Source organism: Schistocerca piceifrons, chromosome 8 (genome assembly GCF_021461385.2).
Source record: "Schistocerca piceifrons isolate TAMUIC-IGC-003096 chromosome 8, iqSchPice1.1, whole genome shotgun sequence".
Taxonomy (NCBI): Eukaryota; Metazoa; Arthropoda; class Insecta; order Orthoptera; family Acrididae; genus Schistocerca; species Schistocerca piceifrons.
Window position 1 is genome coordinate 432932634 of NC_060145.1, and position 72089 is coordinate 433004722.

The window sequence follows — 72089 nt, forward strand, 5'->3', positions numbered from 1 at the left end:
AGATCCGCTAAAGTTAGCCTTTTACATTGTTCCTAAGTGAATTTTAAGACCGTGACACGCCACGGGCAATTTGTATGGAAGTATCCACTCTCATTACATGTAAAACAGGTCCGTTCTTGTCCTGTGTAAATTATATGTACCCGGTATCTACAAACTTGCAAATGAGAAGGAATATTCCGTTCAACCACCATGTCCACGGATCGAACTCCGCTATAAACTTGTAAACGATGTTGAGCGGACCAGCGTTCCCGCCGTATACTGCGTATATCCCCGAACAGAAACAGGGAGGTCTTGAGGAAACTGTCAACTTCGGACGGAAGGTTAAACACCCTAACATTCATATATCCTGCCTGCGCGTTCGCCGGAGTACCTATGCTAGTAGAGCCATCGCGATGATTAAAAGGGACTTATTGTCCGTGCCGCAAAAGGAGCCTGTGAACCCGACGCGGGCTACGAACTTTACATACAACATATACGATGCGGAATCGAAGTAAGCCGAGTGAACCTGTTGTGAAGTGACCTTGATTGTATCTACAAGCCAATCACGAATTTGTAATGAACTCGGGTGCACATGACGAGTGGACTTTTCAAAACTAAAACTGACGTTACCTGTGCGTGGAATGTTCTTCGGAGCCGTGGACGACATCACGGCGCAAGACAACGCCGCGTCAAAATTGAATCACAAACACGAGACGCTTACGATTCACACGACACTGAGAACACACAAGGATGCTCTCGCAGCGGAATGGTAGAGGCGGGAACGGCCAGAACCTTCTCGCCCGGAGTGCGAAGCGGGAATGCCACTAGGCCACGAGCAGTTACAGTCTTGCTCCCTCTTGAGGAGAGGTCAACACTTGCTCTAGACACTTTCTAATTCTACACGGCTGCCAGACCGTGCCTATCGCCGGACATAGAATTCTGAGGAGCGATCGACTTAAAGTGAATGACTCGGACATAGCGTCTGCACCGGCCAGCCAGCTATCAATTTTTCTTGGCTAATACTGTACCTCTCCTGACCACCTGGCTAGCGCTTTTCTTGCGACGGCAGCTACTTTCCGAGAAACTCGATGTTGAAGTTTTATGGGCACCTCCCGCGCCCGTAACGTGAATCGCATTTCGGCCAAGTGAATGTAGCGCAGTGGCAGCCCTGCCTGGACACTCATGCTTTTCTCTTGTTTTCTTTCAATTCTGAGCTACAGAATATCATTAAGTTGTATACATCATACAAAATTATTCGAAATACATATTTTCGCATTAATAAATCAATCAAACTTTCTGCAGATGTGTAGTCTGTTTGTTGCAGCATAGATTACAGAATCGCCTTGCTATCGCTTGCATCGCTTGTTGCGCTACAACAGAGTTACGGCTGGCATTTGTTGCAGAAGCAATGGGGATATAAATCAGTAGAGTACCAAGCATATTTAATGAAAGCTACTGCCTTGGAGGCTCACGAATGTTTCATAAGCGATACCTGGAGAACACAGTTCGTTTAAATTCAAGAAAACTGTTCTTTCTTCTATCGACTTCGATGCGGACAACGTTGTGAAAGGAGGTGCACTAAATTAATGCCAAATTGAAGAACGTATTATTTATGGAATCTTCTCTCGAAGCTATATCTGCATTAGTGTTTAGCAAATCGGGATCATTTTCAATTTTTTTCATGAAAAATTTAAGCTGCCTTTAAAAATACAAATCACAGCAGTGGCAAAATAGAGCACATTGCGATTTTATAATTTATACAGTGCAGGTGCATGCTTTTGTTTCGTCTACAATGTAATTGCAAATTGTCTTATCGGTCTGCCCTACTCACGTATGTAAAAAGTAAAGAACTTTATCTTGCCCCATATACAGACGAATGACAAGTACAAAACAGTACTATCGGAAACTTCACTGATTTCGTGCAGTTCGCAATTACATTGTGTTGTGTACATAGTTCCGCATAGTCAGCGCGTATACAGCTTTCCCACTAAAGCGCGCTCCGCTAAGCACAACAGCGCAAGCGCAGCTCTTGTCCGTCTCCGCACTACGAGATGGCGCTGCCATAGAGATGGACCAAATTCCGCTTCCGCCGATCTGCGTATTAATATGTAACACAGCCAATGAGGTTGCTGCTAATGTAGAACCTTTTCTCCTCGCGGATCACACTCGCGCAGTGATACCTGAACGCGCGAGGTATTATAACGAGTGTACAGACCTCCGATTAGTCAGTCTGCATTTGTCTGCACCAGTCTGTACCAGTCTGCATTAGTCTGTACCAGTCTATAGTCAAGTTTCGGTCTGCACCTAAGAAGATTATCATATTCCTGTACATAGCCATGAAGATAAATGTATAGACACTTTGTCAAGTATCAGAGATATGAGAATAAGATTAACGTACCAAGACCAAAGGAACTTCGGATTGTCAATTGTAAATAGCATCCAGAATCAAGTTAAGTATTTTTATGCTTGTTAATATTTTAATAAATGTGTGTGAAAATTAATCAAGTTCTGTTTAAAGTTGGTCCCCGTCAATCTGCTACTCTAAGCGTGCAAGTGGCATTTCTATCGTCTGACCTAACGGCAGAAGATAAACACGCCACGATAAGACCACGAGACATATTGCTGACACTCGCCTACTTCGTCAGAGCGACAAGTCAAATAATCTGATGGTGCGTGTACCGAAGGTCTTACAGTACGCACACCACACATTTTTTAATTTGTGAGTCCAATCGTTAGCTCCTTTTTGAATAATCCGAACAAATTTCCCGAACGGTTCTTTCGTACTTAAGAAAACGTAAGGAAATACCTTTTCTTACGCAGTTACAGTATTCTGTTCTGTGAAGGAATAACTGATTTTGTTCAAGTCGTTTTTCTGCTCAGGGACGACTTTCGCTCCTTGTTCTGCATAGGATCGCCGGCCGTGATGGCCGAACGGTTCTAGGCGCTACAGTCTGGAAACGCGCGTCCGCTACGTTCGCAGGTTCGAATCCGGCCTCGGGCATGGATGTGTGTGATGTCCTTAGTTTAGTTAGGTTTAAGCAGTTCTAAGTTCTAGGGGACTGATGACCTCAGAAGTTAAGTCCCATAGTGCTCGGAGCCATTTGGACCATTTTTTTCAATTGTACGTCGATTGCCACTGGTTTGATAGGTCAAAATCAGTGATGCGTACTTTCGTCTGTATCCGGAATCCTTTCGTAACTGCATATAATATTTAAACATATTCTGTATCATGAAATTGAAAAAAAATACGCAGCCAGTATTCGCACCCATGCTGCTAGCGCGCTAACCGTGAACCTTAGACGCTGCGCTGCGCTCGCTTGCTCTAAAGACAACAAACGTTACAGGTATAGGAGGTACGCATAAAACTCTGACATCAATTTTCTCAGAATTTAGCGGCGGTTGCACCAAAAGCCACTTGCTACGTACTCACGATAGATCCCTGTACAATATACTCCCCAGAACCAATGATTAACAGGTCTGATGGTCCCTTTGTCAGACCACGTGTGACCGGCCGTCCGCATGGCTAATTCGGCAAGTATTGATCGCATGGTGAGGCGGGGACGAGTCACGTTGCCGCCGGCATTCTAGTGTACTGCAGCGGCAGGAGGTGTGGCTGAGTCCCCGTCAGCCACAGAGTAGGGCGGTGCTCTCACGCAGTAGCAAGACAAAGCTAGTGTCGTGCGCATCAGCCATCCTTCGAAGCAGTCAGTACTGGGGCGTGTCGTAAAACCGTAGCCGCTCAAATCTGCGCACTCAAAATGTCGAGGAAAGGTCCACTACTCCCCCGTCCAAATTCCGCAACTTGCTCGGCAAATCGAAGAGCCTAGTGCTCTTGCGTGGGATACTGAAACAAATGTCTGGAGATGCTCGAACAATGTTTACATTCGGAGCGATCATGATTTATTTCCTGTCCGACGCAGTCATAAGACTTCCGCTTCTGACCAGGTCTTCAGAAACACCATCGAAGAACATAAAATCCAAATTATAAACAAGTAATTTAAAAATCTTATCTCTTCTACTTGACAAAGCGTACTTTAAAATAAACATAAAATAAAAAATGGTCAACACTTTAGGACCAGCATATGCTACATGTACGAGGTGTGATAAAAAATGTCGTGCGTGAACTTTTTTTAGCAGCTACTGCTGACGCTACAGCCATTTGAAGTAATTTGTCCGATAGCCTTGTAAGTAGGCTGTTTATGTTTTCTTATTGGCAACGTTACGTAGCGCTCAATATGAAAATCACTGGCTGTGCTGTGTGCAGTCTGTGGCTGCTTTGCATTGTTGTAATACTCGCCATTGTAGTGTTAGGCAGCTGGCTGTGAACAGCGCGTAGCGTTGCGCAGTTGGAGGTGAGCCGCCAGCAGTGGTGGATGTGGGGAGAGAGATGGCGGAGGTTTGTAATTTGTCATGAACTGATATATATATTATGACTTGTGATGATATCAAGGTAAATACATTGTTCGTTCTCTATTAATATCTTTCATTTGCTAACTATCCCTATCAGTAGTTAGTGCCTTTAGTAGTTTGAATCTTTTATTTAGCTGGCAGTAGTGGCGCTCGCTGTATTGCAGTAGCTTGAGCAGCGAAGATTTTTGTGAGATAAGTGATTTGTGAAAGGTATAGTTTAATGTTAGTCAGGGCCATTCTTTTGTAGGGAATTTTGAAAGTCAGATTGCGTTGCGCTAAAAATATTGTATGTCAGGTTAAGCACAGTCATATGTAAGAATTGTTCAAAGGGGACGTGGAATTTTGAAAGTCAGATTGCGTTGCGCTAAAAATATTGTATGTCAGGTTAAGCACAGTCATATGTAAGAATTGTTCAAAGGGGACGTTTCAGCCTGGTCCGTTGGGACACTCAGCGTGAACATGGAACACGTTCTGACTTGTTAGTCTGCGTCAGGATATGCTAGACCGAGGTTGTGTTCACCGTGTCCGTCGCGCACGGTGGATTTCGAACAACGCGTGAACGTTATGTTCTGTCTGAACTTGCAAAACCTGCCAGGGAAACTTATACAATGTTGAAACTGGTGTAAGGCGATAACGCTGTAGCTCGGAAGATTGTTTAGAAATGTTATTCAAATGGTTCAAATGGCACTGAGCACTATGGGACTGATGTCATCAGTCCACTAGACTTAGAAACTACTTAAACCTAACTAACATAAGGACAGCACACACAACCATGCTCGAGGCAGGATTCGAACCTGCGATCGTAGCAGCAGTGCGGTTCCATACTGAAGCACCATAGAAATGGTTTGAGCGACGTAGAAGTGCAAATGAGTAGGTAGGAGACTAGCAACGTTCGTGACATCCATTAACCTCGAAAACAGAAGAAAATGTCCAAAAAGTGGCAAAAATTGTTCGTTCAAACAGGCGAATAACTATTCAAGAGCTTACCATAAGAACGCTGCATCTCATACGTGCCAGTGCAAAACATATTAATCGATCATTTGCAAATACAACAAGCGAGTGTAAAATTTATTCCCAGACTTTTGAATAATGAACAGAAGGAAAATGTTTGTCAGTTTGCACGGAGCTGAAGGGTCGTCAGCATTCCGATATGGACTTCATGTCCAAAACTGTAACTGGAGATGAAACTAGGATCTATAGATAATGAGCCTGAGACGAAAATTCAGAGTTCCCAATTGCAAACCAGTGAAGCTCCTCGCCCTAAAACGGCACGTCAGTCAGAATATCAAAGTCATGCTGGTTTCTTTTTTTCGATACTGACCAGTGTTCGTTCTAAGCAGAACTGCTGTAAGCGCCGAAATTTACAAGGCAGTACTGCAATATTTGCGAAACGATGTCACGAAGAGAAAGATCAGAAAAATTGGGCAATCATTTCCTTCGTGCGACAACGCGTCGTTCCACACCTCGCATTTGATTCCCGAGTTTTTGGCCGAGAGAGATGCTCCTGTCTGTCCATATCCACCTTGGTCACCACATTCAACACCGTGCTTAAACAAAAACGTTCTGACGCCATTCCTGATGCTGAGAGGGCTACGACAGAGCATCTGAAGAGAAACGCTTCCAGTCATGGAAGGAACGTTGGGACAAGTACATGCTGGGCAGGATTGTACTCTCAAGAATATTAAATGATATTCCATGTGAGTTTATTACCTCGTTTCTAGTAAAGTCATTCACGGAATCTTTTAATCATGCATCGTAATGTATGTTAAATGTCTAATGTGTCAGATGTGAAGGCCAGGATTATGCGCGTATCGGTGCCATAAGCTGTACATTGCTTCACTTCCCACTGTTAAAGCTACATGCGCGCGTCTCCTACATGTAACCTCAGAACATGAAAACAGTTTCCTTTACAATTATAGTCCCTCGCATCATTGTCATTATTCCAAAGTGGGAGATACACAGCCGTTATATAATTGTATATTAAGAAAGATACACTGAAGAGCCAAAGAAACCGGTAAACCTGCCTAATATCGTGTAGGGGCTTCGCGAGCACGCTGAAGTGCCGCAACACGACCTAGGAGGAGTAGTGCTGGAGGGAACTGACACCATGAATCCTGCAGGGCTGTCCAGGAGTACGAGGAGATGTAGATCTCTTCTGAATAGGACGTTGCAAGGCATCCCAGATATGCTCAGTAATGTTCATGTCTGGAGAGTTTGGTGGCCAGTGGAACTGTTTAAACACAGAAGAGTGTTCGTGGAGCCACTCTGTAGCGATTCTGAACGTGTGGGATGTCACATTGTCCTGCTGAAATTGCCAAAGTCCGTCGGAACGCACAATGGAAAGGAATGGGTGCAGGTGTTCAGACAGGACGCTTACGTACGTGTCACCTGTCAGAGTCGTATCTAGACGTATCAGGGGTCCGATATCACTCCAACTGCACACGTCCCACAGTATTACAGAGACTCCACCAGCTTAAACAGTGCTGACATGCAGGGTCCATGGATTCATGAGGTTGTCCCCATACCCGTAGACCTCCATCCACTCGATACGATTTGAAACAAGACGTCCGACCGGGGAACATGTTTCGAGTCATCAGCAGTCCAATGTCGGTGTTGACGGGCCCAGGCGAGGCGTAAAGCTTTGTGTAGTGGAGTCATCGAGGGTACACGAGTGGGTCTTCGGCTCCGAAAGACCATATCGATGACGTTTCGTTAAATGGTTCGCACGCTGACACTTGTTGATGGCCCAGCACTTAAATCTGCAGCAATTTGCGGAAGGATTGCACTTCTGTCACGTTGAACGATTCTCTTCAGTCGTAGTTGATCCTGTTCTTGCAGAAACTTTCTTCAGCCCAAGCGGTGTCGAAGATAAATTTTACCGGATTCCTGATATTCACGCTACAGTCGTGAAATAATCGTACGGTAAAGTCCCCATTTCATCGATACCGCGGAGATACTGTATCACATAGCTCGACTATAATACCGGGTTCGGACTCACTTAAATGTTGATAACCTGCCATTGTAGCAGCAGTCACCGATCTAATAACAGCGCCAGATACTGGTTGTCATATATGGGCATTGCCGACCGCAGCGCAGTGTTCTGCCTGTTTAAGTATCCCTTTACTTGAATACGCATGCCTATACCAGTTTCTTTGGTGCTTCTGTGTATGATTTGAGTGACGTGATGTGCATTAGAAACTAACAGAAGTAATAACAAAAAAAATTAAGGTGACAATGCATAATATGATTGATACGTGTTACAAACCGGACACAATAGGAAGGACCAGGCCCCTTTGTTTTTTTTTCTTTTATCACTCGTTTATTACATCAGAGAAATACACATTTTAAGACAAAATTTAACTACATGAAATAATGCTTCCAATAAATGTTAACATAAGAAGGGACAAAACTTAGTTCTCTTAAGGGTTTCTGCTCGCAACAAATGTTAAGGAGGCAATGTAAGGTTTATGTCAATTTAGCTCAAACATGTAGCTAGTGATTGAATCACGACACAGACACTTTAACAATTACGGCAACAAATAAATAGCGTGAATTTGTACTCACAGTAACCAACTAATCAACAGCCTTTCCATTGAATAAGTAGTAGGCCATTTCGAACGAATCAGCAACACCCAGCAACTAGGGGAGTTAATACCACCAGTCTTTAAATGTCTTGCTCCCCATTAAATAAACAAACTTACAGTAATTACATGAATAACAAATCAAACACGCTACGCTCCACTCAAACTCTTCAGTGGAAGCCAAGCCAAAACGAAGATTCCATTAACTGACTAGCACTGAAGTCACACTAAAGCTTATCTCTGTGTTCCCAGACACACACAGGGGGCCAACGCATACAAGACAAGATTTTGGAGGGAGCACATCAGTAAAACCGGTAGTGGAGCTAACTCGTGCCACTGAAAATTAAGGTACTAGGCCGGGGCACAAGGTTGTATACAATGAGGCCGCTTTAGTGCTATACTGCGCTCCAAAATATTAATTCAAATGTCCAATTCAAAATTAAGTACACATAAACCAGAATTAATTAACGAGGAGTGACAGCAGGTCGCTCGAAGGGATGACAACACTTAATTGAAATGACGAATGCCGGAGGGGTCAATAATATCAAACACCTTCTCCGAGTTTTAACCAGGAGTCACTTCCCGCTATACAAGTAAACATTTAACGAAGCACAAGGAATGAAACCCAAAGAGAGAATTCAAATAAAACCCGCAAAAGATTATAAAGTACAGGGAACCCCAACTATTTAAATTTAAAAGAATTAGCTCCCCCCAAAGGCAGTGTAAACGCTAAGGCCACACTTAAGAGGCCACCAAAATTGGTTACAAAAAGTCTTATACATTTGCTCCTTTTCTTTAAAAGAAACACAAGGCTGCTTAACTTCTGCTGGACGTCCGGTATGGCTCGTGTAGGATACACCAGGCAGCAACCCAAGCTAAGCGGTCGCAAAGCGCGGCGAGCAAAATCAGGAGAGCAGACAGGCAGGCAGCCAACACATATCCTCCACCCTGAACCGGCAGACCGCGTACAACCAACTCCACGTATACGTGGTTGCTTCCCACCTCGTACCTCGCAGCGTCTCAACAGGTAGCCCGAGTAAACGTCAACTGCCACTCGCCCCGCGAATGCGGAAAACAACAAGGCAAGCAAAGATAAGAAACATCGAAGGATCGATAGTGGATATCCAAGAGACTGGCGCGCCAAAACGAGAGCCACAGCTCAATGATTTATTTATTTTAGAACAGTGTACGAATTATAAGAGAAGGAGAAGCAGAATTTAAACATGTAAACAGCTGGAGCTGGTGTAATAGGCGTATGTAAGAGGGAGTGTCATAGCATGCCATGCTGAACACTGGTGGCGCTTTGTCCTGCAGAAGGGCGTCGGTGTTGCATGGCGGTTGCGACGCGGCTGGCACATGGCGGCCACCACCTCACTGCGTACGTACGGAGCATGTGCGGTGGACAGCGTACAGACCTGGTAACAATGATGGCTCCAGCGCTGCTGGGCATCGAGTCGAACTGATATGGATGACAAAACCACCGGACATCATACTACGGTGTTTCAACTCCGAGCCAGACTTCGTCAATCGTAACGGCTGGTGTGTCGTGGCGTGACATACTGTAGGCAACGCAGGACTGAATGTTTTCATTGGGCGAGTCATCTGTCGAACGTGCTGGCTAGGGAAATAGGTTATCACCATCTGTATTGATGTAGGTCAGTCTTGCGTTTTCTTCTTCAAAGATAACGTCACGGAGACCTCCAAGATAGGGCAGAGGCAACGGACTTAACATGTCATAAATGTAACGCTTGCTGTCCAAAACACCGGCTACGCGAACCAGAGATGGCATTTAGCACCCAGAGCGGTACCCTGTATCATCACCTCTGTCAACTTTCATAGTTGTTACCTTTGGTTACTAAGTTTCACTCCATTTTACCTGCGAGTAACAGGTGTTCGTTGTTTTATTGCCGGGCGCGCGTCTGAGTATCCGACTTTAATATCCACATGTATTCCTCTTTTTAATGTCAATATGAAATTTCAGTCAGACGAGTGCTAATATTCTCTTTATTTTGTCATTGTTCTTGTTGTTACTGATGCTGTTCTACTGTTCTTCAGTTCTAAGATTGGTTTGATGCAGCTTTCCACGCTAGTCTGTCCTTTCAAGTCTGCTTACCTCTGCATAACTACCGAAACCTACACCCGTTTATTATTATTATCCATCCACTTTTCCATTTTTAACAAAAGGGATCATTTTTGTAGGTCAAAACGTCTCCAGTCAACCAATCCCTCCTTTTAGCCAGGTTGTCGGACAAATTTCTTTTCTACTCAATTTCATTCAGCACTTTCTCATTAGTTAGCCGTCCTATCCATCTAGTCTTGAGCATTTTTCCGTAGCACCATTTCCTTATTCTCTGTACATATTACTTCCGAACAGTGTTACCCAACAAACAAATACTTTCAGAGAAGACTTGATAAAAGTTGAATTAATATTCCATATCACTATATTTTTTTCAGAAATGATTCTTTTGTTGTTACTAGTTTGCATTTTATGTCCTCTGTACTTCGCTCATCATTAGTTATTTTGTCACCCAGATAGCAGAACTCGTTTAGTATTTTCAGTGCCTCACTTTCCAAGCCAATTCCCTCAGCATTGCCTTATTTAAATGCACTTCGTTCCGTTACCGTTGTTCTATTTTTGTTGTTGTTCATCTCATAACCCCGTTTCAAGACTTATTCAGTCAGTTCAATTGCTCCTCCTAAGTGCTTTGCAGCCTCTGACAGAACTATAATATAATCAGCAAACCCACAAGTTTTATTTCTTCTAGCTGAATTTTAATTCTCTTTTACAATCCGTGTTTGCTTTCATTTGTTGCTTGTCTTCTGTACAAGAACTGGATAACCTAGCGCTCTCAGTAGCTTTTCCCCGCAACCTTCAGAATTTCAAAGAGTACCTGTATTTCCGAGTCAATACTGTCAAAAAAATTTCCTAAGCCTCCAAAAGCTATAAACACACTTTTCCTTCTTTCACTCTGTCTTCAAAGAAAGATCTTAGTGTGTGTATTACCTGAAGTGTTTCCACATTTCTCTAGAACTGAAAAGCGGCTCCGTCAAATTCGTTTCTTGCAGTCCTTTCACTCATTTGAAAATATTTCTCTTCAGTTCTTATGCAACGGTGACTGATTACTCTGATCGGTCATATTAACAACTCTGAGTACCTGCTGGATTTCTTAGTTTGGTGATACTGAACTATCAAGATCAGTATGTCTCCCGTAACTTCGTTTCAATTTCGATAACGGATAGATTTCAGAACGATTTCATAAATGCGGTTTATTATTTCATTTTGGATTTTCGGGCATATTATGCTATAACAAACGAACGTGACAGCTATTGCCTGGAATCCGTCGTGCAGACTAGAGAACGGCCAGCCCACTTCCTTGAGGTGCGTGCAGCGTGGCTCCCCTTCGCCGCCTGCTGTACCGCGCGACCAGGTGGGGGATTCCCCACCGCAGCGGGAGCCGCGCCGGCCAGTCTGTCGCGTGAATAAACCACCAGGTGGGGCGCGCGTCAGTCACGCGACACGACCCGTCTGACTCACACCGTCCGAGCCGCGAACGGGGGCCCCAGCTGTCCCCTATATGTTTGTAAGCGGCAGTAACGATTAGCCACCCACCACCACTCGTGTCTCAGTCACACTCAATAGTGCTATCACTCGGCAAAGAATACAGTGCCACAGTATACTACACGGCCCAGCCACAATAACCTGACCACCTGACAAAAGCCTGAATAAGCACCGAGGACCTTTGCGAGAAATGCAAGAACAGAGTCAATAAGGTTCTGTTGAGTCATGCCAACTCCAATGCATTGGCCAGCTGTGCTAAGTTTCTCAGCTGAGGATCCATAGAGTGAACACTGAGCTGGTCCACCAGATTCTCGATTGGTTTTACATCCAGGGAGTTTGGTGACCAGACGAGTAAAACACACTCATCCTGCTGCTCTTAAAAATCACGCACGTACACTGCGAGCTGTGCGATGCATTGCGTAGTCCTGCTTATAGATGGCACCACACTAAGGAAAAACAAACTGATATATAAGAAACTATCAGCCTCGATTGCGGTAGTAAAACCAACCACTACCTAGGTTTCAGCCCAAATAATTGAGCCTTCTTCAGAAGATATACCTGAACCTATAATTTGTCTAAGAGGGCACGGCCTAGAAATAAAACTAAAACAAACTGCATGTAGAGGTGGACATGGTCCTCGAGAATACATGCATACTAGAGTTGATCCACTGTCCCTTCCCCAATGGCGAGACTACACAGCGAATGCCACGACAATATTCTGCAGACCATAACGCTCCCTCTGCAGGCCACGGTTTTCTAAGTACCTCCGTAACACTCGGCATACCCTCTACTATTAGTGCTGCCGCTTTCAAATCGAAAATAGACGCTGATCACACTAATGTGCTCAAACCTTATACACTATGTGTCAAAAGTATCCGAAAACCTGGCTGAAAATTACAAGTTCGTGGCGGCCTCCAACGGTAATGCTGGAATTCATTCAATATGATGTTGGCCCACCCTTAGCGTTGATGACAGCTTCCACTCTCACAAGCATACGTTCAATCAGGTGCTGGAAGGTTTCTTGGGTAATGGCAGCCCATTCTTCACAGAGTACTGCACTGAGGAGAGGTATCGCTGTCGTTCGGTGAGGCCTGGCACGAAGTCGGCGTTCCAAAACGTCCCAAAGGTGTTCTATAGGATTCAGGTCACGACTCTGTACAGGGCAGTCAATTACAGGGAAGATATTGTCGTTTAACCACTCCGCCACAGGCCGTGCATTATGAACAGGTGCTCGATCGTGTTGAAAGATGCAATCGCCATCCCCGATTGCTCTACAACAGTGGGAAGCATGAAGGTGCTTAAAACATCAATGTAGACTTGTGCTATGATAGTGTCATCAAAACAATAAGTCCATAGTGCTCAGAGACAAAACAATAAGTGGTGGAAGCCCCCTCCATGAAAAACACGACCACACTACAACACCACCGCCTCCGAATTTTACTGTTGACGCAACACACGCTGGCAGATGACGTTCACTGGGAATTCACCATACCCACACCCTGTCATCGGATCGACGCATTGTGTACCGTGATTCGTGACTCAACGCAACGTTTTCCCACTGTTCAATCGTCCAATTATTAGGCTCCCTACACCAAGCGAGGCGTCGTTCGGAATTTACCGGCGTGATGTGTGGCTTATGAGCAGCAGTTTTCTCACCTCCCGCCTAACTGTCTTAGTATTTGCAGTGGATCTTGGAATTCCTATCACGCATTACGACCCTCTTCAACTGTCGGTGGTCTCTGTCAATCAATAGACGAGTTCACTATCACATCGGAAACAGTGTACCAAGGGATGTTTAGGAGTGTGGAAACCTCGCGTACAGTCACCTGACCACGTTCGAAGCCTGTGAGTTCCGCGGAGCGCCCCATCCTGCTCTTTCACAATGTCTAATCACTACTGACGTGGCAGTAGGCAGCACAAAGCACCTAGTATGAAAAATGTATGTTTTTTGGGGGTGTCCGGATGCTTTTGACCACATAGTGTATGTCCTGACGTAACTCTACCTGACGTAATTTCGTTTTTTATTATTTTTCTTTCACCCAGCGCACATACCTAATGAAATTTTACAGTGAGTGAGGCTATCGTTATCAAACGAAAATTATACCGGTTAGTAGGAGGAAAGTGTACAACGGACTCTTCTGCAGAAGAATCTATTCTCAACCCAATCTAAATATTGGTAATACTTTTGAAATGGGTGGAAATTAGTGCAATCGCTCACGAACCACATAGCGGGGAGAACGGCACCACGTATTATTTTTAATACAAAAAATACTGATTAGCTAAAGAACGGATAATTAAAGGGTAGCCAGACTACCAGGGCAACGAATATTCGAAGAATGGCGAAGAAAATTATGCAAATAATCACTGGAATGGAAACAGAAAATTTTAATGTGAGATATTAAATTTTGAAAGTAAAATTAAATGTAGTTGTTAATTAAATATATGACTGGCTGTAACTGAAACTTTGTTTCGTAAAGTCGGCATAACGTAATGAAAATTTGGAAAAAGGGCAAGCAATTTACTTTTAATTATTGAAAGATTGAGTCGAAATTACTTTTAACGGAAGAATAAGGTACGAACCAAGCCAGCAGAAGTGACTCACTATGTTAAGTACAGAACAAATGAAACTGCGCACTCTAATTTTTGTCATTAGCTTTTCCAGTGAAATTTTCCGTTACTTTAAGTGATTGAAGTTAACTCAAAAGTGCAAATTAGCTAAGCCTCTGTATTGGAATACAAGAATATACAGTTACTGAGACAGTAAAATTTAGAGTGAAACTGGTCATTAGCAAATGAACAAAGCTGGCAGTAAATAGTTAATCAGGTTTCATATTTTTACTACACATGGTGATTGCATGGAAAGGAAAGAGACCCTACTTCGTAATAATGTCTGAGGACAATGACAATACAGGTAGCCTACGAGTTTAGCCGGCCGAAGTGGCCGTGCGGTTAAAGGCGCTGCAGTCTGGAACCGCAAGACCGCTACGGTCGCAGGTTCGAATCCTGCCTCGGGCATGGATGTTTGTGATGTCCTTAGGTTAGTTAGGTTGAACTAGTTCTAAGTTCTAGGGGACTAATGACCTCAGCAGTTGAGTCCCATAGTGCTCAGGGCCATTTTTTGAACCTACGAGTTTAACTATTGCAGGTTATTACTGAAGAAAGTTAAAATTTGCGAAAGAAATGCCACTGACTGATGCCTATACGATATTAGTTAACAGTCCCACGAAGTTGTAGCAGTACAGACGACAACGAATGTAGGCGACGACAATGCTGGGCTGCCGCTGTTGCTGCTGCTGGTGGTTGAGAACCGCGAGTCCGAAGCCATGGATAATTATGGGACGGGCAGGAGCTAGAATTGCAAATTCCCGCGCCTATTCACTCCTAGCGTGCTCTCAATACCCGCGGGAAAATGAAGTATTTTGCGCCTACACTGGCGCGATAATAGCTGTCAGCACTCTTTCATGACTCGAGCTGCTCTGCTTTCTCTCTTTTCGCAGAGCGACACAGACTCTCCATACGCAAAGATATACAACGGAACAGCTACTGCCATTTCGTCGTTGCTATCGATACACTAAAATGAAGTTTCCTTAGCTAGTACCCAGCAATTTACAATGTGCACATTATAATTACAATCTATTATGTACAGTCACAAATAAATACACTATTACATCCAATTCATGTTCAATTTAGTTTCTGTAACAAAGCCTACAGTTTCAGAATTTGTTACAAGGTGCTGGTTTGTTCTCGAAAAAATGTGCAACGATTGTGGTTAGGTGTTCTTCCAGGTGGACTTAAGAAGAACCAAAAACATTGTTATTAAACAGAATGATAAACCGTTGGTACATAAAATGTAAAAATTGCATCCTTGGTTTATTTTATTTACTTTCATCTGAAAATTTTAAATTGCAAGTTTTAAATGTTATACCTTAATTAGAGTTCTGTATCTCAGTTAGTGAAAACGGATCTGCTATAGTAACACTTTGTTGTCCATCTGCTTGTCTGCCTGTCTGTCTATTCGACTGTTAAAAGCCCTTTTTCCTCAGGAACGGGTAGGCGTGTGAAGTCGAAATTTATGAATCATACTAACGTCTGCGGTTCCTCGACAGTGTGAAAAATTAGAGCTTGCAAGTCTATGTAGTCAAGAGATATAGCTATATATGCGACATATTATATAATAGCAAAGTCACTTATTAAGACATGTAAGGTTCCTGATTACATAAATTATGAAATTTGGCAAGAAGCACGGGTTTACAGTACAAGTAAAGGAAAAAGTCCGAGGCTTGGTAACTTGTAATAGCAGACGAAAACAAATTTTTTCCCCTTTGTTACCTGACTGTTTGTCTGTCTGTCCGTCTGTTAAGACTCCTTTTTCTCCGGGACGGGTTCACGTATCAAGTTGAAATTTAAGTCACTCACTAAAGACTATAGTGGCTTGGAAGTGGAAAGCACTAAGTTTGTAAGCCTATCCAGTTCATGTCGCATATTATCATATTCGCAAACTCACCCATCAAAACCTATAGGACACTCTCCGAATCATTAAATCAAGAAATTTGGCAAGAAGCAAGGTTTTACAATACAAATAAGAATAATAGATTTGCAAACTTGGTCAATTAAAACATTCTAAGCGACAAAAGTTTAAAGATAGAAAACAGTTTATCAGCAGTGTAAATATTTGTGTGTTACAGTATAAACGCAACTCTAGGTCGCAGGTAACTTCTGTTGTCTTACTGTATTATTGTTGTTGTGGTCTTCAGTCCTGAGACTGGTTTGATGCAGCTCTCCATGCTACTCTATCCTGTGCAAGCTTCTTCATCTCCCAGTACCTACTGCAACCTACATCCTTCTGAATCTGCTTAGGGTATTGATCTCTTGGTCTCCCTCTACGATTTTTACCCTCCACGCTGCCCTACAATGCTAAATTTGTGATCCCTTGATGCCTCAAAACATGTCCTACCAACCGATCCCTTCTTCTAGTCAAGTTGTGCCACAAACTTCTCTTCTCCCCAATACTATTCAATACCTCCTCATTAGTTACGTGATCTACCCACCTTGTCTTCAGCATTCTTCTGTAGCACCACATTTCGAAAGCTTCTATTCTCTTCTTGTCCAACCTGGTTATCGTCCATGTTTCACTTCCATACATGGCTACACTCCATACAAATACTTTCAGAAACGACTTCCTGACACTTAAATCTATACTCGATGTTAACAAATTTCTCTTCTTCAGAAACGATTTCCTTGCCATTGCCAGTCTACATTTTATATCCTCTCTACTTCGACCATCATCAGTTATTTTACTCCCTAAATAGCAAAACTCCTTTACTACTTTAAGTGTCTCATTTCCTAATCTAATCCCCTCAGCATCACCCGATTTAATTTGACTACATTCCATTATCCTCGTTTTGCTTTTGTTGATGTTCATCTTATATCCTCCTTTCAAGACACTGTCCATTCCGTTCAACTGCTCTTCCAAGTCCTTTGCTGTCTCTGACAGAATTACAATGTCATCGGCGAACCTCAAAGTTTTTACTTCTTCTCCATGAATTTTAATACCTACTCCGAATTTTTCTTTTGTTTCCTTTACTGCTTGCTCAATATACAGATTGAATAACATCGGGGAGAAGCTACAACCCTGTCTCACTCCTTTCCCAACCACTGCTTCCCTTTCATGCCCCTCGACTCTTATAACTGCCATCTGGTTTCTGTACAAATTATAAATAGCCTTTCGCTCCCTGTATTTTACCCCTGCCACCTTCAGAATTTGAAAGAGAGTATTCCTTTCTCTAAGTCTACAAATGCTAGAAACGTAGGTTTGCCTTTTCTTAATCTTTCTTCTAAGATAAGTCGTAAGGTTAGTATTGCCTCACGTGTTCCAACATTTCTACGGAATCCAAACTGATCTTCCCCGAGGTCCGCTTCTACCAGTTTTTCCATTCGTCTGTAAAGAATTCGCGTTAGTACTTTGCAGCTGTGACTTATTAAACTGATAGTTCGGTAATTTTCACATCTGTCAACACCTGCTTTCTTTGGGATTGGAATTATTATATTCTTCTTGAAGTCTGTGGGTATTTCGCCTGTCTCATACATCTTGCTCACCAGATGGTAGAGTTTTGTCATGACTGGCTCTCCCAAGGCCATCAGTAGTTCTAATGGAATGTTGTCTACTCCCGGGGCCTTGTTTCGACTCAGGTCTTTCAGCGCTCTGTCAAACTCTTCACGCAGTATGTTATCTCCCATTTCTTCTTCATCTACATCCTCTTCCATTTCCATAATTTTGTCCTCAAGTACATCGCCCTTGTATAAACCCTCTATATACTCCTTCCACCTTTCTGCCTTCCCTTCTTTGCTTAGAACTGGTTTGCCATCTGAGCTCTTGATATTCATACAAGTGGTTCTCTTCTCTCCAAAGGTCTCTTTAATTTTCCTGTAGGCAGTATCTATCTTACCCCTAGTGAGATAAGCCTCTACATCCTTACATTTGTCCTCTAGCCATCCCTGCTTAGCCATTTTGCACTTCCTGTCGATCTAATTTTTGAGACGTTTGTATTCCTTTTTGCCCGCTTCATTTACTGCATTTTTATATTTTCTCCTTTCGTCAATTAAATCCAATATTTCTTCTGTTACCCAAGGATTTCTACTAGCCCTCGTCATTTTACCTATTTGATCCTCTGCTGCCTTCACTACCTCATCCCTCAAAGCTACCCATTCTTCTTCTACTGTATTTCTTTCCCCCATTCCTGTCAATTGTTCCCTTATGCTCTCCCTGAAACTCTCTACAACCTCTGGTTTAGTCAGTTTATCCAGGTCCCATCTCCTTAAATTCCCGCCTTTTTGCAGTTTCTTCAGTTTCAATCTGCAGTTCATAACCAATAGTTTGTGGTCAGAATCCACATCTGCCCCTGAAAATGTCTTACAATTTAAAACCTGGTTCCTAAATCTCTGTCTTACCATTATGTAATCTATCTGATACCTTTTAGTATCTCCAGGATTCTTCCAGGTATACAACCTTCTTTCATGATTCTTGAATCAAGTGTTAGCTATGATCAAGTTATGCTCTGTGCAAAATTCTACAAGGCGGCTTCCTCTTTCATTTCTGCCCCCCAATCCATATTCACCTACTATGTTTCCTTCTCTCCCTTTTCCTACTGACGAATTCCAGTCACCCATGACTATTAAATTTTCGTCTCCCTTCACTACCTGAATAATTTCTTTTATCTCGTCATACATTTCATCAATTTCTTCATCATCTGCATAGCTAGTTGGCATATAAACTTGTACTACTGTAGTAGGCATGGGCTTTGTGTCTATCTTGGCCACAATAATGCGTTCACTATGCTGTTTGTAGTAGCTAACCCGCACTCCTATTTTTTTATTCATTATTAAACCTACTCCTGCATTACCCCTATTTGATTTTGTATTTATAACCCTGTAATCACCTGACCAAAAGTCTTGTTCCTCCTGCCACCGAACTTCACTAATTCCCATTATATCTAACTTTACCCTATCCATTTCCCTTTTTAAATTTTCTAACCTACCTGCCTGATTAAGGGATTTGACATTCCACGCTCCGATCCGTAGAACGCCAATTTTCTTTCTCCTGATAACGACGTCCTCTTCAGTAGTCCCCGCCCGGAGATCCGAATGGGGGACTATTTTACCTCCGGAATATTTTACCCAAGAGGACGCCATCATCATTTAATCATACAGTAAAGCTGCAATCCTCGGGAAAAATTACGGCTGTAGTTTCCCCTTGCTTTCAGCCGTTCGCAGTACCAGCACAGCAAGGCCGTTTTGGTTAATGTTACAAGGCCAGATCAGTCAATTATCCAGACTGTTGCCCCTGCAACTACTGAAAAGGCTGCTGCCCCTCTTCAGGAACCACACGTTTGTCTGGCCTCTCAACAGATACCCCTCCGTTGTGGTTGCACCTACGGTACGGCCATCTGTATCGCTGAGGCACGCAAGCCTCCCCACCAACGGCAAGGTCCATGGTTCATGGGGGGCTGTATTATATAAACATAATATAATTAAAGAGTCTTTCAGTGATATCATTTTACAATTATATTAATTAAAAACCATATCTAAAACACGGGAAATTAGCTACACGTTTATTTAGAATAGACTTTACCACAGTCTGCCGTAACACATATACACTTAACCAGCCATTCAGTTATTATTATAATTGCTAATGTAACTCATTACTGTCTATTTTACATTATGTTTGCCTTGTAAGAATGTGTCACACTGAATATGTGTGTGTGTTTTCCATTCTGAGGCAGTGCAATTCCAAGGAAGGTTTTATCAGTTTTTATTGTGGTTAACTTACTTTTACGAAAACGGAGTGGTAGCGCCTCACAAATCAGACAGTGCGTGCACACCGCCAGTGGCCGCGGCCTGACCTCGCATCATGGAGACTTTCTTGCTGGTCTGTCCCAACCGACCGCCTGCCACACACGCCACACATGGAAATATAGTAGTCACACCACAGACGGTACAGCAGTAGTAGTATCGATAAGCGCTGCTGCTGCCACTGCCTGAGGTAAGTCAGCAAGTCGTTATAGCAGTAACTCAGGGGGGAATAAGATGCCACTCGATTGTGACAAATGCCTAAGAACAAGGCATCAACGCGAGCCGGCCATGGCTCAATGGATGCCCTTGTTAATGCTCATTATAAAAAAAGTAGAAGTCAGCAGACATGTAGTTCCATTTAGTTCTTCCATACTTCCAAATTAACTTTAAAAGACAGTTAATGTCACAAAAATTCAGTATAGAATCTGAATAAAGGACATGTGTAAGCAGAGGCATGCAAAGCTCCGTATTTTGAGCGAGGTGGGCCAGATGGGACCAAAGAACCACTGTGTCAGTCTCTGCCAATTACGTCATTCCGATGCAGTATGGAGTGTTATGGGGTCAGCACACTGCTGTTCCAGTCGTTGTCGGCTTTCTTGACCTTAGACATGCAACATCTCACTCAGTTAGCCCCTGGACTGGTATCACAAGTCAGAGTGCACCGCGTCCCTGTCCTACCACCACTGAAAATCCCCTGGCGCTACCAATAATCGAACGCAGCTCCTCCGCATAGCAACCAGACATATGGACCCTGAGCTGTGGAGGCAGACTGCACCAGTACGACAGATATAAATGCCAAATAGTCTCACGGATTTTCTATGGGACTAAGATTTAGCAAACCAGTCATGGTGCAATAGTGTGCCCCTATGTTCCTTAACTACGCTTCGAACTCTAGCAACCTATTGAAGATGGCTTTTGTGCTCTTTAAAGACAGGGATATCCACAACATACTCATTGTGAAGATGTAGATGAAAGAACAACAACTGATCACCAACTGGTCTCTTCCCCCCCTCCACCCCACATTCTCCTTATTTGGCACCCAGTTACTTCTGAAAGGTCTCTGTTGGATTCCTTTCATGTTTAATTTCTTAAATCTGTTGTCATTTACGGCATAAATTCCTCTTCTAAATTTACTGTGGCGTTTCTGACTATCTGGGAGGAGACTGAGCAGTGAAACGTGTTACTTTTACACATAAACAAGAACGATCTGTCACACTACTACACTTTAAAACACAGTTTATATGTAATTCATGTCACACAGTCTCATACGGAACCTACATCCGCTTTCTTTTATATACTGTATATGATAAGATACTGTCCTCCCCCTTCCCATCTGTGTGAGAGGATGAATGAGCAAATGTGTTTCCAGTTGCATGCTTGAGGGTAGCAGACAAGCCTGTCTGCTAGAGAACAGTTGGACCAACGGCGGAACAGGTAGCTACGCTTTCTAAAAGCAGAGAGGTTTCCATTCTTAGCGTGGTCCTGGCCGTCCCTTGTCATGTTGGTATAGGAAGCTGTCTCACTGGTCACTTCTGTTTGTATCTGGGAAGCACGCTCGGTAGGAGCGCAGGTCAGTCTGTCCGCGGCGAGCGTCTGAAGTGGTAAGATCTCCGGCTAAGCGCGTCTCTGCTAAGTCCGTAGGACAATGGATTTCTTAAGTTCAGCCTAACTGAAAATTTAATCACCTTTATTTCAGGTTTAGCTCTAAAATATCTAATGTTATCTTAAATTGCAGCGCAGTGTAATTCTCGTGTGAAGTTCAGAATATATTCCGGTAGTTGCTTTGTCACTACTTTGTGAGTAAAGTGGAACCACGTGTTGATCAGTAACTCTAACTAAGTTCATAAATCTTTAATGCGAATGTGCGTGAGATTATAACGTCTCGTCTTGACAATATTTTTCAATATAGCAACTTTTCTTTATGTTCAACCCACGTGGGGTGTACTTTGTGAGACCACTACCACGTGCTTATATAATTGTTTGATCCATCAGGTTAATAGTAAGACGTTAGTAACCAGTTCGAGATTTTTCTTTTGTAAATTGCTTTTCGATCTAATTTATTTTAATTATCAAAATTATTGTGGAGTTATACGCTTTGTGTAAACCAAGTTGACCACGTGAAGCATGTGGTGTAATCATCAAAGTAGCCCTCAGCTATTCTTTTTGGGAAGATTTCACAGAGAGTTAGTATGAATTTAGTATACCAGTGTGTGGTAATTACATGACGGACAGGATTGTGCTACGAACGTAATTTCTTTGGGTGAAAATTGAATCGGTTGGTTGTGGTTAATTTCCCCTTGCATATGTTTCAATGTTCTTCGTGTGTTATTTTATGAATGCAGTGTTGTATGCAGTCTCCCAATCTTGGCTCCATATTTGATGTGTTCCATAAGATTACAATCTCACATTTTCACAATCCTAAATATGGCACCAGCGTAGTTACGACTCGAGTTTAATATGCTGAAATTTCAATGATCAATGTTAAAATAAATTTCCAAATATAAACTGATTTATTTCTTTTTATTTAAATTCTCTTTTCTATATATATATCACCGGTTGTCGTATGACTATTAAAAGATTATAATTAATGTTGGTCTGGTTGGGAATTTGGTAAGCTAGACTGGATACCTGGTGAAACAGTTGCGCAGTAATGCAAGGTTAACTTCCCCAGACAGCTCACAGCTTTTAAACCGCTTTTATTGTCAAGCAGTACCGCTTTCATAGAAAAATAAATTAACAACATTACACTTCTTCCTCTTTTTCTTTTCTCAGATGAAGAAACCTATATGTGGCAGGTATTTTCAAAGTGTAGAACGTCTCTTTAACACATCAAACTTCTACAAAGAAGATCTTTGCGAGGTCATCCATCGTTGGGAAAAAGTGATGCATTACAGTGTAAACACGAGGTTCGTTTTTTTATAACCTCTGATACGAAATAAATAAAAGATAAATGTTTATAAAAATGGTTTTATTATAAAAAAATCGTGTGAACTTATGGTTACTTCTTGACTGAATCATTGTACGGACTGGTGCATACCTCTGGACGAGCTTTCAGATACCTCCTTCATAAAATGTTGCTGCCAATGAACTGAAATGAGTCTTGATGGTGCCTTGAAGCTCCTCATTAGTTTGAAAGTGCTGCCATCCTACCCAGTTCTTCGGTTCATGGAAATAATGGAAGTCACTCAGCGCTGGGTTGGGACTGAAGAGGGTGTAGTCTAAAATGTCCCATCAAAGCATACAAAGGAGCAGTTGGGTTGCACTAGCACTGTGAGGACGAGCGTCGCCGTGCATCGGAACAACTTCAGAAATCACACACAACAGGATCACTCATAAAGTTTTCTCCACATACTCAGCTCATTCTTCTATAAACTTCCTCTGCGCTATTTCCTTCTCCTTGCAGAAAATAAAAAACGCTTTGCGATTCCAATTTGCAGGAGAATCTGTTGAGGCAGCCACTTTCATAAGACTGCTGCTCAACACATACTGATGATGTCTTGAAGTCGGCAGTGGCAGAGCGTGTAGTGTTGGAGATGCGCAGTCGCCTACTGCGCACACCACCCTCTGCCACTTCTCTGACGTTTATACTCTACTGCTCTACGACTGGTGGTTGAAAAAATAAAACAAAAATAAAAGATAAAAAAGACCTTCGTGTGTAGATGAGTTACACCACAGCCGAGTTTGTTGCAGCTCGATTTTTTCGAATAATTGTTGAAATTTGGTCATTATTCGTCCCATGTCACTGTTCCTTGAAATTCGGCTTAGACTTTGGAATTAGTTGCGAAACATACGCCTGATGGCCACTGGCCACCTACAGTGATTACTCGTCTCTCCTCGGTGGTTCGTTGCTCATGGACACTGTCTGGCAGCGCAGTCGGCCGCCGCAGCTCCGGCCGGCAAAGCAGCGCCCTGCGTTGCCGGCAGACTGCCGCGGGCCGGGCCGCACTCCCTTTGTCCGCCCAGAGTTTCACAGCCGCCTCCTCAAACAATGGAACAGCCGGCCCGGACGGCGCGCGAGGTTAAAACCCGTCCCTAGAGCCGGCCTCTTTCCAACACCCACACTGCGGCACCACCCTTCAGTGCTCATACTCACTGCAGCCTACAATTAAAGCTCACCAGTCCATACATACCAACTCTGTACTCCGTTGACTAAGGATGGGGAAAACCAACCGGTTAAAACCAGTATCGTTATTTTAGTTCTGAATAATCGGTATCTTTCGGTATTCGTTTGGTTTCGCCGATAACAATTTTTTTAGTAATAACCCGACTAAGGGCCGAAATATCATTTAGCCATCGCAGCATTACTAAAATTTTTGGTTTTACAGTAAACGTTTTAAAAAGCAGTAATCTTTATTCGTAAAATTTCCATTGTTCTGAAACGTTTGTTATTACAGACAATAGTAAAAGCGAAAGGTGCTATTTTAATAATAATGCCGACAGAAACGAGCAATATACGGATGGCATAAGAATTGGTACGGCATTGCTGAAACAATAAGGTACCTGTTACCAAGTGACGTGGCGTATTGGATAGTACGCATGTAAATGCAGTGTTCGAGACTTGCCGCTTTTGGGCGATTGGTAGTTTTGAGAGGCACCCACATGCCTTGCTCATACTGTGGCATCAAGCAGTCAGGCCTGCAAGATAAGTAGTCTGCCAAGCGAGTGGATTCATTTTTATTTATCAGTTAACACGAGCTCTAGTACTCACAATTAAGTTACAAGTTATTCTCCTGTTTGAATATTACGCAACGAAAACGGATAACGCACATCTCACTATTAGTAATTTACACAACCCTGACTGTTCACTACGCACTGGCAATACCACATTTTCTTTCTTTGATCAACACGTGGCCATCACACTGAATATGAATGGCGCACACATTATAAATTCTGGGTATCATGACAACATACTATTCGATGGAAAAGGCCACCAATCTTTTTCTTTTCGCTATCTTATTTATTCCGATAAATTCTATAACCTAAACACACAAATTCTGTAACCTACAACAATAACACATGAGGAATTCCACCCAGTGGACATGGCTTTACTTTGGTGATTTTCTATCTTATGGTCTCGTAATTATTTAACGCTACAGTGCACTTTCTGGACAGGATGGTGGATCTTTTGCTATCTCTCACACTTCGACTCTCACACCCATCATCACGAAAATTTCCTCCAGGAGTGGTACAAAAAGGAACATGCATAACCCACTGCCTCTGAAACTATCTTGTTACTTTCCCATGCCAACCACACCTACTTAAATTTCATGAAATACATCACACTGGCATCATACAATACAAAGAATAGTCACAACGTTATAATCACATCACTTTCAGCTTTCCCACTTCAATTAGTTTTTATCCCAGTTTCACACGACACTGCCCCACTTCGTAATTTTTCTTTCCTACTATGAACTCTGGAGGATATATGCACGTCTTCCTGTGCAATGCAAGCCAAGTGGCGTTGCTGGATAGACGGATGACTCACCTTGCTTCTCTCTCAGAGTATTAAAGTTTGAATCAAGCGTCACACGGAAACATAACACGCAAAGTAATATTAGGAACATATTCATCACACATGCGAGTCCTCAACTGATACCATGGACGAGTACTTCTCTTTATCCTTTGTCTCATACACAGATTGAGACTCACACAGTACTCACCACGTGGAAGTACTCGTCTCTAATTTCAAGTCCTGCACACGCCATTTATTAAATATTTCCAACTTATAGTACACACGCTAGTAATTCAGCTTAACTTAAGCACTCGGAAGTATTTCAACTTATTGCTACACGTGGTTTCATTGTGACCGTTGGTTACTTCCGAAGATTACTACGATCCCCTTAATATTACCTGCCTGACATTTAATACTCCCCACAAAAGTTCCTGAAATAGAGAAATTATTATTCTAAACTACTCTTAAGTATTTTACATGCATACCACGTCTCCACTCTTTTGTCTTTCGGAGCACACCTAAGACAGGTCTTACCAACACTAGATTCAGCGGCAGAGTGCTGAAAACATGGCTGTTCTTCAGGTCATCTCGCACCTCTGCTGAAGTGGGGGAGCACCTTGCTACCGTATTGGTCAGCCACATTTCAGGCGCTCAAAGCTCCGGTAAATTTCATCTCTTTGGTTCCACCAAAGGTGACCAAAGGACCGTCTCAAAGATGATCATATATTCAAATTCACTATCTGCGATTAGCAGACGACCATACATTCATTCATTTCACACATCTCACCAAACTGGAAGTAGGGATTTATTTTGTAGGAGTGCACATGTGGTCAATTAAATAAATAAATTATCCTTCTTTCCTACACTGGTATCCGGCTTCAGTGTATTAAGTGAAATTGAGTTATTATTACAAAAAATATGTTGTTATAACAAGAATAACGAAGAATGTTGTACCTATTTTCAATGTCGGGCGGTACTGTACCCTTTCAGTCTCTCGCTGTTGTTTCTGGACATTAGCTGTATTACAGAATGGTATCATCCCTTGTCTGGGAGTATTTTACGAAGTGCAGCACCAGTGAAGTGCGATGCCCCATTTTCCTTAAGAATGGGGGGAGTCACTTGCGGCATCAGATAAGGAGAAAAATTTAACAATTCAGTCATAGTTTACAATACAGAAAGTTTACAATATAGATAGTGACTGATCTGTTCTCTGTGTCTACATAGCATGTCTTTATCTGATCATAGTGCTTCAAAACAGGCAAACTAAAATGAAAAATATGGTTCTCCGACCTCAGTTTTCATGCTATTTTGTCGAAAACTGACATACTGAGCCCGTGGTTGTGTACAAAATACAGGTTGACTCTTACACAGAAGACAACAGCAACCAGCCACTTTTTACAATGCTGTTTATTTATTTAAATAGCGCCGTCACCAGTTTCCAACCGGAAGATTCATCTTCAGACGGCTAGTTCACCTTATCCCAAATGATAAAATTTCCTTGGGTTGGCGGTGTCCTACAACCAAAAAAAGACGTAAGACAACGTCTTTTTAATTGTAATTTGGCCTCACAACGATTTCAGATTATGTGAACAAATTACTCGAGTGGAGATTTTTTAGTTACTTACGTTGAAAATATCGCTCCATTACGTTCCAGTGCTGACTGCCTGTCATCATGCAGAGCAAAGACTGTATGATGCACTTTTTATAAGTATATTTATACACATAATCTGAAGCACCAATCATAAACGAAGAAATTTTACCACATGGTAGTATGTACACAGGGATGGCGATAACACAGCCATAACAATGTCAAAGCTTACACTCTCAGAGATATTTTGATATGATTACATGACAGTAGGAATTTACAAATTACTGATGTTCTGTTACTTACTATTTGTATTAAAATAAACTGCTAAAAATTTAGATAAACAAACAAAGCAGCCAGTTTGTTGCAAAGTGATACAGTAGTGATATTATGTAAATATTATTGTACATATTCGACCTATAAATTATAAGGGATAGAAGTACATAAATAAATGTTATGGCTGTGGACACATTATGTAAATACTATGACATACATCAGAAACAAAGTGGATGATTTGGAAAGGATGTACATAAATAAGTATTACAACTGTGAACATACAACTTTTGTAAGGTTTGCCTAGTTGAAGGTCTTGTATGACAAATCAATCAGATATATACACTCCTGGAAATTGAAATAAGAACACCGTGAATTCATTGTCCCAGGAAGGGAAACTTTATTGACACATTCCTGGGGTCAGATACATCACATGATCACACTGACAGAACCACAGGCACATAGACACAGGCAACAGAGCATGCACAATGTCGGCACTAGTACAGTGTATATTCACCTTTCGCAGCAATGCAGGCTGCTATTCTCCCATGGAGACGATCATAGAGATGCTGGATGTAGTCCTGTGGAACGGCTTGCCATACCATTTCCACCTGGCGCCTCAGTTGGACCAGCGTTCGTGCTGGACGTGCAGACCGCGTGAGACGACGCTTCATCCAGTCCCAAACATGCTCAATGGGGGACAGATCCGGAGATCTTGCTGGCCAGGGTAGTTGACTTACACCTTCTAGAGAACGTTGGGTGGCACGGGATACATGCGGACGTGCATTGTCCTGTTGGAACAGCAAGTTCCCTTGCCGGTCTAGGAATGGTAGAACGATGGGTTCGATGACGGTTTGGATGTACCGTGCACTATTCAGTGTCCCCTCGACGATCACCAGTGGTGTACGGCCAGTGTAGGAGATCGCTCCCCACACCATGATGCCGGGTGTTGGCCCTGTGTGCCTCGGTCGTATGCAGTCCTGATTGTGGCGCTCACCTGCACGGCGCCAAACACGCATACGACCATCATTGGCACCAAGGCAGAAGCGACTCTCATCGCTGAAGACGACACGTCTCCATTCGTCCCTCCATTCACGCCTGTCGCGACACCACTGGAGGCGGGCTGCACGATGTTGGGGCGTGAGCGGAAGACGGCCTAACGGTGTGCGGGACCGTAGCACAGCTTCATGGAGACGGTTGCGAATGGTCCTCGCCGATACCCCAGGAGCAACAGTGTCCCTAATTTGCTGGGAAGTGGCGGTGCGGTCCCCTACGGCACTGCGTAGGATCCTACGGTCTTGGCGTGCACCCGTGCGTCGCTGCGGTCCGGTCCCAGGTCGACGGGCACGTGCACCTTCCGCCGACCACTGGCGACAACATCGATGTACTGTGGAGACCTCACGCCCCACGTGTTGAGCAATTCGGCGGTACGTCCACCCGGCCTCCCGCATGCCCACTATACGCCCTCGCTCAAAGTCCGTCAACTGCACATACGGTTCACGTCCACGCTGTCGCAGCATGCTACCAGTGTTAAAGACTGCGATGGAGCTCCGTATGCCACGGCAAACTGGCTGACACTGACGGCGGCGGTGCACAAATGCTGCGCAGCTAGCGCCATTCGACGGCCAACACCGCGGTTCCTGGTGTGTCCGCTGTGCCGTGCGTGTGATCATTGCTTGTACAGCCCTCTCGCAGTGTCCGGAGCAAGTATGGTGGGTCTGACACACCGGTGTCAATGTGTTCTTTTTTCCATTTCCAGGAGTGTATTATTCATTATTTCACACAAGGTTAGCGTTGCGTACTTTTATTGTTAAAGGGGAAGGGAAATTGTGTCTACTTTACACTGGAGAGCAGGTGAGTGAAATTTTGAAGAAAGGCTGGATTGGCTAACGCGGTCTATTCATTAAGAACACTTCGTGGCGATTTGCTTTTATGTATGTATAATTCAATCTCTTCAAGAAAGTTCATAAAACTACCTTTCCCAGCATGGTGCAATACTCGTATCTGGTCTTCAGTCCTCTGTATTCCATGATTGTTAATAGTTGTGTGGATTGCAAATGTTGGACTACCTTTCTTAGGGAGGATATACTATAATACAAGCAACCTATTTAAAAACACTAACGTTAAAATGAGCTTCCACACAAACAAAAAACTTTAGCAGACAGCATTTCACAACTTAAAGAATGTTAACCCCTCCACACAAAAGATGTGGCATTCACAAACTCAGGTGTCAAAGTTGCCCCCGCTACTATACAGGACAAACTGGAAGAAGCATTGACACTCGGTTCAAAGAGCATAAAGATGCCATACGTTTGAAAAACGTATGAAAATCCAAATATTTCCCAGGCTCAGTCTTAGGTCCGCTATTGTTCCTCATACATGAAAACGATTTTTAATATACAAAATCAGAGTTACTTCTTCTTGCATATGACACTAGTATCGTAATCAGTCCAAGCACACATACAGCAACAGAAGAAATAATAACCAATGTTCTCAAAGGTTTCAGCGAGTGGTCTCGCTGTCGATAGTAAGAAGGGACAACATATTCAGCTCTGCACATCTAAAGATACTACACCAACAGTAATTGTAACAGATGGTAAGGAAATAATAAATATGGGGGAACATAAAAATACTTAGGAGTTCATATTGATGAGAATTTAAATAGGAAAAAAAAATATTTTGGAACTCCTAAAACAACTTGGGTCAGCCACATGTGCACTTAGAATACTTGTAAATCTTGTGAAGAGATAAATCAGTAAGTTAACATATTTTGCATGTTTTCATTCAACAATGTTATGTGGAATTATGTTCTGGGGTTAACCCATCATTCAGAAAGAAAATCTTCATTTCTCAAAAACGAGCTGTAAGAATAATATGTGGCGCTCACCTACGATCATCTAGTAGACATCTGTTTAATGAGTTGGGCATTCTGACTACTACTGCGCAGTATAATTATTCCCTCATGAAATTTGTTGAAAATAATCTACTGCAGTTCAATAGAATCAATGATATACATAATTACAATAACGGAAGGGAAAATGACGTTCATTACTCCACATTAAGGACATCTTTAGCATAGAAAGGGGTGCAAGATGGAGCTACTAAAATTATTGATAACTGTCCCATTGACATAAAATGTCTGACAGACAGCAAGTAAAATTTGGAAACAAAGAGTTGTTCCTTGACAACTTCTCCTATTCCTTAGAAAAATCTGTGGTATTGTAATATGTGAAAGCTGTTGGTTAGGAATTACCAAATAACACTTATACATTTAATAATAATTATTATTAAAAAATTATAAATGTCCAACATGCAGCCATATTTAAAATCAGTTTGCGATATGAATGTAAAATGACTCGTTCCACATAGTTGAGATATATTGTGCAAATGATAGATGGAACATGAACTACCTAGGCAAGCGAACTTTATGACTGGATTGAGGATTTATTCGCAGGAAGGACACTGCAAGTTATCTTGGATGCAGGGTCATGGATAGATGTAGGGATGACTTCGGGTGTACCGCAGGCAAGTGTGTCGGGTCCCTTGCTTTTCATGCGTATTTTAATGGCCTTGCGAATAATATACTGAAGTCAGCCTCTTTGCAGATGATGCGGTCACCTATAACGAAGCAGTCTGAAAGAGACTGCACGAATATCCAGCCAGATTTTGATAGGATTTCAAAATGTTACAAAGTTTGGCAACTTGCATTAAATTTTGTAAGGCGTATGTCAGAGCGCTCCATTACATAAAACAATATATCAAACATAACGCTACTGTTTGCATTGTGTAAGCACTCAGATATCGTTAGTAACAAACTGAGGGCGAAATATGGGAGCGCAATTCTAAGCACTGTTGTGAGACGAGGTGTGTCTGCCATTTTGGACGAGTAGTGTCGGTCGAGAGCTCGGAGACAGAAGCCGTGTCACACTGCCCTCACGTCGGTGACGGCAGGTCTTACCACACTCAAGGCCTCATTTCATTTGCATGCCCTGGAGACACCTAAATGGCTTAACTACGCTTGAAAATGGAGTTCAAGGTAAAATTCGCCAGCAATACGCAAAAGCAATTGCAAGGTTAGGCTCGTGATTGTTAGTCCGAGTTTGCAGTAATCCCATGTTTTGCTTGTCAGTAATAGAAGCCTCCGTATCCTCCACATAATAATAATAATGATTCTCCACATCTAAATAATATGCTGTGCTTACTAAAAGCTAATGCAATTTTGAAACTGAAATAATTTGTTAACTTGGCACTCAGCCATTATTGCCACATATGTCATTTGTCATTGTCATTACTAATACTTCTTCATGATGATTCTGAAGTTTTAAATAGACTTAATTAATGAAATCCCTTCTCAAAAGTTATTTAGTAATTAACAAGACCCAAGCAAACTCCTTTTTATTAAATTCATTCTTAGTAACAATAAGCTTTCGCCGCTGCTGCTGCATGCTGCTGTTCACTGCTACAAACCACATGGAAAAAGGCAGTCATCTAAAGAGGTGAGTACAAAACGTAGAGCCAAAACAGAGACACTGACACACCACATCATGTCATGTACTCTAGTATAGTAAACTCCACTGCACAAGTCAGTTTCTGTATCACTTGTAAAATCATATTCAAATACGCGGTCAGATAGCTTATCGAAATGTTAGTTTTACGTTTTTCATGTAACGATCTGTTGAGAGCTTAAATGACAGTGAAACTGACAGTCATACAACACGCTCACAGTGTTATGCAGGTTAGTTCCGCTTACTGATAGCTCAGGTTGCTTATCGAGCCCAGTTTCACTAACGAACATAGATACATTGGCTGTAGCTTCACTATGTGATAAAAAGCATCCGGACACTTTAAAAAACACACGTTTTTCATATTCGTCGCATTACTGTGCCAGCTACTGCCAGGTACTCTATATCAGCGACCTCAATAGTCATTAGACATCGTCAAAGAGCAGAATGGGGCGCTCCGCGGAACTCACGGACTTCGAACGTGGTCATGTAATTGGGTGTCACTTGTGTCATACGTCTCTACGCTAGATTTCCACACTCCTAAACATCCCTAGCTCCACTTTTCCCGATGTGATATTGAAGTAGAAACGTGAAGAAACACGCACAGCACAAAAGCGTACAGATCGACGTCGTCTGTTGACTGGCAGACACCGTCGACAGTTGAAGAGGGTCGTAATGTGTAATAGGCAGACATCTATCCATACCATCACACAGGAATTCCAGGATCCAATGCAAGTACCATGACAGTTAGGCGGGAGGTGAGAAAACTTGGATTTCACGGTCGAGCTGCAGTTCATAAGCCACACATCATACCGATAAACGCCGAACGATGCTTCGCTTGGTGTAAGGAGGGTAAACATTGAACGATTGAACAGTGTAAAAACGTTGTGTGGAGTCACGAATCCCGTTACACAATGTGTCTATCTGAAGGGAGGCAGTGGGTGTGATGAATGCCCAGTGAACATCATCTGCCAGCGTGTGTAGTGCCAACAGTAAAATTCTTAGGCGGTGGTGTTATGATGTGGTCATGATTTTCATGTAGGGGGCTTGCACCCCTTGTTGTTTTGCGTGGTACTATCACAGAACAGGCCTACATTGATGATTGAAGCACCTTTTCGCTTCGCACTGTTGAAGAGCAATTCAGGGATGGCGATTGCATCTATCAACATGATCGATCATCTGTTCATAATGCACAGCCGGTGGCGAAGTGGTTATACGACAATAACTTCCCTGTAATGCACTGGCCTGTACAGAGTCCTGACCTGAATCCTACAGAACACCTTTGCACTTCGTGCCAGACCTCACCGACCGACATCGATACCTCTCCTCAGTGCAGCACTCTGTGAGGAATGGGCTGCCATTCCCAAAGAAACCTTCCAGAACCTGATTGAGCGTATACCTGCGAGAGTGGAAGCTGCCATCAAGGTTAAGGGTGGGCCAATCCCATACTGAATTCCAGCATTACCGACGGAAGGCGCCACGAACTTGTCATTTTCAACCAGGTGTCCGGGTACTTTTCATCACTTTGTGTACATTACAGATATTTGTTCCATAGACGTCGCTTTAGCCGCTGTTGTTGCGGCATTGGTTGTATATACGTTACAATGTTCAGAAATGTAAAACTGTTCATTTCATAAATCGAAAAAACTGTGGTATCCTACGACTATAATATAAACGAATAACAGCTGAAATCGGTCAACCCATACAAATACCTGGGCATGACACTTTGTAGATGCGTGAAATGGAACGATCATGTAGCTTCAGTCGTGAGTAAGGCAAGTAGCAGACTTCTGTTTATTTTTACAACACCATGTAAGTGCAATCAGCCTACAAAGGAGATTGCTTACGAATCACTCTACTCATCCTAGCATAGTGCTCATCTGTGTGGGACCCATACCATATAGGACTGACGCAGGATGTTGAACACACACAGAGAAAGGCTGCACTAATGGTCACAAATATGTTCTAGGAGAGTGCCACAGAGATGAACGACCTGAATGGGCAGTCGCCTGAAGAGAGATATAAACTTACTATTCCGAGAAAGCTTATTCAGAAATTCTCAGGAACTGGCTTTAGATGCTGACTCTAGGAATATACTACAACTCCCTACGTGTCATTTCAGTAGGCACCATGAGGAAAAGATCAGATTAATTACACCACATAGAGAGGCGTTAAAACAACCGTTTCATGTGTGAAGGAACAGGAAGAAACCCTTATAACTGATACAGTGGAAGATATCCTCTGCCATACACCCTGGTTTGCAGAGTATCGATGTAAATATAGATGTAGAGTACTTCACAATTTATTAATTGCCAGGATTTCTTTTAATTGCAATTGAGTATGGTCCACGTGAAGCATTGTTGCCCAAATACTCATGTGCATGCTATAATCTTGTCTTTCTACTCCATGTGACAGTGATATGTAAGTGATTGTAGCACATTCCTAGATTCCTCAATTAAAGCTGGTTCTTTAAATGCTGTAAGCAGCCTTTTCCATGGTTCTTAACGTCCATCTTCAAGCACCTGTCACCAGATTTCTCATCATCTCTTTGACTGCTGTCTTGCAGGTCAAACAAGTCCAAACCGTCCGTGCTGCTGTTCTTTGTATATGTTGCATGTTCCCTCTAGTCCAAACTGGTATAGGTCTCAAGGACTTGACCAATATTGTAGGATGGGTTGCACAAGTGTTTTGTACACAATTTTTTTTTTTTTTTTGTATATTGACTGCATTTTTCCAATATGCTAGCAATCAACTGTCATCTGATTTACCTTTGGCTGATGCAATGTTATAGTTCTATTTCATACCTACATTTACACTGTCTGACATACTGAAAGGGTCCTGTAGCCACCTTTCAATAGTCCAGTAGCCCATTTTCACTAGCATTTCTCTTTCTTTTCCTTGTTTCTCTTCTCTCATAACTCTCATAGTGGTGAATTTGAATGAATGTGGTTGTGTGTCACGTTGCTAGACGGTGGCATAGTCTGCTGCAGAAAGTCTGCGATAGTCGTACAGATTCAGCAGCAGTTGTACAGAATAGCCAGCTCTGGTAGTGGTCAACTTGGCAAAGAGGTTTGCGCTACTTGTGAGAAATCCAGCTGCGTTAGGTTGGTGGCGGAAATGGCATCTTTGGGTTTTCCGGGCCACACGGAGCGTGGAAGAGGGTGGAGATGAGAAAGGGAGGCAGTCTGCCGCCAGTACGGGAAGCGTCCACAGCTGTGCTCCATTCGAAGAAGGGTGAGTTAAACTCACCGCGTGGCACGTTGTTACTTGGCGAGAAGAGAGCTGTTAGCTTTTTGTCTCGCTTTTCAACTCTGAAAGATTGCTTCGCCTTGTCGCAGCAAGGAATGTAGAGCTTTGGCAGATTAGTAAATTTCTATAGCAGACTTGGATCCACCGGAAGAGCGCCACACAAAGGTGTCGATAAGAAGTGAGCACTCGCTTCTGTACGAATGTCTGTTTTCCTTCAGCTGTGCCTGTATAAGCTTTCATTTTTCTAAATATTAATAGCTTTGCCCTCTCGTAAATTTTCCTTGCTTTATGTATCTTTCGTCCGTGGGGAGCCGACCACGTGGTTGAACATTAGAGCTTGTTGGGCTACCGTCATCACTAACTGTCCGATATCATGTTTGTTTTTAAAGAATGTTAACTGTTCATGATTGTGTGATGTGATATTGTTGTAACTTAGCCACGATACCTAGAAATCGCGTCTCCACAAACCACGTGGTCACGCGGGTGTACTGCGAAACATGTACCGTTTCACGAGTTACTGCGATCAGTTATCAGGCAACAGCAGTTGTTGAATGATTCACACCAATGATTTTAGGTGTAGATAATAACGTGAATGTATCGATGCGTTTCTTTAATGCTTTTGGAATTAATGTTATCAGGAATTGTGTACATGCCTCACATCCATATCTTAGGAATAAATGATTTTATCTACAATTTTCTCTTGTGTTCCGAGGTTACGTTTTTGCACCTAAGCAGTTCACCTCGTAGCTTTCCTGTTAGCACATCCAACGTGTTTCCTTACGCACAGTTCCAGTGATTAGTTTCCCCTTTTATTTTAAAACAAATGCTTTAGATTAAGTCTTATTTTCAGGTGTGTTGCTGGGAGCTGATCTTATGCACAGTGTTCATGCATTTTCTATTTTATTTTAAATGTTTGATTCTGCGTCTGTCTGACTTCTGTAGTAGTGTGGGGATGGAAATTGCATCTTGCAGGAGCCACAGGGTAAAGGGTAGATCTCAGATTAATCCGTTGCGCAGAATAACAGAATAGCAGATCAACCCCACGAACACAGAATGTGATCATCTTAACCATTCGGTTATCCACCCACATCTCCAGGACCGATACAGACTTCCATATTTCCTAGTGTCTACGTTTTGTAAATGCACAAATTGCTGTGATTCCTGCACAAGCAGAGAGTTACGATTACTGTCGCGACCTTGTTTTAGTATCAAACACTATATTTCAGTGCCTGTGTTTTTACAATGTACTCTGCAATGTCCTGCAGACATATATACATGTCTCAAGGAATTTGCGGGGTACACAGTAAAAGCACCGGTACTGCATTATGGTATTTCGTAGCAAGACAAGGCTGCACAATAATAAAAAATCTCCACCTGTTCAAGAATCACAGCAATCTGTGCATTTACAGGACGTAGGCACAGGTGAGATATGATATTTAGGATGGTCATTCCTGGAGGGGCGCTCAGATGGTCGAGGCAGTTATGGTGCTCACGTCATAATAGTGGAGTGTGGATCAGCTTGTGTAGACCTGGTCATTTGCCTCAGGCTGCTGAAAAGGAACGACTGGTGATACCACCAGACTTGGACACATCGGTTATAAGTAGTGGGATAAAGTTCATTCTGCGCCACTTTTTACATCAAATTGATGTTCAAATTGATTAAATTATGACAGATGATTGATTTATAACCTTAACCTATTGTTCTTCTAATTGCCATGTAACCTTCTCCCATTCGCCTTAACGAATTGTTCTATTAACTGATTTAGGACTCTCTGGAGACAATCCTTCTGAGAAATCCTACCCCAACCCTCATCTTTGGATGTAAAAATGATGTATCAAACTGCTTGTGAAAGAACAACACAGGGATCCTGTCTTGCGATTGACAGTCTGTGAGATATGGTCCTCTTAAAGTACAGGCTACTAAACTTTCTCCTGGTATGTCCAAGGGACTCTGATCGCTGACCACCTGCTCCAATGGACCAATACCTGTGTATTTAATAGGATCGCCACATATTCTCATTGTCAGCAAGCATTCGGTGTTTGTTATAGGTCACGGTAATATCTTATTGGGTTCTCATATTTTTTTCTCTATTGGATTGTACAAAATTACGATGACAGAGAGAATGCTTGGGTGACAGAGATGACTGCACACTGAGGGACACAGATCTCCTTTGGCCTGCAGCACCTGTATGTAGTATGGAAATCCATCACAATGCAGTAGCAAAACCCTCATTCTTCTCCCAGTTCCTGAATGATGTGGAGTGTTCCTAACTTTTCCAGTAAGAAACACCGCTGTAACGGCTCTTTTCTACTGCCTCGTATTGCAGGAGAAAGCTCGTTTGGCGCTGGCTTTGCATATTGTACACAGTTGGTGGAGCTACAACAAGATCCAATTTCCACTGAGCGGTCAAAACTCAATTCTGTCACATTAACTCAGCTTACGCTGTTTCTCCACAGGATGCAGAAGGTGACTTGCGCTCAGTTTCGACTTAAGCTGGAATGATCACATGGACAAAGCTGCAGAGAGGACGTGGCCGAGACTGAGGAACAGTTACAAGATGTAAGGAGACTATCTAAAACCACACTCGAGTTTTGCTGTATTGGGCCCTTAACATACACGTCCAAGAAAAGTTACTTGTTTCTAGATATGAGGGTGCCACGAATGTTTTTCACCAGTGCCTGTAACCATTAAAAGACATCTCCAAAGATCCAACGCAAGTGTGTGGTTGAACAAAGACACTTGATTCCAAATCGCAGACAGCAATCCTACCAGAAAGCATTAACACTAAAGATCTGAAAAGCCAGTGTACTGGTCATAGGATTTTGTACATTTCTTACGACTTTAATGCAGTGTCGCATTTTTAAGTGATTCCTCACATACCATACCATCTACTCTATGTGATCATTCTCAGTAAACCATTTTCCTCTCTATCCTGTAGCCCCATGAATATAGTGAAGAACTTCTGGTACATGGTGTACATCCTATCAAGATAGAACGTGTTACAAATACAATGTGTAGCAGCAGCGTGAGAGTTTGCAAATATCGGCTTAATGCCATGCTCCTCAGCCAGACCACTTTCTAAGGTCGGTGAATTTATTAGGACCGTACACTGCTGGCGATGTGCAACCACACTGTCGGTCTGTTAACACACATCCCATGATCGCCGTCTATATTCAGTGTTGCAGTATTAGTATGAAAGACGACTTTATTCGGGAGCAATGCCATACCTTTCTATGTAAAGCATGTATAGTTTTTAACACGAATATTATTAGCGATACTTGTTTATAAAGCATGTATAGTTTTTAACATGGATATCGTTAGCGGCATTCGTGCATGCATGTGGCACCAAGACTGCTTTTTATACAGGGTGACAGTAACATGGTAATTGTGGTCACGTTCTTATTCAAAAATGGTTCAAATGACTCTGAGCACTATGGGACTTAACATCTGAGGTCAACAGTCCCCTAGAACTAAGAACTACTTAAACCTAACTAACCTAAGGACATCACACACATCCATGCCCGAGGCAGGATTCGAACCTGCGACCGTAGCGGTCGCGCGGTTGCAGACTGTAGCGCCTAGAACCGTCCGGCCACCCCGGCAGGCCACGTTCTTATTAGCTGCTCGCTTATAAGACGATTACGCATCTCTTCCTAAGACACACAGGTACCACCCGCAAGAAAAACAAATGGAGCATGTCCGTCGGTCGCGGATTCGCGCTCAGTGTTTTTTGGTGTCACAAGCATTCAGTTATTGGTGAATTATTATACTTAGTAGGGGATGTGTGACAGAATAGCTGTGAACAGCAGGCTTATAAAGTATGTGTTGGGATGTAAAGTTACTGAGGTCTTTGTTCCGACACGCACAAAGAAAACAATTTTGCCCAGTCCTAAGGAATGTATAGATTTGACACGGAAAACTGCGATTTCAGTGCATTGACAGTCGTAAAAGCGATTAAATATTTTAAGTGGAAAATTACGCCCAGTCGTAAGAATGGTATAAATATACATATTTCCAGAACCACAGTAGTCAGGAGGAGGTATTTCCGATACTTCGCTCACTGTCAAATGTCGCAAATTAGCGCTACGATCATTTAATTGTAGCTACTCTGATAAATATGTGGCTGGTTTCCTAGGACAATTCTGTCTGGCGTGCAGGTGCATGGCAGAGGCAGCCACGAACAAAATGAACTGACATTTCCGGCTTAAGGTGGGAGTCGCTGCCGAGCCTCCGAACTGGTCAGATGGAGAAAAATGATGCAGTTGACGTAGTTGTGTCGCCCTCTGGTCCGGTGAATAGCAAATAATTGCAAATACACAGAAAGAAGGATACTTTATTGTATGATTATATGATAGCAGAAGAAACACTGGTAGTAGTTACTTCTGTAAAGTATCTGGGAGTATGCATACGGAACGATTTGAAGTGGAATGATCATATAAAATTAATTGTTTTACCGGGTGCCAGGTTGAGATTCATTGGAAGAGTCCTTAGAAAATGTAGTGCATCAACAAATGAGGTGGCTTACAAAACACTCGTTCGATCTATACTTGAGTATTGCTCGTCAGTGTGGGATCCGTACCAGGTCGGGTTGACAGAGGAGATAGAGAAGATCAAAAATAGAGCGGCGCGTTTCATCACAGGGTTATTTGGGAAGCGTGACAGCGTTACGGAGACGTTTAGCAAACTGAAGTGGCAGACTGTGCAAGAGAGGCGCACTGCATCGCGGTGTAGCTTACTGTCCAGGTTTCGAGAGGGTGCGTTTCTGGATGAGGTATCGAATATATTGCTTCCCCCTACTTATACCTCCCAAGGAGATCACGAATGTAAAATTAGAGAGATTCGAGCGCGCACGGAGGCTTTCCGGCAGTCGTTCTTCCCGCGAACGTGGCAGACGCTACAAGAGTGGCGGACTGCATCACGGTGTGATCTACCCTTAATATTCCTACGTACTGGGTGCCTCCGTAGCAATGTACAGTATTCATAAATGTGACAGGAACAAACATTTGAAGCGAAAAATTTTACATGTATATAAAATTTATTTCGAATGATTTTCTAAACAGAACACACTTAATGCATATCGTCATTTTTTTCTGTATTATTCAACACGCTGTCAGATTTTACTGAAAGGGTACAGTACTACCCGACAAGATTTGCCTCATTGGGTACAGTAATACCCGTAGAATAGCAACATACTTCGTTGTTCTTGTCAGAGCAGCAGTTTTATGCTAACACAGTTTTAATCTGTACACTGACTAAAGCCGGATACTGATGTAGAAAAGAAGGACAGTTTGCATATTCAATTATCCACATGTGCACTTCCTTCAAAATAGATGCCTATATGTCCGCCCCCGATAGCTGAGTGGTCAGCGCGACAGAATGTCAATCCCAAGGGCCCGGGTTCGATTCCCGGCTGGATCGGAGATGTTCTCCGCTTAGGGCCTGGGTGTTGTGTTGTCCTAATCATCATCATTTCATCCCCATCGACGTGCAAGTCGCCGAAGGGGCGTCGAATCGAAAGACTTGTACCCGGTGAACGGTCTACCCGACACGAGGCCCTAGTCACACGACATTTCATTTTCAGATCCCTATATCCAGTTTTGTGATGTTTGAGAAATGAGTGAATGGCTTGTTGTCTGCTGGCCACAGATAGTGGATGTAGAATCCGTCATTATCTTTGAGACAGCCCTCTGACCACCTCTGGCAGAACCAAAGAAACGAAGTATTCCAGACCACTAGAGGGCCTGGAGTGTGGCTGACCAATGCGGTAACAGGATCCTCCCCCACTTCTGAGGAAGCGTGGGATGGCCTGGTGAATGGCCATGTTCCGGCACTCTGTCGCTGCTTCCTGAAGTTGAAACACCTGTTTTCAGTGTGCTCTGTAAAACTAAAGACATGGGAATGGTATGCATGTGGAACATTTAAGAGTAGCTAGAAATAATGATTTCCCTTTTCAGAATATCGACGAGAACAAAACTTTCTGGTGGGAGATTCATGTAAAAGTAGGCAGGTAAAACTCTTGGGGAACTTGGGATTCTTTGGTAGTCACCAGCGGTCACAATGAAATCACGTGTGCTAATTTTAAGCTGAGATACTTGCGTGTGGTAATTCTAAGCTGAGATACTTGCGTGTGTAAATTTAACCTGAGAATATTTAAGAACTGCTTGTGCAGAATTTGCATTAGGAACAAGCACTTCCACATGGAGAGTACTGACTTTGTCTCAATCTGACTAAGAGACAATGGAAAACAGAAGTGCTTGTGCAAACTTTCAGTTGAAGATCCGTGTGTGAGATAATTAGGTAATCATGATACCAAAATTACCGTTATTAATTACATTCGTGTGAAGCAAGTTTGAAATGTTGATACTCTGAGAGAGAAAAAGGTGAGTTAGCTATCCGCCCAGCAAAACATTGAGGGTTACATTGCAGTGGGGGATGATCATAAATCATCCAGAGTATGTGGCAGGTCCGTAGGAAGGGTTACGTGCGAAATTTAATCTGAAGGTCTGTGACTAGTTAATCTGGGTTGAAATTTTGTTGTGGGGAAGATTTGATACATACTGGCTAAAGTCGGTTGTTCTGCTTTATTTGCATGTTTGACCTGTGTAATTTGAATATGGCGACTTAGTTACCAGTACTGTACCAAAAAGCAAAAATTTTCTTTGGATAGTCTGAGCCTTAGTAAATTCTCTATGTTATTAATGAATGAGCCTATGAGGGCGAGAGAGAGAGAGAGTAGTAGTGGATATCCGTACCAATCCAGGAAGTGCACTATAGTAATAAGGAGAAACATTAAGATACCATAGGATATTGAAATGTGTACGTAATATCATGCCCACTGGGCAGAGAATTCCTTGTTTTCTCTTACGTTTAAATGTATTGAAGGAAATTCTGTATCATTGCGGTGATAGAATTTTAGAAAATATAAGAGGAGATATGAAACAAAATGGTGCTCGTGATTATTTAATAGAGGGTAGCCACTTTGTTCAGACATTTTCTGCCATAAGCTCCTTGTTACTAGGATACCAAAGCTCTGATCAAAATGAATGCTGCAGAATGGGAATGTGGTCTTGCCAAGGGGGCAAATGAGTCCGTCGGAAATGTTTACAGACAGTGTCATATTTAAAATTTATTAGTCAGGTGCGTTTAATTCCGTTTAGTTGAGATAGTTAAATAGAAAAATTTAAGAAAAATTTATAGTAAAAGTGTTGGGTGATAAGGCTTTGCTATCAGTGTACAGTAGCAGTGGTTACGATAAGCCATATGAACATTTCCGATCCACAAAGATTAAAAGCACTCGCTTGGCGGACCACACATCTAGTAGGCCTGACTGCATACGTCTCTAAGGCTTCTCGTTCACGTCACATTAAAGGTGTTGTACAGTTCAGAATAAATGTTCGAATATTCCACCGTCAAGCTGAGTGTATTTGTGCACTCTTGAGAGAACGTGTTGTGTTGCTTGGCCGAGTATCCCTGCACGTTCCTTGATGAGGGCGGCAGCGTCCACGATGGTTCAGAGCATTTCATCTTGCATATTCACCTTTCCTTTGTACACCTCGGACTTCATCCAACCCCATAAGCAAAAATCTGACGGTATAAAATGTGGTGATCTTGGTGGCCAGTTAACTGACCCGTTACGACCAACCCAGCCTGTTAGGGTGAGTGCGGATGAGATGTTCCGTCATACGTCTGGAAAAATGTGGAGCTGCTTCGTCGCGCTGGAAGTTCTACATTACAGTCCGCGTGGCCACAGGAACGTCCTCAAGGTCTTCAACAAACGAATTTCCTAAAAATGCAACTAATTCTGTCCTATCATTCGCTCTTCTAAAATGAAAGGATCTATCAACATGTTACCGATCATGCCGCACCACACATCGATCGAAAAATGAATTTGGAAATTGGGCACAGTTTTCCGCGTGTGATATTATCCAAAACGCAGTTGGTCGGTCAAGGATAGGTGCAGAAAGCTGCAGTGTGCTAACAGCAGGACTACACTCCAGCATTTCAACAATGTGCTGCTGCTCCTACACAGGTTGTCAAACTTGAAAGAAGACCCATATTACACAACGTGGAGAAAATTATGCGATCACGAATTCGACTTGTCGGAAAAACCCTAAGGTATTCTCCGAGAGTAGTAGTAACATTATTATGGCAGAAGTCGTAAACGTATACCGTATCTGCGTATTCTTCATTAGTGCAGATGCGCGGCATTTTAGCCAGAGAGCGTACAAACACAGTTAACTGATGATTCTTCCTGATGCACTTTCAGTCCCTCGCATTACTTGACTCGCAATACACGTTGGATAACTGCGCTTTCAGCGGGATATTTTAATGTCAGAAAGGCGTCCCGAGCAAGGATGTTGAAAGCAATGACGTAGGTGGGGATAGAATAAAGCGTCAAAAAGGTTGGGTGGGTAACAAACGTATGTGTGCGCCACTATAGTCCGATTAAAATTACTTGGTAGTTGACATTTCACGCGTTGGAGCTGGTTTCCTGGAATCAGAGCGCTCTACGCCACGCCCGAGCCGTTCGCCGTTTCCAAACTCCCACAACAATTCGTCAGTTCACTTCCAGTTGCCTGTCCGGCTTTTTTTCTTGGTAAGTTTGGATGCAGAATCCTAGGTCTGGCACTTTTATTTCGTATTTCATCACAGATATTAAACGTATCAAAAACAACACGCACAGAACGATGCTAACGAAACACATATCTTTCATACACAACACTAACCAAACTCTACTGGATCCTCCAGCACGCTCTTCAGTGTCACATATACAGTTACTATAAAAACAGAGATCGACTTGCACAAGACCACACGAAGCCAAATTTTTAAAAGCTGCAGTCCACTGTTGTGACTGAGTTACAAGAGCCACACATGTAATAACATAAGCCAACGTAGTGGCATAGCGTTGTGCTTAACAGTCTCGCGGTTCTAGGCGCTCAGTCCGGAACCGCGCAACTGCCACGGTCGTAGGTGCGAATCCTGCCTCGGGCATGGATGTGTGTGATGTCCTTAGGTTAGTTAGGTTTAAGTAGCTCTAAGTTCTAGGGGACTGATGACCACAGCAGTTAAGTCCCATAGTGCTCAGAGCCATTTGAACCATTTGTGCTTAACATACAAACCTCACGTGTAGGAGCTCGTAGATTCTTACTTTGTCAAATGCAGCGACTTTTTATTTTTATTTCTAAATCTAATCAAAAGACTTTGATTATTATCTTTATTCAGTTATTGATTTCAAGTTAATTTTCTTATTTATAACATTTTGCCGCGTCATTTTCATCATCCTATTGCCTGTTTTGTTTGCTCTTATTTTTCTTCCTGTCTTCCTTTTTCCGTTTGGAATTACCCTGTGTCGCCTACAACCTCCAACCAAGTGCCAGCCAGGACTGATCATTGGTTGGTAACGCGGCAGCTCGTGTAGCCACTGAGAGGATAGTTTTAGGTAATCAATGATAGTGAGAAATTACAGTTTGCTTTTTGCGCTGAAAGGGCATCTTTTCTGTCTTTAGCTTGCTGTTAGAGATTAGCTTTAATCGCCGTGAACAATGAGATCGTGATGTTAGTACTGCTGTAGATTGATGATCGCCATTTTCTCGGATACACTGCACATCACGGGACTGTGAGATCAGCTGTCGACAGGGCATTTCCGTCACATCTTGCGGCGGCAGCTTCCAACGCTGCTCCGTGATACACACTTACAACATCTGTAAAGTGAAGCACTGTGTTCGCGTGTCGCCCATACCCGAGTGGTAGCCGGCAGCGGACGTGGCAAGACTGTAACGTTAAATGACAGACGTCAACTGCCAACTAATTTTAATCGGTCTGTAGACCAGAAACAGATGTACATTAAGTGTGTTCTATCTTGAAAACCATTCGGACAAGGGCACACGTCAATATGAAGTTTTCCCATTCAAATGAGTGCCCCCATCATTTCCCTTACATTCCTCGTGGGAAATCCTGTATATCTCGCGAAAAGTTCATGAAGATAAAATCAGGAAAATTCGAACTCGCAAGGGGCGCGCCAAAGGTACAGGAAGAGGGGAGGCGGCGAGGGGAGTGACAATGGAGCGCGAAGTAACCTCGGTCACACAAGGAGAAGCGTTGTACCAAAACAGCGGTTCGGTGGTTTTGGTACACTACATAAATGACGCAGTAAATCGCAGGATTACCAGTAGTATTGGTAGCATTTGTAGCGAAAGAAATAAATGAATATCTGACAGAGAAGTAGCTCACGACTTCTCTTTGCTTTTTGTTTGTCTGTTTGTTTTGCACACCATTATAGCCGTACATCGTTCATTGTTAGTCCATTGTGCTAGTTATATCCTGGAAAAATATAAATTTCGTTTTATAAGTAATAGAATTTAGCTTAGCGCGTAAATTCTGCGTTTTTATGTAACCAAAGCAATTACTTTTGATGCACAAACACAAAAAATATGTATGATTATTGTAGTTTTTTTGTACTCAATAGGACGTTCTTCATCATGATCAAAGGCAAGAGTTTCCTGTTGTTAGTAATAAGTGCGACAGATGTTTCGGAATATCAGAAACATGTTTTCTATAAGCTCGACGAAGCATTGAAGAGATGTTTCGTATGTTTTCATTTTAGCCATTTTTTTTATTTTACCTTGTTTTGAGGAAATTGCGTTTTCTAGCGCTACATGACAAATCCGTATTTTTTTGTTTTTCCTATAACATCCCTCTGTTTAACGTCAAAAATCAACAATTTTCAAATAAAAGCCGAATTAAACACTGGAAATTTCGATAAATACTGTTTATTTGTCAGTAACAGACAAGAGGCTCTTTGTATATCTTCACTCAGGTTTTGAAAGGTTCAGTGCTTCCGATTTCTAGCAGAGTATAGTAAGATACCGGTACTGATAGCATACACAAACAACGTGATCGAAATAAGGTAATGCCCGATAGATCTGCAGCACATTTAACGTCCACGTAACGCGGTTACTATCTTAACTCACCGCGGCTACTGGGAATACTACAGTAGTGCACGCTTACTTGTAATAGTCTACGGTAGCCTACGGTAGGTCTACAAATCCAGCCACACACAATTAAGTGGCCTGCAGAGTATGGATGTAGATGTATATGTTGTCATTTGAAACGACAGCTACCTACGTAAAAATGAGCTTCCATCCGCCATACGGGGAACAGAGCAGGGGTGGTTACGTGGTATTTGTGGGCCAAAAGCAGATGGAAATGGCGAGCAGAAGGCGGCGGGCAGCGTCAGTGTGTGTGAGCGTGTGCGGGCCAACTGGAGCGCAGCGTGGAGCGCGCGTCACGGGCTGGGGCCACGGCCATTCACACACCTGGCGGACCGGCGCGGGGTGCCAGGAATAGACGCGGCGTCAGCTGTGCGCACCGCGCCACGCCACGCACTGCCCTGACGCAACACTGGCCCACCACCAGAGCAGCCAGGGCGGACGTCACACCACACCACACCGCTCCACTCCACTGTCGCCAGGACATCCGACAGACGAGTACCACGCCACACCAGTCTGTGACGCGCAACAGGAGGGTTAGCCGCGCTGGCCCCATTTTGGGAGTGTTATCTGACACGTCTTGTCACTTGTTGCTATGTACTTCGCATTCATTTAGTGTTTTCATTCTCTTTTCCCTAGCGCTTATCCCGTCTAATTCGGACCCCATTTCTCCAGGATTTGGCAAGTTATATTTTACTAGCTGTCTACCCGGTGCTGTCCCGGTATGTATTTATTCCAACCATCTATTAGTGCATCTCTCCCTTCCCCCTCTCTCTCTGACCATATCCTCCTTACCCCGTACTCCGGTCCTTCTCGCTCTCTGCCCACCTTCTCCATCGCCTCTGTTTTGCCACCTCTTCCACCCCCACCCCTACCACCGTCTGTCCATATCCTCATCCCCTTTCTCTGTCTGTTCTTCTCGCCTCTCTCTCTCTCTCTCTCTGCCCCTCTCCTCTCTCTCCCGCATTTTAACGTCTTCTCCTCCTCCCCCGCCCATCACCAGCTTACCTGTTCCCTGCAAATTTCTTTCCCCCCTCCCACTGTTCATATCCTCTCTCTGTGCATCTCCTCGTCCGCCTGACCATCTCCTCCGTCTTCTCTGTCCATTTCCACCTCTCCCCTCTCTCTGTAGAGTTTCACCTCTCCCATCTCTGCCCATGTCCTCGTCCCCCGTAGCTGCCAACCCCTCCTTCCCCCTCTCTCTGTTCGTCTCTGCCTCCTACCTCTTCACGTTATCACTCCCATCCCAATAGGAAGCTGATGCTTCTCACTGCCACGGTATTTCTTTCCAGATCATAACCAATAACCGGTTGAAATTTGGCTAAAATCGTTCCAGGCGTTTACGATGAGCTTTTCGCCAGGAGCTTTGCTCGTCTACATACGTCTAGAATGCATTTCACATATAACATATTTCACACGTGTTTGCACATATGTCCAGTGAATTTCGCCCTTCACTTTCATTTTCACGCATCTAATTTCTTATGACATCGTACCTCCTGAAGTATGTGATATAATTATGCAGGTAAATGCAGTTTTAAACGTGGCTACTGACTACGAAATGTGAACAGATTTAGTATTAAGGCAGTAATAAATTCAAACCTCAGCATTATGCGGAAGTTTTTCGCGCATCTCAGTATTTGTCATATATCCTGAACAATGTGTCGTACAATGATATATTGTTGTAAGTACATTTAGTGGGACATCTGGAAACTAACTGCGAAATGTGTTGCGAATAGAGTTAGCAGTAAAGAAGTATAAATTAAAACGTCATGCATGTTGCATCAGTTTTTCACGCGCCTCGGTATTAGACGTCATATATTCTGAAGTATGAGTCACACAATGACATAATTTTGTTGGTACATTCACTGTTATGTATGATTACTGCCAAGAAAACGTGGCAGCTGCACTATTAGTGCCGGTGTTAATACATGCCGGCCTCAAATCGATACATAATAAAATAAATAGGAGATGTGCTTGGATTCATGACTAGAACGAAAAAATACGTCAGCTCCGTTTCGAAGGACCTTTACGAAACAAATTCTTATGGAAGACTCGATAAGTCATTTTAACCATCTGAGCATGCCACAAGACCAGTTCGCGTTGTTTTCTAAATAGAATTAATGATGGGACAAGGAAGACGGATCAGCTTGGAGTTGAACCTCTTTTGCCCGTGTTTGCTTTAACAATACATATGGTTTTGGATCGCGTCCGCCTTTAGCAGAACACAATTTTGTTTTTTATCCCAAACATATTTCACTGCAGTTGCAGCAGCATCAGTGGGCTTTTATTTTATGGCTTTTTACCACATGGTGTTGTATTCCTGACTTGTTATTTTTTTACAATGACCGATTTCTTTCACAGTTTGTCATGTTTTCTGTTTTCCTCATCTTCTTCACTGTGGCGTTTTATATATTGAGCTGTCACTGTCACTGTTTCACTGTTTACCGGTAGTAGAAACAAGATAGTGAAACAGTTTACACTGTTTATGTGGTGTCACCGCCAGACACCACACTTGCTAGAAGGTAGCTTTAAATCGGCCGCGGTCCATTAGTACATGTCGGACCCGCGTGTCGCCACTGTGTGATTGCAGACCGAGCGCCACCACAAGGCAGGTCTCGAGAGACTGACGAGCACTCGCCCCAGTTGTACGGACGACATTGCTAGCGACTACACTGACGAAGCATCGCTCATTAGCCGAGCAGATAGTTAGAATAGCCTTCAGCTAAGTCCATGGCTACGACCTAGCAAGGCGCCATTAGCCTTACATAGCAATTGATAATTATCGTCTAAAGCATGTCTCAACAAGAACGATGTATACAACAAGGATGGATTAAAGTTAAGTATTCCAAAAGCAACGTACTTTTGTTTTTAGCAATTCATTGAACGTCCTGTTTCAGACTTCAAGATATTCTGCGTGAGCTTATAGCGTGCATATCGGTCTCCTCAAAATAACACTGTGTCGGCACTTCTGTCGACACATCAGTTTACCAGCTGCAAAAACAAGATATCCGCTCCACAGCCACAGGCAGCACTTTCACAATAATCCCTCTCGTTAATGATCTCCCTTCTCCGGTTTGCTTGTAGTTGAGTCTCGACCATTCGCGAGGGTGAAGATCAAACCCTGCAACCGTAGTCGTTCGATTTTGAAACAGGTGGGTGTTCTGCCGTAGATGTTTATTCCAGCATTCTTTCCACTCCTCGGTGACATCGAAAACGTCTGTCACCCGGAGTTAGGCCGAAGGCGGCTCGCATTACTTTAGGCGTATAGCTGGCTGATTCTGGAAACAGCTGCTTAGAACTGAGTCATTCTGCGTCTCTGTATTCTTAAGTATTTGTACTTTACCAGCTTTTCTCCCGAGACCCAGAGAGTACTATTGGGTACAACAGATAACCACTGAATCGTAGCAGGTCTGACACTGCCAGTAATGGTCCTCAAAACCTCATTTACTCGTACACTTGTTGCAGTTGCATGTGCGCTGGTTTCCTAGGGATGGGAACGATATTCAGTAACTGGGCGCACAAATGAAATTGTAGCATGTCTGCATTTGCTGTGGAGTTGTCTTGTGAAGATGCTTTACTGATACTCCAAGCTTCTTTGACAAGATCGTGCAATGCAACTAAAGTGTGCTGCTGTAACAGCTAGCCGGCGTATGAAGTGCTGTGGGTCAGCACTGAGCTTTTCGATTACTAGAGCTGCTAACAGTTCCTCCCCTGCCAGACGACTAGAAAACATCTTGAACCATTTGAACACGAACTACACTCCTGGAAATTGAAATAAGAACACCGTGAATTCATTGTCTCAGGATGGGGAAACTTTATTGACACATTCCTGGGGTCAGATACATCACATGGTCACACTGACAGAACCACAGGCACATAGACACAGGCAACAGAGCATGCACAATGTCGGCACTAGTACAGTGTATATCCACCTTTCGCAGCAATGCAGGCTGCTATTCTCCCATGGAGACGATCGTAGAGATGCTGGATGTAGTCCTGTGGAACGGCTTGCCATGCCATTTCCACCTGGCGCCTCAGTTGGACCAGCGTTCGTGCTGGACGTGCAGACCGCGTGAGACGACGCTTCATCCAGTCCCATACATGCTCAATGGGGGACTGATCCGGAGATCTTGCTGGCCAGGGTAGTTGACTTACACCTTCTAGAGCACGTTGGGTGGTACGGGATACATGCGGACGTGCATTGTCCTGTTGGAACAGCAAGTTCCCTTGCCGGTCTAGGAATGTTAGAACGATGGGTTCGATGACGGTTTGGATGTACCGTGCACTATTCAGTGTCCCCTCGACGATCACCAGTGGTGTACGGCCAGTGTAGGAGATCGCTCCCCACACCATGATGCCGGGTGTTGGCCCTGTGTGCCTCGGTCGTATGCAGTCCTGATTGTGGCGCTCACCTGCGCGGCGCCAAACACGCATACGACCATCATTGGCACCAAGGCAGAAGCGACTCTCATCGCTGAAGACGACACGTCTCCATTCGTCCCTCCATTCACGCCTGTCGCGACACCACTGGAGGCGGGCTGCACGATGTTGGGGCGTGAGCGGAAGACGGCCTAACGGTGTGCGGGACCGTAGCCCAGCTTCATGGAGACGGTTGCGAATGGTCCTCGCCGATACCCCAGGAGCAACAGTGTCCCTAATTTGCTGGGAAGTGGCGGTGCGGTCCCCTACGGCACTGCGTAGGATCCTACGGTCTTGGCGTGCATCCGTGCGTCGCTGCGGTCCGGTCCCAGGTCGACGGGCACGTGCACCTTCCGCCGACCACTGGCGACAACATCGATGTACGGTGGAGACCTCACGCCCCACGTGTTGAGCAATTCGGCGGTACGTCCACCCGGCCTCCCGCATGCCCACTATACGCCCTCGCTCAAAGTCCGTCAACTGCACATACGGTTCACGTCCACGCTGTCGCGGCATGCTACCAGTGTTAAAGACTGCGATGGAGCTCCGTATGCCACGGCAAACTGGCTGACACTGACGGCGGCGGTGCACAAATGCTGCGCAACTAGCGCCATTCGACGGCCAACACCGCGGTTCCTGGTGTGTCCGCTGTGCCGTGCGTGTGATCATTGCTTGTACAGCCCTCTTGCAGTGTCCGGAGCAAGTATGGTGGGTCTGACACACCGGTGTCAATGTGTTCTTTTTTCCATTTCCAGGAGTGTATTTCTTTATAAGATACGAAGCTAATGTTATTTATCACATGCTGTAGAACCTGGTTTTAGCTTTAACAGGATTCAAAGTAGAATATTTCATAAGTTGTAACTTAATACCGAGAATTGTTCATATTTGAAGAATATGTAAAGTCAACATTGGTTTGTACAGTAACTGAGATTCGCAACCTCAAAATCATAACCTTAAATTAATTAACAAGAGTTTAATAACACATGTTTCAATTTTTGCATTGTACGACTTATATGTCTTTTTCCCTGAGTAAAGCATTTAACAAAATAGAATGAGAAAACGTGTCCTACTTTGTCGTCCATACAGGTACGACATTTATTATGTGTCTTTCCGTATGAACACGTATTTATACCGGGACACAAGAATACCATTTTACGGGTCTTTGAGCAGCTCTCTGCATGAAGTTCAGGGACCTTATGCATATAATATTTTTATTGTTCCTCACGTTTGGTCAGTAAATATTCCATTGACTTTAGTTACATGACCCCAAAACAATATCGCATAAGACAACAGGATGTGGATATATCAAAAGTAGTTTTACCTGGATGTCAAAGAATGAGATACATATTAAACGCAAAGCATTCTAAGCTGCTTTTTTGAATCAATTTATCAATGATGCGTAGCCTTAATTTTAATTCGTTTTCCATCTGGATTATGATTAATTTACTCGTGCGTTTCGTGTAGCATATCACCAACTCTATTTACTGATCACGTAAATCACTCTAATTACCCCTCAAATTGCGTAAGTTGTAATTTTTGACAGCTTCAGGTCAGGGACTTTTGTCAAACAGCATCTTTTTTTCTGCTTACATGCTTCGCCGGTTGAAATACTCGTGCGATGAATTTAAAATTAATTAACGATAGATCAGAATGTAAACATTTGGAAAGACCAGTACTGCAGATTCAGTTCTATTATCCAGAACAGAGGTCAGTGGAATTAAAAATTACGTACAACAAAACTGATTTTTGATGTTAATGTCTCAAGATGTCCACGAACCGAGAGGTCGGAAAACTAAGGAAACAACTAAATATTTGTGGGTGCTTTCTTTCAGTGTGATTACACGCCTCCAAGGCACGAAGGAACGTAATGAAGACTAACGAGTACTCTGCTAGTCTTCAATTTTCTCTCATCTTCACCGAAGCGAACATCTGCAGTACAGAACATCTGCAGTACAGACGAGGCGCTCAGCCAAACCCAGACAACGAATGAGAGAGACGGGCCGTATGGCGCATACAAAGTACTACCTCCTATCCTCACCAGGCCTTGAAGTTAGTGGGTCCACTTACACTTGCTCCCTTCCTCTTGTTGCTCTCCTACCATCTGTCTCGGTCGTCCTCTCTGTACTTCCTCCATCGTTCCTTTCCTCAAAGAAGTGAATGAATTTATAGTAAACTAATGACAAAGTTGTTGGCTAACCATCTTGTTGTCCGCCCCCGGTAGCTGAATGGTCAGCGCGACTGAATGTCAATCGTCGAGGTTCGATTGCCGGCTGGGTCGGAGATTTTCTCCGCTCAGGGACTGGGTGCATAGTAATCATTTCATCCCTATCGACGCGCAAGTAGCTGAAGTGTCCTCTAATCGAAAGAATTGCGCCCGGCGAACGGTCTACCCGACGGGGGGTGCTAGTCGCACGACATTTACATTTACCATGTTGTTCGTCACAGTTTTCAGTTTGTTCCTCGTCTCTCCTGCTCTTATCAGCGTATATTCGTTTCTGACTCTGTCAGTGGCCAGTAGGTTGTATTCGGCGGCAAGTGTTCGTCAGAGACAAGCGTAGCTACTGGAATGCCCCAGAGAAATGTGATATGATTGCTACTATTTTCTGTATACATAAATGATGCGGCGGACAGGGTAGACAGAAATCTGTATTGTTTCTGCATCTTCGTCTGGATAAAATCTCCGCAAGCCACCGTGTGGTGCGTGGCGGAGGGTACTCTGTACCAAAAAAAGAAGTCCTTTTCAAAATTTCCTCCTTCCTTGCCGTCGCATTCCGCGAGGAAAAGAAAAAAATGTTCAAATGTGTGTGAAATCTTACGGGACTTAACTGCTAAGGTCATCAGTCCGTAAGCTTACACACTACTTAACCTAAATTATACTAAGGACAAACACACATACCCGTGCCCGAGGGAGGACTCGAACCTCCGCCGTGACCAGCCGCAGAGTCAATGACTGCAGCGCCTGTAGACCGCTCGGCTAATCCCGCGCGGCACTCTGTACCATTAATAGTTATTTTATTTCCTGTTTCACTCCCAAATAGAGCGAGGGAAAAACGACTGCCTTTTGCCTCCCAATGGACCCTAATTTCTGGTATCTTATCCTAGTGTTCCTCGAAAAGAACGTGCTTTCCCTCCGGGGAACTCCACATGAGTTCACGAAGGATCTCAACAATACTTGTGTGTTGTTCGAAATTACCGGTAACAAATCTAGCAGCCCGCCTCTCAACTGCTTCGATGTCTTCCTTTAATTCAGCCTTGCGCGGATCTCAAACACCCAAGCAGTACCTCGAGTACAGGTTGCGCCAAAATTCTCCCAGTGAAACCAAGTCGACCATACGCCTTCCCTACCACATCCCTGCCATGCTCCTTCCATTTCATATCGCCTTGCAACGTTACGCCTGGATATTCAACTGTCATGACTGTGTCAAGCATGACACTGCTAATGCTATTTTTTAGCATTACGTGTTTGTTTTTCCTACTCATCCTACGCATCTGCATGGGAAGGCGTCGAAAGTGGGTGACTATCGGAGGATACAAGATGACTTAGACAAAATTTCTACGAATGGCAACTACCTTTAAACGTAGAAAAACGTAAGTCAGCGCGGATGAGTAGGTAAAACAAATCCGTAATGTTCGGATACAGCACTAGTAGTGCCCTGCATGACACAACCCCGTCTTGTAAATATCTGGGCCTAACGCTGCAAAGCGACGTGAAATGGAACGAGCATGTGAGCTGTGTGGAAGAGAAGCAAATAGTCTCCTGCGGTTTAGTGGCAGAACTTTAGGAAAGTGTGATTCATCTAGAAAGGAGACCGAATATTGGACGCTAGCGCGATCTATTCTTGATTACTGCTCCAAGCTTTGGCATCTGTACAAGGTCGGGTTAAAGTAAGACGTCGAGGCGATTCACAGGCGGGCTGCTGCATTTGTTACCGGCGAGTTCGAGCAACACACAGGTGTTGCGAAAATGGTGCGGAAACTGAACTAGGAATCAGCAGAAGAAGGGCGAAGTTGTTTTCAAGGAACACAACTGAGAAAATTTGGAGAATCGGCATCTGAAGCTGACTGCTGAACAATACTACGCCGCCAACACGCATTTCACGTAAAACTACGAAGATATGAGAAATTATGGTTTATGTGAAGGCATACAGTCTTTTTTCCCTCGCTCTACTTGCGAGTGGGACAGGAAAGGAAATGACTAGTAGTGGTACAAGGTAACCTTCGCCACTCACCATACGGTGGCTTGAGGATTATATATGTAGATGTAGTTTTCAACTTTCTCCTGCAACACCACGTCCAAAGAGTTTCCAGAATTTTTTTTCCGCCTTATTCAGCATCCGAGTTTCACCCCCACTGAAACATCCGCTCCATGTGTAGCTCCTTAAGAATCGTTAACTGGTAGCAGTAGATATCGGCACCTAGGTGGATGCCGTGTTGCTTCAGTTCCTGAAAGCATTCGATACAGTTCCACAGTGCCGCCAATGAACAAAGTATCAGCTTATGGAATTTTAGACCAGCTGTCTGACTGGATTTAAGTGATCGTAGCAAACAGCACACAGCATGTCCTTCTCAACGCAGAGAAGTCTTCTGGCGAAAACGTAACTTTTGCCGTATCCCAAGGCACTGTTAAAGGGCTATTACTTGTCACAATATATACTGGGTCAATCACTTAAAATCGGTATCGCAAATACTGCGGAAACAGAAAGTGCTATAGACGTGCGGTTTTCACGGAATAGATAGGTAGTCTGGTTTTCGTCCTGTTAGTCAACAAACAGATTGTAATAATAGTTTGAAAGTGAACTTTTTGTGCAAATAGATACTTTTCAAATCAGAACAATGTCTATTGACATTAACAGACTGAAAGTGGGGTAAAATAAAATGTCAGTTGCGTTTGTTGTAGGATTCTAGTGCGATTCGTTTGCGAGACATCGTATTTTGAGAAGTTCCCGAACCGACACCTGTGCAGTATCTTTGGTAGCACACACTGAAGAACAACCCAAGTGCATACACTAGTTATATGGATTCTGCCCAGTAACGAGACAACTGACCATCACAGGTTGCGTTCAATCACCAGCATCGGCAATACACGCTTCCGGTCTGGAGTGGAACGACTGCTGCACACTTGCTAGCATTTCAGCGGAGGTGTCCGAGAGGGCTGCAGTAACACGTCGTTGCACATCATCGAGTGTAGTTGACATAACCTTGTACACAGCGTTTTTCAGCTTGTCCCACAGAAAAAAGGCTACAGAATCAAATCCGGGGACCGGTCCGGCCAAGGTACACATCCTCTCCGTTCAATCCATCGATTTGGAAACAGTTCGTGGAGACATGTTTTAACTTCGTGCACTGTGGGCTGGTTAGCCATCACGTGGCTCCTACTCTGCAGAGGAACGTCTTGTAGCAATCGCGGAAGATGGTCTGTTAGGAGGCTGCCATACTTGAGCGCGTACAGTGTTCCGTCTTTCAAAAACGGGCATATGAGCTAATCGTTCACTATCCCACGCCACATTTTTACGCTCCATGGACGTTGACGTTCCATCGAACGAAGCCAGGCCTGTAGAGCATGTTTCGGCTGTTTATCTGGCTGTGCTTGGTAAATATGGCTTCATCGCTGAATAAAATACAATGCCCATGTCAAAAGTTAACGCGATTCTCATAATTGTTTCCGTAAAGCTCCTGATGGAGATAGATGTGATACAGAGGGACTCTACGTCGATGGAGAAAGCTTAGGACACTTGCCTAAGACAAGCCACTACGCCATGCGACGGCGAGGGATCAACTGCAGCAGCAGCAAGAACATTAATTTCTCCCTCTTCTTTTCGTCACTCGTTTCCTTCTGTTACTTTGTCTAGGTGTTACACTGTGAAATTCACATAACTGATCGAAGAGGATGATAAACAACTGCCGAGATGGTTGACATCTATTTGGGTATCTTACCGCATACAACATACAAGAACCAACTGCATTCTTGCTACGCTCCCCGTATACCATTAACATATCGACTTTTTCTGCATTGGGAAATCCCACCGTCCATTTATTACCCATTTCTTAGAATGTCACACACCAACTGCCTAGTAAGTGGCAATGCACTTAAGGAACGCACAAGCGTGTGTCAGCAAACATAAAACACCGTAAATAGCAAGTACGCAGGTTGAATGTCACAAACGGATGTCGGTGTGGAATTTTTCAAAATACGACACCTCGTAAACGGCTCGCACTATAATCCTGCAACAAACACTACTAACATCCTGATTTACCATCTCTTAGTTTGGTAATGCCAATAGCAAAAATTGTTCGTTCAATCAGGGGAAATAACGATTCAAAAGCTTACCAAAGAACTGTGCATCTCGTACGGGTCCGTCGATAATTTGCAAATGAGATGAGTGAGTGCAACATTTGGTCCAAGGCGTTTGGGTTATGAAGAAAATAAAAATCGTGTGTTAGTTTGTACAGAGTTGAAGGATAGTCTTCATTCAGAACCGGACTTCATATTAATTTCTCTTCTGTTCATATCCGGCATACTCACCAGATTTAGCATCATGCCACTTCCGGCTGTTACCAAAAATTAAAACCGCGCTTAAAGGAAAATGTTTTGACACCATTCCTGACATTGAGGGAGCCACGTCATAGCAGCTGAACAACCTTAAAAGAAGCCTTCGAGAAATGCTTCCAATCATGGATTCAAAGTCAGGATAAGTGCATTGCTAGCCGAGAAGAGTGCTATGGAGGGGATTAAATCAAATTTTATGTAAATGTATTACTTTTTTTCTAATAAAGTTATTCACCATATTTTTCATCACATCTCTTATTGCTTCCTCCCACATACATCTCACAGAAACCCCGTGAGGGTAAAATTGTAGAGACTCGAACTCACGCTGAGGCTACACGGAATCATTCCTCCCGCGAACCGTTCACTGCTGGAACAGGAAAGACGTGAATTGATAGCGGTACTCAAAAAAATATCCTCCACCACACACCGTAAGGTGACTTACGGAGTGTAGGCGTTGATATAGTTTAGGTCATTTTTGCGTTTGCAATTCAGAGATAAATGTATTCTCTTTAGACACAAAATATGAGACACATACCACTTCGTCTTACAAATCAACCATGGTTAATTTGTTACAGTACAAACAAATTCAATTATTGATTCTCAGACGCCACTCTGATGATGCGTATCTGTCTACCACTGTGATGCAATCAATCCCGCACTCCAAAAATTGGCCGGCACGGTTGACTCGAACACTGCGGTGACATCCATATGTTTTCTGTTCACACATTTCTTTTTTATATTTACTTTTGACAGGAACCACACTTTCTCACCGTCTAGTGAGATTACAGCTCTTTGCTGAAGGTCTGACCTCGGCGAGGGAGATACGTCTAGCCGCTGCTTTAGCCCCCACCACGCACTTCCACTCCTCGAGCCGGCCGCTGTGGCCGAGCGCTTCTAGGCGCTTCAGTCTGGAACCGCGTGACAGCGACGGTCGCAGGTTCGAAACCTGCCTCGGGCATGGATGTGTGTGATGTCCGTAGGTTAGTTAGGTTTAAGTAGTTCTAAGTTCTAGGGGACTGATGACCTCAGATGTTAAGTCCCATAGTGCTCAGAGCCATTTGAACCATTTGAACCACTCCTCGACTTCCACAACAGTGCTACGTCGTCATTAAGACAGCGCTTTCGACGTTTCGACCTCTATAATCGATATTTATACGCACTCGTGACCTGTGCGAGCATAGAATTAATACCTCCGACCACGACATCGTGGGTCTCTTACACTGCAACACAACTTCTGAGGCGCTTGAAGACAGTTACTTGTACCAGTTTTTCGATTTAAATGTGCGCGACAGATCTCTGTTCCCCATATCTGGCTCTCGATCTTTAATCCTCGCTTTTTCTGTTGTAAGACTTGATGATCTCGAAACGCCATTGTCTGTCGAGAAGCCCGCTCTTTCGGCCAGCAACAAGTCGTGAATATTTAGTCAAGAAAGGTGTTTCTCGAAGGCTGAGCTCACAAATGGACACATGCACCGGACACTTAGCATGAATGTGTTGCAAAAAATGTAACTTGCCATAACAAAGGAATAGATTCCGATAGAAACAGTCTAGGAAAGTTTATACGTTTAAGCAAGGGAAAACAGGGCGTTACAGAGCAGCCATGAAAGTTGTCGCTAGATAATTCAGTTGGTAAGAAGAGGGACTTAAGGTGACGAATCAGATACAGACAAGGGAGGTATAGTAATTTTCCATGTAGTGATGCTCTGTTTTATTTCCATTTACAAATCCGAACGGACTCGGTACGGGAAATGGGGTAAATTTTATTTAAATTAGTACACTGGATAAGGTCTCATTGACTATATATCGCCTCGTGGGCAGACAAGTCGTTCACTGCATGTGCAAAGGTCGTAAAGGATCCCGATTTAGTAAATCAGCACGTCAAGGCCCTATATTTACTAACCGATCTAACCCTAAGGAACAAAAATAACAGAATAAGGGCGTCGTATACAGTGAGATTGGGTCGACCGTGCAATGACTTGCAACCACTGTGCATTATTTTTCGTAGCTTCTAGGATAATTTTCAAACTCTCTGAGGGAAAGGAAACGAAACTATCTTAAATAAGAAGGTGGAGGTGTTCAGAAAAATGGTCTTTTATTAGATACCTTCGTAGTGGATTGTACACATCCAAAAAAAAAAAACGCAACCTAGTTTAGTCCCTTACGTACAGACAAACTAGAGATGGATTACGTTGATTTAGCATAGAATTCAGCACGAATAACTCTTAGTACGTTTGGCAGAATGATCTACTTTAGAACGAACCTCCGTTCATGCATTCACATAGGAATTCCTGTCAGACAGAAATTAACAAAAGAGGAAAAGTCATCGCCCAAAACTTCAGCAAATTCCAGGGAGCTGCAGATTAATCATTTCACACCATGACTATTGGAATTTGATAGACTCATGGGCGTGAGATACGTTAGAGACATTACAGGCAAAGTTGGAATATCTGGAGGCCATGCGTAGTTCAACTCCTTGGCAAGAGGAAAATTAAAAAATTCCCTCAGCATTGAATTTACAGCAAACGGAATTGATGCTACGACGACCTATCTTTATCTGAGGATCGCAAAAGAGGGCTAATGCAAAATTAACCATTAGTATGATAACAACTACGTGACTTATTATAAGGCCAAGCAACAACTGGAATTCACGATTCTTAGTTGCACACAAAAAAGTTAAACTTCGCACGAAAGAGTATACGCAAGGTAAAAAAAAACGACGTACCACTAAGCAATTATCCGAATGGGATGGAAATCAGTAGAAATAATGCAAACGTAAACAAACAAATGATTACAGTTTCAGAAAAATTCGATGATCTACTCAAGAGAAAGAGCTTCACAAATTTAGTAAGTCAATAATGTGTTTGGTCAACCTCTGGCGAATATGCGAACATTTATTCGGCTTGGCGTTGATTGATGTTATTGGATGTCCTCCTGAGGTATATCGTCCCAAGTTCTCTCAAACTGGCGCGTTTGGTCGTGAAAATCCCGAGCTGGTTACAGGCCACTGGCCATAATGCTCCAAACTGTGCTTCACTCTACTTACGCGAAATGGACGTTGCCGGCAGTGGAGTCAGTCTCCAGTCGGTCTCAAATACTGGTTCTGTAAATCTGAGCAACAGTGCATCGCAAGAAAGTGCATCGCCTTCCCTGCAGGGATTCTCATTTGAGCTCACGAAGCACCTCCGTAATAACTGCTTGCTGATCGAACCTGCCGGTAACAAATCTGCAGCCCGCCTCTGAACTTCTTCGATATCTTCTTTTAATCCGATTTGGTGGGGATCCAAAACACTCAAACAGTACTCAAGAATGAATCGCACTAGCGTTCTATACGCCGCCTCTCTTACAGACGAGCTACAGTTTCCGAAAATTCTCCCAATAAAATAGAGCATTGGCCTTCCCTTCTACGAACCTGACGTTCTCGTTCCAACGTCTAGATATTTAATCGAAGTGATTATGTCAAGCTACAATCCTGCTAAAGTTGTATTCTAACTTTACAAGACTGTTTCTCCTACTCAACCCCATCAATTCACGATTTTCTACACTTAGAGCAAGCTACTGCCGGCCGGAGTGGCCGAGCGGTTCTAGGCACTACAGTCAGGAACCGCGCGACCGCGACGGTCGCAGGTTCGAATCCTGCGTCGGGCATGGATGTGTGTGATGTCCTTAGGTTAGTTAGGTTTAAGTAGTTCTAAGTTCTAGGGGGCTGATGACCTCAGAAGTTAAGTCCCATAGTGCTCAGAGCCATTTGAACCATTAAAAAGAGCAAGCTACTATTCATCACAACAACTAGAAATTTTGTCTGAGTCGTCTTGTATCTTGCTGCAGTCACTCAGCCGACAGTTTCCCATACGCCATGGAGAATCAGCATCAAGCTGTAAATTGTTGCTCACCCTGTCAGTCAGATCATTTATGTCCTTAGAGAATACAAGCGGTCCTGTCACGCATTCCTGGGGCAGTCCTGATGACGCCCTCGTCTCTGATGAACACTGTATTACCTTGAAAACGCCGTTTCCAAGTACAATTACATTGTTATTAACAAATATAATCAACTTTAACCAAATCACCAATGTTGTGTGGTAGCTTAAAAATTGTGTACGGTGGGCAAAATATTTCCAGACTAACCTCGAGTTAATAAAGTATAATGAAAGCTAAAAGTATTGAGTATTGCAAGACATCTAGAAATCAGAAGCTATGTGTAACAAAGAGAACTTTTCATTTTCTGTGGGTGAGGGAGCCGGCCGAAGTGGCCGTGCGGTTAAAGGCGCTGCAGTCTGGAACCGCACGACCGCTACGGTCGCAGGTTCGAATCCTGCCTCGGGCATGGATGTTTGTGATGTCCTTAGGTTAGTTAGGTTTAACTAGTTCTAAGTTCTAGGGGACTACTGACCTCAGCAGTTGAGTCCCATAGTGCTCAGAGCCATTTGAAACATTTTGTGGGTGAGGGGGTAGGGGCTGCCGACGTGTTCGGGTGACCGCCTACATGCAACATTCCTGGAAACTAGAGGCAGTGAGGGACGCACACTATGCAGTAGGTGCTTGCAGGCTGACCACACCTGTTGACAGCAACAAAACATCCATCACGATCCACCATTCCATGGGTCCCGAGTTATAGCCGCCAAACCGCGAAAGATGGGTAAGGCAAGATAAAGTAACAAACGCTACAGTAAGTAGCAAATAGACAGTAGATAGCGTGAGTTAGGTGGCGCAGTGGTTAGCACACTAGACTCGCATTCGGGAGGACGACGGTTCAAACCCGCGTCCGGCCATCCTCATTTCGGTCTTCCGTGATTTCCCTAAATCGCTTCAGGCAAATGCCGGGATGGTTCCCTTAAAAGGGCACGGCCGACTTCCTTCTCCATCCTTCCCTAATCCGATTGGACCGATGGCGCCGCTCTTTGGTCCCCTCCACCAAATCAAGCAACCAAAGCATGAGTTCGGAAACGTGGGCGGAAATTGCCGAAAGAAACAGGAATCAGCTGAATTACACATTGACAAAACAGTGATTTGTTGCAAGGTGATGTAATTATTCATGTAGCACAAGCCCGCATATTTTATTCCTACTTGTATACTCTAATAGTACTCCCCAGGTCTATTAACATAATGAATGTTAAACTGAGATGTTCTTTTCATAATTCGTATTACTGCTTGCAAATTGTATATTTAATTCCACATGTTGTCTACAGTCAAGCAAGGAACTGAATTAGCTGCTCACTTCGGTTTGTGAGAAATTGTATTTCTTCATTTATTCAGCACAGAAGTGTAACAGAGAGAGATCGCAGACAGATGCAAGCCTTCGACCTTCACCACGACCATAGGCGAGCAGCTTTAAGTGGTCTTCAGGGCCGGCGCAGCCACCACCCTCTCGCTCTCCCAACTAAGGGCTAGCTATGTTAACGTCATAGGAGGTAATGCAGTGTGTGGTTTGAAAGCGCTCATGCAAAGATGCGATGTCTACGGGGAGAACTGTCTCTCTTACATAAAGAGGCAGTTGGAAGTTTTCCGTGGCATCCGCATTTCAACGGCTGGTCTGGAACGTGACTAGAAAGACGGCTAGCTTCTGCCTGTGTCCTGGCCCACAAAGTAAACAAAAAGTCTCACTCCATCAAAATCTTGAAATTTCATTTGGGCAGTGCTGGCAATCTCTACGAAACTTGCATACAAGTTGGACGGCGCTAGGAGCCATTACCGTCAATGGCAGAAGTCTTCGAGTTTTTCCAGAACTGGACAGAGAACTTAGAATTTCTATTCGGAGACTCTCTGCCTCCTGCCTCCACAAACGAGGGTGTTGCTAGCACTCCCGTTGCCGCACACCCGAAGATGTGTCCAGTACGCTATTAAATGTCGCCCACAGCCGGCATGCACGCAGCTGAGTACTTGCTCAGATTCTGACAGCAATACTTGCCCATGGAATAGATCAGGGCGAGTGGCATTTGTTAACTTTGCGGATTTATTCGTTTCGGCAATTAATGGCCGCTCTTAGTTGTTTGATTTACAGGAAGCACTTTGCATCTGTGAACGGTGTTTGTTCCGCTTAACGATTGGCAATATTCGTTCACAGTCGTAAGATTGGTACCTAAATTGAGATTAGATATAACTGTCTCTTTAATACTGCGTTCACTGTTTTGCTGTTGAAGATTTTTCTCGGCTGAATGCAAGTTGAACGAAATAAATAGCATCCTTTGTAAGCCTGCATTTTCATTCAATACTTAGATGGCTCTCTTAACTAAAATATGGTGTCATGTGGTGGTTGATCTATGTATTTTATACACAGTTACGAACTTTTGGAGGCGTTTCCGAGTAGATCTCAGAGTGAGGTGGCATCCAGATCGTGCATCGTGCTAAAGCGGAATTCTACAACGAATCCCCCTGACATGACTCCTATACTTAATATCTCACTTTTAATCCCTTGGCCCTATTGAAGAATCATGTCATGTTGAAATCCCCTTAGAAAAATTAACGAAATACTGTGCTGATAAACCTCTTACTTTATTTTATTTTCAAACAGCTGAGCAGAACTGAACGTACTCTGACATTTCTCTCTTTACTTATTCTGATCAACACTAAACTGACACACAATATTTTTAGCGCAACGCAATCTGACTTTCAATCATCCCTACAAAAGAATGGCCCTGACTAACAATAACCTATACCTTTCATGAATCACTTACCTCACAAAAATGTTCGTAACTCGAACTACTACAATACAACGAGCGCCAATACTGCCAGCTAAATAAAAGATTCTAACTACTGAAGCCACTAACTACTGATAGGCATAGTTAGCAAATGAAAGATTTTAATAGAGAACAAACAATGTATTTACCTTAAAAATATTCAAAAGTCATCATATATATATATATATATATATATATATATATATATATATATATATATATATATATATATCAGTTCATAATACGCAGTATCACAAATTTACTCTTTCCCATGGACACACGTCCAGATCGTCCGCTCTCAAAATTCTGCCATCTCTCTCCCCACATCCACCACTGCTGGCGGCTCACCTCCAACTGCGCAACGCTACGCACTGATCACATCCAACAGCCCAACACTACAATATCAAAATTTCCAACAATGCAAAGCAGCCACAGACTGCACACAGCACAGTCAGTGTTCAAAAAACGTGTGTGAAATCTTATGGGACTTAACTGCTAAGGTCATCAGTCCCTAAGCTTACACACTACTTAACTTAAATTACCCTAAGGACAAACACGCACACCCATGCCCGAGGGAGGACTCGAACCTCCGCCGGGACCAGCCGCACAGTCCATGACTGCAGCGCCCTAGACCGCTCGGCTAATCTCACGCGGACACAGTCAGTGATTTTCATACAGAGCGCTACGTGGCGTTATCAACATAAAACCCTAAACAGCCTACTTAAAATGCGAGGACGCACACCGCACGTTTAATAAGAATCAATTTAATAAAAAAGCACAAAAATAATCCCCAAAGGAATGATTGGGCTGAGGTGACTGGCTGGTAATTTTTAACTGAAAGCCAGAAATACTGTTCCGAATCAAACAATTTTTTATTATTACTAGGTTTTTACGTTAACATCTCAATATGCATGAGGTGATCCCTCCTGATTAATTATGGAGCGGTGTGTTTAGATGAAAATTACAAGTAACACAGAAGCATTAATTTTTTTCCAGATTTCAATAGGGATTGGCACCTGTCCTATCACTAACAGAGAGCACCAGATTCTAGTTGATTTACATATCAACATGAAGGTTATTGACATACAGAAGAAAACTACATTTTGAGCACGCACTGTACATATGGCCCACAACTAGCCATTCAATACCTGTCTCGGTAAGACCGATTTCAATACGGGCGGAGCTGCAGATATTTACCCTGTGATGTTCTCTGCAACGTCAAAACCACGGAAGGCGGTCCTTTCGTGGTGTCCAGATGTGGATCAGCATTTTATTGCAGCTGTGAATGCCCCACGCGGTAGCGTGTGTACAAAACTAATTCCCGGGCTGCCGGACGAAATACTAAACTTCGCTGTCAATCCGTCGCGCGGATCGGAGCAAAAGCGGCCGCTTCCCTTCGAAGCCAAAACGCGAGTCCTTAATTCCTGTAGCTACCAGACGCTCCGCGCTCGGCGCCAGGGCCCGTCCTACAATAACAATTTTCTTATTAACTACCCAATCACTTTCACTCCCGCTCGTCGTGTGGATGCCAGCGGCTGTTCGCTCAGCGTTGCTTTTGGGAGGCGGCCGTTGTCTGAGGTCACCGGCCCGAGCTCTAGACAGGCGCCGTTTTCAGAATTCGCTCGGGCGCCGGCGCCGGCGCCGCCATTGTCTGGAGCGGGCGTCTGGTCTAGGGTGAGAGCAAAGGGACGCTTCTGCGCAGGATGCCGACCTGGGCGGCCCTATCTGTGGGTGTTATAAAATCGCCCCCCGACTGCTCAGCACCGAGCCCACATGCAGTGGTTTCCGGCTGAGAACACTACCACGGAAAAGTTCTTTATACGAGGTGCGGCTAGAAAAAAAACGGACTGATGCTGGAAAAAACATTTATTTACAATTTTTTTCAATTTCATGTTATCTCCTTCAATGTACTCTCCTCCTCGGTCTCTACACCGCTCCATACGAATTTTCCACTGTTCATAGCAATGCTGCAGATTATTTTCGGGAAGTCCATACATTACTTCCGTCGCTTTTTCTTTTACTGCTTCAACAGTCTCAAATCTAGTTCTTTTCAAAGCTGACTTGACTTTAGGGAAAAGAAAAAAGTCACAGGGGGCCAAATCAGGTGAGTAGGGTGGATGATCTAAGATGAGAATGTTGTGTTTTGCCAAAAACGTCTTCACTGACAACGCACTGTGAGCTGGGGCATTGTCTTGGTGAAGGATCCATGACTTTTTTCTCCACAAATCGTTCCGTTTTCTCCGTACTCGCTCACGTAGGGTAGCCGGGACGCTAATGTAGTAATGCTGATTCACTGTTTGTCCCTCTGGTACCCAATCAATGTGCACAATCCCTTTGATGTAAAAAAAAAAACAATCATCATTGCCTTGAATTTCGATTTTGACATTCGTGCTTTTTTTTGTCGTGGAGAACCAGTAGTTTTCCAATGCATCGATTGGCGTTTAGTTTCGGGATCGTAAGTAAAAAACCACGATTCATCGCAAGTAATAACATTTTGTAAGAAGGTGGGATCACTTTCAATGTTTTCCAGGATGTCAGAACAAATCATTCTTCGGCGTTCCTTCTGTTCAATTGTGAGACACTTTGGAACCATTTCTGAACACACTTTGTTCATGTTGAAACTTTCATGAAGAATCTGCCTAACACTTTCCTTGTCAACTCCTGTTAACTCAGACACTGCTCTGATTGTTAAACGGCGATCTTGTCCAACAAGTTTACCGATTTCTTCAATGTTTGCATCAGTTTTTGCTGACAATGGTCTGCCAGTGCGAGTGTCATCACTGGTGTCTTCGCGGTCATCTTTAAATCGTTTAAACCACTCAAACACTTGTGTTCGCGATAAACAATCATCGCCGTACACTTGTTGTAACATTACAAACGTTTCACTTGCAGATTTTCCTAGTTTGAAACAAAATTTGATGTTAACACGCTGTTCTTTCTGTACTCTCAACATTTTCCGACGCACAGACAAAACGTCAACTACTTAAAACAGACGCCACGGGCAGACTGAGTGCAGGAGGCAGATGAAACTCGAGCAGTAGGCGGAGCGGGAGTCACGTGACAGGCCACGCGACTTTCAGCCTCATTGCATTCGTTTTATTGTTTCACCAGTACTAATCCGGTTTTTTTCTAGCCACACCTCGTAATACGTGATTTTTACTGCAATACAGCTTGTGCTCATTGTGCGCTTTAATAGACCTGTGATAGTTATAATTATGCGCGCGGAACCCTTAACTTGATCTCCTCACTTTGCTGGTTGCATGCCAACCCTCAGTTCAGTAATAACAACGCAAATTGGCGGATAATTTGGGCCTTGCACTTGCAGTGCGTGGACCAGAAAAGATGCCACCTTGTAGTTTTTAAAGATGGGCCTACCTCTGTGAGTTTCAGACTTAATAACTTAATAATACATTATCTGCTGGGCAACGACTAAATGAAAAGCTGATGGTCAGCTCTCCGATTTTGTATTCTGTAAAATATAATTTTGACAAATTCGTTGCTTTTATACTTTTTAAATGAACTGTATGAAACGCACTGCTTAATCCGCAGGGGAGGACAGATAGTTTAAATTGTGGAAAGGGGCCAAAATAAGGGGCTGTCACTTACACTCGAACATACAACTTTATTATTTGATCAAACATTACAAGAGCCCAAAAAAAATTTTTTTTAACACACAGCTTTAATATTTCGGACTTAATTGCCGGCTGAAAGCCACTTTAATTTAAAACCGGCTGAATGCCAATAACTTAAAACGGAAGCATAATCAGAAATTTAAAATGCAGGCCTTATCTTACAACACTTCTTTATTTAGGCTGAAGGACCAAAGAATCTGAGATTTTCAGAGCAAACAATTTTAATTCAAAATCGGCTGAAAGCCCAACACTTAAAGCTAAAAAACATTAACTTTTTTTTAAAAAAAAACAAGGCCTTACATAAAAGAGTTCTTAATTAGGTAAAACTCAACCAAAACAGAAATTTAAAAGGCAAAGCCTTATCTTAAAACCGTTCTTTAGTTAGCCTGAAGGCCCAAAGAATCAGACACTTCAAGAGCAAACAACTTAAACTCAAATTGGCTGTAGACCTAACACTTAAAACTCCATAACATTAATTTTCTTTAAATACCAAAGGCCTTACGTAAAACAGTTCTTTAATTTAGGTTGAAGGCCTTAAGAGCAAAACAATTCAAACTCAAACTTTAAATTCAACATTAAAACCTTTAAAATGCCAAAGGTTTTACGTGAAACAGTTCTCTACATTAGGCTGAAGGCTTAAAGAATTTTACGCCTTGAGGGCAAAACAACCTTAATTTAAAAAACAAAATCACTAGAAGCCATACAAGTACAAACAACAAGAACAAATAAAAAAAGGCAGTACACCCAAGGGCGCTCAGATGTTCGAGGGTCGACCTGGAATTCAAACACTAACGCTTGCTTAGGTGAGACAAGCCAACCATTCACGATCCGACGACAACCCATGCAACCGACAGTCAACGGACCCACCGACAAGATAACTTCTATTTCACCCGACCAGGGCACAACAGGGAGTTCAACTGAACAACGTAGAAGATATTGGCGCCCACAACCAATCAATCACACATGGAGCTATCAAACTACACACCGTGCTGGTCAGCAACAACATGATGAGGAAACTGCACTGCCTGAAATTTACGTCAACGGCCAGGCCAGGTAACCAGAAAGTTAACAGCCACAAGGCAGAAGATTCCGCTGGTGCACTTCAATTCAAATAACCAAATTAAGTGAAACTCCACCGGAGAGTGGCTAGAATTTTCCAACTTGAAAACCACGTTGTTGCTCGCGGCAATGTCCCAACAGCCGTCAACGAACTCCAGATGACACAATATGAACAATCTTGACTTGCCGGTAGATCAAGTCAAAACTCAACTTTCGTGTCCAGGGTCGGTGAGCCACGGAATTCATAGCAATGGCAACAGCCCCACACACTCCCACACTGCATAGAGACTGTCAGCGGCCCCGGCGAAACACGCCGCTCGGACAATTCCTCGCTGCTCCACGCCGACCGACCGATTGCCCAGGCCCGGAAACGGTGAAAGGACCAAATATACGTCGGCCGATAAGACAACCATCCGAACGACCAACCAACGGTCGTCCCGCTCCAATCTCCCTCCGTCGGACAGTTCACGTGTGTCGCCAGCGGTCGGCGAGCACTGGCTGTTGGCGCCTCAGCCGCGCTCCGTCCCCGACTTCACTGTCGCTGTGTCCCGACTGCACTGCTGGTCCATCCCGAACTGACTGCTAGACACACGACGACCTGGAAATACCATCGGTCGCTCCAGAGATGATACGACAGTGCAATTATCGATACGTGCTGCTGCTGCCGTTTACGGGCAAGTAAGGCAGGAAGTTAGTGACGCCTGTTAATGGAATAAGAAAACGAGGCGGGAGTACCGTAATAGAAGATGACGAACCATAAATGGGATAAACGCGTGCCGTGCACAGCTCACTGTATCACTGATGTACCTGACAAATTTTCAGAAGAATGCATTTCAGACGCTACTCAGGCATTTTCACGTTTCTTGTAACAGGCTTAATAGGAGATGTACAGAGGACTTAGTAAAATTTTGATAATGGCCACTTGTCCAGAAAAGTATCGTTTGTGTGGTGTCGTCGAAAGAACGGGTTACCAAGGTAGGGTCAGTACCCCGCAATGAAACCACAAGAAAGCACAGTCCCTGCCTCACGCAGAAACGAATGTTGAATGAGCACAGCCCGCGCAGACGCGTCCAGAAGAGTTTTCACACGCCACCGCGTCGGCACGCTCGCCCACGTCTGAGTGCAGTGCCGCTTAGCCCATTCTGCAGTTACCGCCGATCACGACACCGTCGCCTCCGTACAGCCAGCAATGCGTCAGTTCCGTTATGCAGAATTCTGCATAAGTGTTTATCGTCAATTGTACCCCGTGAGAAGAGACCAGTATCTTGTTCTATATCTACTGATTCAAGTGATACCTTAATGTTCAGTGATTGTAACAAATACGAGGTATGTCCATAAAGTAAGTTCCGTTTGGGTATATAAAACAAACGTGTACAGATACAGAAAAAATATTTATTGTACAGAAATCTACAACTGTTAAACTACTTTTCTACATAGCTTCCGAAATTTTGTAGGCGCTTGTCCTACAGTAGCACAAGTTTTTGTATGCCTTCTTCATAGAAGATTGCCGTTGTTTATTCAACCATGTGGTAACATGTTCTTTCAGCTCATCATCATTGTTGAAGTGTTGACCACCAAGGGCATATTTTAGGTGTAAGAGGAGATGAAAGTCGCTTGGAGTGAGATGCGGGCAGTATGGAGGAGGGTCAAACGCGCCCCAGTGAAAATCCCGTAAGAGTTGTTTGGTCACATTCGCCGTGTGAGATTGGGCATTATCGTGGAAGAAAACGAAATTTGTTTTACAGTAACCATTTCACGACTTAGTGATCGTGAGATTTGCGGAACTTCCACAGCAAGGGCACTAAGCGTAAATTAACGATCTGAGCCTTGGTAAAAAATTGCTGTTTTGAAGAGCGCGCCGCAGCGCGTTGTGTGAAGCAGTCGCCCACCGTTTCTGGCGGTGGCGCTGCTGTGGCAATCGCAGCTTTGGCGTCTCCCTCTGGTGGGAAAGCGGAAAGGTTGCCTGTTCACGTGCTTTTAAGGGGCGCTATCAGCTCGGCAGGGGGTCAGTCGGAGTGAGGCTAGGTCAGTCTCACGTCACCAGTAGCTGGTCTGTCTCTCGTTTGCATTGGTGCGGCAGTTAGTGTCTGTCTGTCGTCGGAGTGCTAGTATGTTTGTCGTTTGGATCAAACCACAAAGCCAGAAAATGAGAGTCTTGCCACTCCGCCAGTAACATAACTCAGCTAGTGGTCGCCCGGTCGGGGCTGACTTCCTGCATCTGAGTCTGTGCGTTAGGCCGCCAGTCTGCTCGAGTTGCTCAGGCAACCGTCACTGGCGGTTGGATCGGTCGGTTGGTCGGTCGGGCACTGGGACGCAAGATGACTTGTCCGCCTTGAGCGCCGGCGCATGTGAGGTCGCCACGTGAGTCCAGTGGGCAGCGCCGTGTAGAAAGGGGTAGTGGCTTCGCGGTTCACACGAGAGCAACAGGAGCGAAACCACGACATCGGGCTGGCCGGGGCGAGCTGCGGCGCTGTGAGACGGGAGATCGGCGCGCCTTCCTGCGTCCGTTGAAGGGGCTGGCAGCGGACGGTTCGGGAGAGCGATTTGGGGGTGCTGCGCCAGGTCTTCGCCAGAAATCGCAGTTTATTAGAAGTTAAGTGGTTGGAGATGTGTTGTTTCATTTACTTGTTAAATTCTACTTGTTTTCTTGGTGAGGTCACCAGCCACTTTGTTTTGGGGTCGTCCCACCATTCTTCTCAGTTTGCCCACCCGAGGGAAGGTGGTTATTTTGTGAATTGGGTGGTCCGTTTTTCCCTTGTGGATTTGGGAAGGTTTAGAGCAATCTGCGGTTCGGGTTGTTTAGTAACCCCCCTCTGTCAATCTGCCATACGTTAATAGCTGCCTCTGTCATGTTTGTCGGATTCTTTGTTAACGAATTTATTGCTTAACGGCCGAATTCTTGAAAGATGTTTTTATCTTGCCTATCAAATTTGCGAGGTGTTATATGTGTAATGTAGAGCACGTTGTACATTTTATGTAAGTTTGCATTTTATGGGTTTGATTTAAATAGTCATTTTAGGTTATAAGCTTGCCACCCCTCCACCGTAAGAGTCCTTAAAACAAATTGCACTTTCGGTGGCAAATAATATGGGTGTTGTACCATTTCCATCCCTCTCACGGGGTGCATAGTTTACGAGTTTGTGTGAATTGTTAATTTTTTAGTTTAATCTGGTGTGTAGCAGATTTGCCCCAGTGTACTCTTTCAGAGGTAGTTGTGAGCGGTCATGACTACGGCCATGTTGAAAGGGAGCAGGCAAGCTTCTCAGCCCGAAGGCTCATACTGTTAATATTTTTCTTTCTCCCTCTAAATAAAATTGTAACTTGATATTTCGAGGGTGCTTTTCTGCTTATAATTTTAAACCTGTTTTGAAAAGCTTCAAGGAATAAAATTCACATTTGTTAAAAGTAATTTCATTTTCCACGCTCACCTGGTGTGATTAAAAGTGCAAATAAAGTATTAAATTCTTTAAGAAAATTCTTTAAGGAAAGATTTTGAAGGTAAATTCGCGGTTCACTGTTGTGCTAAATCTTCTCGTCATTTGTGTGAACCAGTTCATTAGTAACCACAGACGGGCGTCCACTTCGTTCTTCATCGTACACTTGATCACGCCCTTCATTGACCCATCTTGTAACCATTATATCACTCACAGTATTTTGTTCGTAAACCTCGCAGATCTGCCAATGAATTTCCTTTGGTTTAACTTTCTTTGCATTTAGAAAACGAATCACAGATCTGACTTCACACGCTGAATTATAAAGAAGCACTACAAAGCACACGTCGGTAGCAGCGATATGAAAATGGCGTACATGTCTTTACCTTGAGCCAGAGT